The sequence below is a fragment of the Oncorhynchus mykiss genome, chromosome 18, assembly GCF_013265735.2.
Source record: "Oncorhynchus mykiss isolate Arlee chromosome 18, USDA_OmykA_1.1, whole genome shotgun sequence".
In the NCBI taxonomy this organism is placed as follows: Eukaryota; Metazoa; Chordata; class Actinopteri; order Salmoniformes; family Salmonidae; genus Oncorhynchus; species Oncorhynchus mykiss.
In genome coordinates this window covers 13,562,957-13,635,045 of record NC_048582.1, presented here as the reverse complement: position 1 = coordinate 13,635,045, position 72,089 = coordinate 13,562,957, and the positions used below count along the sequence as shown (strand labels likewise).

The following is a 72,089-nucleotide window of genomic DNA, read 5'->3' as shown; positions in this document are numbered from 1 at the left end:
TTGTTTTCACAGCCCTCGTCTGTCCACTGCAGGACTTTGCTAACGTGTTGCTCCGTGATTCAGGTTGGTTATGGGCCTTTGTCTATTTAGTACTGACGTGAAGCGTTATAGCTCATAACAGAAAAACAGAAAATGGACCACACAAGCTTTAACCCGTATTTGTAATGCTAGTAAAACAGTTTTATGTCTTTTCATTTTAGGAGTGCTTTTGTTTTAACACTACCCATGTTGGTAGTGATTATAGGGGGGACACTGGGGATATGCTTTTATACATCTGGTACAAAGCGCCTCACCTTTGCATTGAGGGAAGTTGACAACAGAAAGCAAACACATTCAACATGTGTTTTCGGTTGACCGAATACTGAGTGCCTGGACAGCTCTCTTTTTCATCTTTTCAGTGTATTCTGCTATGTATGTCATTGAAAGGGAAAGGTCATTCTTCACAACTCCTCTGCAAATGTCATCCATGCTGTTTAATTGCTAGACAAGAGCATTGTCCCAAAATGTTTACTTACTATCAGAACCTCCTTCACACAATGTACTTTGTGGCTGAGTGACTGGGGTGAGGAGTACAACAGTCAGTACTGAGTTTAACCCTGCACTATCCCTGTTTTATTTCACAATAGTCACAGTGATTGCTACTGAGACAAATCACAGAGAAGAGAGGCCCCTAAAGTCAGCTTCAATCAAATGGTATTTTTGCCAGCAGTCCTCTACAGCAGGGATTCTTCAACTTTTTCAGTTCGAGACCCAAATGAAGAAGAAATAGTATGTGATTATAGATGTATTATCATAGCTTGTGACCCACCTCTCACATGCCCAGGGCCTGCTTCGAGTCCCGACCCATAGTTGAAGAAACCCTGCTCTAGAGATGTGATGGGGATACAGCTGGATGTGGATGTGATGAGGGACCCCAGTACACACATGCCTTCTCAGAGAGAGAGAACTTCCAGCTGGCTGCAGAACACACTACGGTTGTATCTGAAATGGCACCCTACTCCCTATATACAGTGCCTTGCAAAAGTATTCGGCCCCCTTGAACTTTGCGACCTTTTACCACATTTCAGGCTTCAAACATAAAGATATAAAACTGTATTTTTTTGTGAAGAATCAACAACAAGTGGGACACAATCATAAAGTGGAACGACATTTATTGGATATTTCAAACTTTTTTAACAAATCAAAAACTGAAAAATTGGGCGTGCAAAATTATTCAGCCCCTTCACTTTCAGTGCAGCAAACTCTCTCCAGAAGTTCAGTGAGGATCTCTGAATGACCCAATGTTGACCTAAATGACTAATGATGATAAATACAATCCACCTGTGTGTAATCAAGTCTCCGTATAAATGCACCTGCACTGTGATAGTCTCAGAGGTCCGTTAAAAGCGCAGAGAGCATCATGAAGAACAAGGAACACACCAGGCAGGTCCGAGATACTGTTGTGAAGAAGTTTAAAGCCGGATTTGGATACAAAAAGATTTCCCAAGCTTTAAACATCACAAGGAGCACTGTGCAAGCGATAATATTGAAATGGAAGGAGTATCAGACCACTGCAAATCTACCAAGACCTGACCGTCCCTCTAAACTTTCAGCTCATACAAGGAGAAGACTGATCAGAGATGCAGCCAAGAGGCCCATGATCACTCTGGATGAACTGCAGAGATCTACAGCTGAGGTGGGAGACTCTGTCCATAGGACAACAATCAGTCGTGTATTGCACAAATCTGGCCTTTATGGAAGAGTGGCAAGAAGAAAGCCATTTCTTAAAGATATCCATAAAAAGTGTCATTTAAAGTTTGCCACAAGCCACCTGGGAGACACACCAAACATGTGGAAGAAGGTGCTCTGGTCAGATGAAACCAAAATGGAACTTTTTTGGCAACAATGCAAAACGTTATGTTTGGCGTAAAAGCAACACAGCTCATCACCCTGAACACACCATGCCCACTGTCAAACATGGTGGTGGCAGCATCATGGTTTGGGCCTGCTTTTCTTCAGCAGGGACAGGGAAGATGGTTAAAATTGATTGGAAGATGGATGGAGCCAAATACAGGACCATTCTGGAAGAAAACCTGATGGAGTCTACAAAAGACCTGAGACTGCGACGGAGATTTGTCTTCCAACAAGACAATGATCCAAAACATAAAGCAAAATCTACAATGGAATGGTTCAAAAATAAACATATCCAGGTGTTAGAATGGCCAAGTCAAAGTCCAGACCTGAATCCAATCGAGAATCTGTGGAAAGAACTGAAAACTGCTGTTCACAAATGCTCTCCATCCAACCTCACTGAGCTCGAGCTGTTTTGCAAGGAGGAATGGGAAAAAATGTCAGTCTCTCGATGTGCAAAACTGATAGAGACATACCCCAAGCGACTTACAGCTGTAATCGCAGCAAAAGGTGGCGCTACAAAGTATTAACTTAAGGGGGCTGAATAATTTTGCACGCCCAATTTTTCAGTTTTTGATTTGTTAAAAAAGTTTGAAATATCCAATAAATGTCGTTCCACTTCATGATTGTGTCCCACTTGTTGTTGATTCTTCACAAAAAAATACAGTTTTATATCTTTATGTTTGAAGCCTGAAATGTGGCAAAAGGTCGCAAAGTTCAAGGGGGCCGAATACTTTCGCAAGGCACTGTAGTACACTACCTATGGGCTCTGGTCAAACCACCTATGGACCTGGCCAAAAGTACTGCGCTAGGTCTATATAGTGAATAGGGTGCCATTTTGGATGCGTCCCTAGAGAAAGAAACTGAACGTTTCCAGCTGGCTGCAGAACAGACCCTCCCAGAGGCCTGTTGTCTAAACTCCCCAGGGCCATTGTCTTACTGTCAGTAACCAGGAAGTGGACTTTTATCACATCCCCTGAAAACTAGAGGATTGGTTACAGTACCAGCATGTGCTGTTCACAGAGTGCTGAACACTTCCTGGTTACTGACAGTCAGATCCCATTCAAGTCCAAGTCATTGATTAGCTCATTTTATTTTCTCACAGACACATTTCTTCTTTCATTTAACCTTTATTTAACGAAGCAAGTCAGTTAAGAACAAATTCTTATTTACAATGACAGCCTAGGAACAGTGGGTTAACTGCCTTGTTCAGGGGCAGAACGACAGATTTTTACCTTGTTAGCTCAGGATTCAATCTAGCAACCTGTAGGTTACTGGCCCAACACTCCAACCAATAGGCTACCAATAATCACATGAAAATACTTTCCCAAGGCTGTTGAGTGACTTTTCATGTGGTCCCCAATTCTTTCGTCTGTTAGGGTTGACAGAGATCTGAGCACACACGCGCATGTCGGCACTCACGTACTCGCGCACACACCAAAAATGACAGTCATTCCATTGTGTCTAGTCAGACCACAGATGGATTAGCTTTGCACGTTTTTATGCTTTGTGTTGTGTTGTGTGTGTGTTTATAATGCTGATCAATTCTGAGACTGCAGACACATTCTTCTCCGGTGCTCATGTTTCATCATAGTAAAAGCTTGCTGCATAAGGCTCATCAATACTGACTGTGTACATTACATACAGGGCTTGTGAGTTGGAATATCCCATAGACATTGTGACGACCATCCCACTCTGTCTGCCGAATTCTTCCTCTTTGCTCTTGTTTTCCTTAATAGGATGTCAGTGGGTGGAGCCGGGAGGGTCGTCAGCGAAATGGGACACACCTGGGCTCAGTTGTGTCCCAGGATAAATGCACCTCTTCCCCATTCATTGAGGAGACTCTATCCATGCAGACGCTGATTGAGTTTGGTTGTGGCATTTTTGTGGCTGTTTTTGTTTGTTTGCGTTGGCACCTTTCAACACCCCTCATTATCACATTTATGCATGCAACCACTCACTTACACTACTGATTACTGACTACACACACAATTGCTAATTGTATTTAGTTTACTTTAGTTAATAAATCTATTTAGTTTTTCCTTATCTCCATGTCATCTCCCTTTTTGTTACGGGTTTGGAGACGGTTTATGACACATGGAACTCAATACAATTCAAATAGAAACGGGACGCTTCGATTTTCTTGGTTTTTCGATCGAGACATTTGTTTGATAACAGCATCAGACAGTGGTTGACTGACCGTTGAATGGAGATCTGTGGACTGGTGTCTGGTGCACATTTCCATGTTTTGAGAACTGATTTCAGTACAACACATACAGACTTCTGTTATCGGGCTCCGTTGTTTTTCTACGACACTCAGTTGTTTTGACATGCTCCTATATTTCTGTCTCTGTATACACTTTGGGCTTCACAATGTTGTGTGAAAGAGGCTTTATCAATATTTTAGTTAGGATTCAACCCCAAATGACTTGCCCTTATACCTTCCGTCTTAGACTTAAGTCTAACTCCTAAACTAAACAGAATCCCTACAGTTTTTTTAACACATGCATTGTCTAATGCCTGAAATGATGAGGAATCACCACCCAATGATGTAATGTCCCTGCATAATGATTCCACCACTGGCATTTTGGCCTTACACTCCACAGAGCTTATTTATCAACTGTTGAGGCTGAATTCTGCTTGTGATCATTAATTAGTACAGTATATTTGATTAACAGCCGAGCCCTGTAGTTCTCCCCCTGTTAACATGAGAAAACAGCGAGCTATAAAGGCCATACTGTGAAACTGTTCCTATATACAGTGAATGCCCTGCTGTTGAAACAGCTGCGTGGGATTTGTGGTTCCCTTGTATAAAGCGGCGTGGTTGGGCGGTGTAGTGGTGTAGTGAGACATGGCCACTTACACTATACTCTCTGCTGACATTGTTGTATGTAGTCTGTCTAGCCAGCATACTTGGACAGAAGCCTTTATGTACTGTTACAATGCATTCGAAAAGTATTCAGACCCCTTGACCTTTTACACATTGTTAAGTTACAGCCTTATTCTAAAATGCATTACATTTTTAAAAATCATCATCAATCTACAAACAATACCCCATAATGACAAAGCGAAAACTGTTTTTAAATTTTTTTAGAAATACCATATTTACATAGGTATTCAGACCCTGCTATGAGACTCGAAATTGAGCTCAGGTGCATCTGGTTTCCATAGATCATCCTTGTGATGTTTCTACAACTTGATTGGAGTCCACCTGTGGTAAATTCAATTGATTGGACATGATTTGGAAAGGCACACACCTGTCTATATAAGGTCCAACAGTTGACAGTGCTTGTCACAGCTAAAACCAAGCCATGAGGTCAAAGGAATTGTCAGAGAGCTCCGAGACAGGATTGTGTCCAGGTATAGATCTGGGGAAGAGTACCAAAAAATGTCTGCAGCATTGAAGTTCCCCAAGAACACAGTGGCCTACAATCATTCTTAAATGAAAGAAGTTTGGAACCACCAAGAACTGGCCACCCCGCCAAACTGAGCAATCGGGGGAGAAGGACCTTAGTCAGGGAGGTGACCAAGAACCCGATGGTCACTCTGGCAGAGCTCCAGAGTTCCTCTGTGAAGATGAGAGAACCTTCCAGAAGGACAACCATCTCTGCAGCACTTCACAAAGCAGGCCTTTATGGTAGAGTGGCCAGATGGAAGCCACTCCTCAATAAAAGGCACATGACGGCCTGCTTGGGCACCTAAAGGACTCAGACCATGAGAAACAAGATTATCTGGTCTGATGGAACCAAGATTGAATTCTTTGGCCTGAATGCCAAGTGTCACATCTGGCAGAAACCTGGCACCATGCCTACGGTGAAGCATGGTGGTGGCAGCATCACACTGTGGGGTTGTTTTTCGGTGGTAGGGACTGGGAGACTAGTCAGAATTGAGGGGGAAATAAACAGAGCGAAGTACAGAGATATGCTTGATGAAAACCTGCTACAGAGCGCTCAGGACCTCAGACTGGGGCAAAGGTTCACCTTCCAACAGGACAACAACACTAAGCACACAGCCAAGACAACCCAGGAGTGATTTCAGGGCAAGTCTCTGAATGTCCTTGAGTGGCCAAGCCAGCGCTCAGACTTGAACCCGATCTAACCTGAAAATAGCTGTGCAGCAATGCTCCCCATCCAACCTGACAGAGCTTAAGAGGATCTGCAGAGAAGATTCAGATAAACTCCCCAAATACAGGTGTGCCAAGCTTGTAGCGTCATACCCAAGAAGACTTGAGGCTGTAATCACTGCCAAAGGTGCTTCAACAAAGTACTGAGTAAAGGGTCTGAATACTTATGTAAATATGATATTTCATTTTTTAAAATGTTTTTTTCTCAGCAAAAATGTCTGCACTGTTTTAAGCTTTGTCATTATGGGGTATTGTGTGTGTAGATTAATGAGGAAAAAACACAATTGAATAAATTTTAGAATAAGGCAGTAACATAACAAAATGTGGATCAAGTCAAGGGGTCTGAATACTTTTCGAATGTACTGTGAGCTATTTGTAGTGTATTTGTGGTTTAAAAAGGCTTTTGAAGTTTGCAATATCCACTTTGAAATTTCAGATTTGATTTTCGCTTACAAAAAAAATGATCAATACCTACAAAAATTCCCATTAATTATAATCCACATAACAAATCACATGTCCTGTTGCTACAGCAGGAAAATAATCCTGCAGCAAACTGTCTCAAATTAAGATCCTATATCTGTATAACATTCCCATTCTGTAAGTCATACCGCTGAGTTGTTCCCCATGGATCAGCTTGGCACCAAGCCTGGCAGTGCCCCTGATGGCACTGGTTAGCTGAAGCTTATCTTTATCATTCTGCAAATCTTATTGTTCAGCTGGTAATGTCTCATTGCCTGCACAGACTGGTCCATCCTTCTTAATTCAGAGTAGTGTTATTATTACTAAAGCAGCAAGGGTGAAGTGGTTAGTTGAGCAGTATTTAGCCTGTTGGTTTTGTATAAATTGGTTAGTTTTGTAGTATTTAGCCTGTTGGTTTTGTATGAAGTGGTTAGTTTAGCAGTATTTAGCCTGTTGGTTTTGTATGAAGTGGTTCTTTTAGCAGTATTTAACGTGTTGGTTTTGTATGAAGTGGTTATTTTAGCAGTATTTAACCTGTCGGTTTTGTATGAAGTGGTTATTTGAGCAGTATTTAGCCTGTTGGTTTTGTATGAAGTGGTTATTTTAGCAGTATTTAGCCTGTTGGTTTTGAATGAAGTGGTTATTTTAGCAGTATTTAGCCTGTTGGTTTTGTATGAAGTGGTTAGTTTTAAGGGTCGACCGATTAATCGGAATGGCCGATTAATTAGGGCCGATTTCAAGTTTTCACAACAATCGGAAATCGGTCATTTTGGACACCGATTTGTCCGATTAAAAAAAAAAAAAAAATTCACCTTTATTTAAGCTTTATTTAACTAGGCAAGTTAGTTAAGAACACATTCCTATTTTCAATGACGGCCTAGGAACGGTGGGTTAAATGCCTCCGACAGGGGCAGAACGACAGATTTTTACCTTGTCAGCTCGGGGGATTCAATCTTGCAACCTTACTGTTAACTAGTCCAATGCTCTAACCACCTGATTACATTGCACTCCACGAGGAGACTGCCTGTTACGAGAATGCAGTAAGCCAAGGTAAGTTGCTAGCTAGCATTAAACTTATCTTATAAAAAACAATCAGTCAATCAATCATAATCACTAGTTAACTACACATGGTTGATGATATTACTAGTTTATCTAGTAATTTATCTAGTGTGTCCTGCGTTGCATATAATCGATGCAGTGCGTATCGTTGCTCCAATGTGTACCTAACCATAAACATCAATGCCTTTCTTAAAATCAATACACAGAAGTATATATTTTTAAACCTGCATATTTAGCTAAAATAAATCCAGGTTAGCAGGCAATATTAACCAGGTGAAATTGTGTCACTTCTCTTGCGTTCATTGCACGTAGAGTCAGTGTATATGCAACAGTTTGGCCCGCCTGATTTGCCAGAATTTTACGTAATTATGACATAACATTGAAGGTTGTGCAATGTAACAGGAATATTTAGACTTATCGATGCCACCCGTTAGATAAAATACGGAACGGTTCCGTGTTTCACTGAAAGAATAAACGTCTTGTTTTCGAGATGATAGTTTCCGGATTCGGCCATATTAATGACCTAAGGCTCGTACTTCTGTGTGTTATGTCATAACTAAGTCTATGATTTGATAGAGCAGTCTGATTGAATCAAATAAAATCTAATAAAATGTTATTTGTCATATACACATGGTTAGCAGATGTTAATGCGAGTGTAGCGAAATGCTTGTGCTTCTAGTTCCGACAATGCATTAATAACCAACAAGTACGGTTGGTCGGATTGGTCGGACCAGCGTTGAACAGACCTCAGCGCGGGAGCTTCTTGTTTTAGTTTCTGTCTGTAGGCAGGGATCAACAAAATGGAGTCGTGGTCAGCTTTTCCGAAAAGAGAGCGGGGCAGGGCCTTATATGCGTCGCGGAAGTTAGAATAGCAATGATCGAAGGTTTTTCCAGCCCTGGTTGAACAATCGATATGCTGATACAATTTAGGGAGTCTTGTTTTCAGATTAGCCTTGTTAAAATCCCCAGCTACAATGAATGCAGCCTCAGGATATATGGATTCCAGTTTGCAAGGAGTCAAATAAAGTTCGTTCAGAGCCATCGATGTGTCTGCTTGGGGGGGAATATATACGGCTGTGATTATAATCGAAGAGAATTCCCTTGGTAGATAATGCGGTCGACATTTGATTGTGAGGAATTCTAAATCAGGTGAACAGAAGGACTTGAGTTCCTGTATATTGTTGTGACCACACCACGTCTCGTTAACCATGAAGCATACGCCCCCGCCCCTCTTCTTACCAGAAAGATGTTTGTTTCTGTCGGCGCGATGCGTGGAGAAACCAGCTGGCTGCACCGACTCCGATAGCGTCTCTCCAGTGAGCCATGTTTCCGTGAAGCAAAGAACGTTACAGTCTCTGATGTCCCTCTGGAATGCTACCCTTGCTCGGATTTCATCAACCTTGTTGTCAAGAGACTGGACATTGGCGAGAAGAATGCTAGGGAGTGGTGCACGATGTGCCCGTCTCCGGAGTCTGACCAGACCGCTTCGTTTCCCCATTTTACGAAGTCATTTTTTTGGTTCGCCGGCTGGGATCCGTTCCGTTGTCCTGGGTGAAAGGCAGAACACAGGATCCGCTTTGCGAAAGTCATATTCTTGGTCGTACTGATGGTGAGTTGACGCTGCTCTTATATTCAGTAGTTCTTCTCGACTGTATGTAATGAAACCTAAGATGACCTGGGGTACCAATGTAAGAAATAACACGTAAAAAAAACAAAAAACTGCATAGTTTCCTAGGAACGCGAAGTGAGGCGGCCATCTCTGTCGGCGCCGGTAGGCAGCAGCAGGCTCGTAAGCATTCGTTCAAACAGCACTTTCGTGCGTTAGCCAGCAGCTGTTTATGACTTCAAGCCTATCAACTCCCGAGATTAGGCTGGTGTAACCGATGTGAAATGGCTAGCTAGTTAGCGGGGTGCGCGCTAATAGCGTTTCAAACGTCACTCGTTCTGAGACTTGTAGTGGTTGTTCCCCTTGCTCTGCATGGGTAACGCTGCTTCGAGGGCGGCTGTTGTCGTTGTGTTCCTGGTTCGAGCCTAGGTAGGAGCGAGGAGAGGGACGGAATCTATACTGTTACACTGGCAATACTAAAGTGCTTATAAGAACATCCAATAGTCAAAGGTTAATGAAATACAAATGGTATAGAGAGAAATAGTCCTATAATTCCTATAACAACTACAACCTAAAACTTCTTACCTGGGAATATTGAAGACTCGTGTTAAAAGGAACCACCAGCTTTCATATGTTCTCATGTTCTGAGCAAGGAACTTAACGTTAGCTTTCTTACATGGCACATATTGCACTTTTACTTTCTTCTCCAACACTTTGTTTTTGCATTATTTAAACCAAATTGAACAGGTGTCATTATTTATTTGAGGCTAAATTGATTTTATTTATGTATTATATTAAGTTCAAATAAGTGTTCATTCAGTATTGTTGTAATTGTCATTGTAACAAATACATTTTAAAAAGCGTCCGATTAATCGGTATCAGCTTTTTTTGGTCCTCCAATGATCGGTATCGGCATTGAAAGATCATAATCGGTCGACCTCTAGTTAGTTTAGTAGTATTTAGCCTGTTGGTTTTGTATAAATGGGTTAGTTTAGCAGTATTTGGCCTGTTGGTGTTGCATAAGGTGTTTATTTTAGCAGTATTTAGCCTGTTGGTTTTGTATAAAGTGTTTATTTTAGCAGTATTTATCCTGTTGGTTTTGTATGAAGTGGTTATTTTAGCAGTATTTAGCCTGCTGGTTTTGTATGAGAGTGGTTATTTTAGCACTATTTAGCCTGCTGGTTTTGTATGAAGTGTTTATTTTAGCAGTATTTAACCTGCTGGTTTTGTATAGTGTTTATTTTAGCAGTATTTAGCCTGCTGGTTTTGTATAGTGTTTATTTTAGCAGTATTTAACCTGCTGGTTTTGTAAAAAGTGTTTATTTTAGCAGTATTTAACCTGCTGGTTTTGTATAGTGTTTATTTTAGCAGTATTTAACCTGCTGGTTTTGTATAAAGTGTTTATTTTAGCAGTATTTAACCTGTTGGTTTTGTATAGTGTTTATTTTAGCAGTATTTAGCCTGTTGGTTTTGTATAAAGTGTTTATTTTAGCAGTATTTAACCTGTTGGTTTTGTATAGTGTTTATTTTAGCAGTATTTAACCTGCTGGTTTTGTATGAAGTGGTTATTTTAGCAGTATTTAGCCTGTTGGTTTTGTATGAGAGTGGTTATTTTAGCAGTATTTAACCTGTTGGTTTTGTATGAAGTGTTTTTTTAGCAGTATTTAGCCTGCTGGTTTTGTATAAAGTGTTTTTTTAGCAGTATTTAGCCTGTTGGTTTTGTATAGTGGTTATTTTAGCAGTATTTAGCCTACTGGTTTTGTATGAGAGTGACATAACTTGAACTTCCTTTTGAAAGACTGCTTCTAAAAGTGTATGTAGGTCAGCTGTGGGAGATGCAGTCAGGTTCCTGGGATCAGACTACTGTCCTATTTGAGGGAACGCTCCACCTTGATGTGACATTAGCTGTTATGCCCAGACTATAACTTTCTCTTGGAAAGCTAATACAGACATTGAGAGCCTTTTTTCCCCTTGCCCCTGCGATTTGGAAGAATGTCCCTGTGTTGAATTTGGCGTTCGTTGGGCTCTCTCTGGAAAAGCGTGGTAATCCATGGATGTCTGTTGATCTTTCTAATTGGCGATGTGGTTCTACTCTGACATGGGGAAAGTACACCAGGATGTATGAGCTGTAAGGGGATCGGCTCAGTGGTGGTCAACATCTCATGTCAACATAGACAGACCATAAAAACCACTACATTTTCTTTTAGACCTAATAGAAATTCTATGGATGAAACAGAGCAGCCCAGTTGAGGAAGGCAGTTTATTTTTCAAGTTCCACCTGTACGCTCCTTCAACTGGAAAATACTATCACTCTAGTTACCCAAAGTGAAAAATGGCAAGGACATATTTTTTAAATAAAAAAGTAACAGAACTTCTGTTTTTATTATTGAAAATAGATACAGAAATGAAAGTATGTTTAAAAAAACAAGAGTACAGTTCCATATGACAAACATTCTCCATAAAAAATAGGTATGAAAACACTGATCTGCAAGCGCATTGAGCCAAAAGTGTATTTTTGTACAAAACTAAGAAATCATTCAACAGGACTCCTCTCTGTACCATTTATCAAGGCTACTAAGAAGGAAAGATATCCCTCTTATTTTCCAACATGATATATATACAACGTGTTGTATCAGAGGTTGTAAAATGTTGCCAGTGGAACACTGTGAAGTATGAGCGTTCGCTTTAAGGGACGTGTCTTTTGAAAAAGTTAGTTGAAAAAAATACTTTCTCTCCATATACATATAAATACATTTATGCTGTGCAAATTGCAAGTGTAAAGACCTCCCATGCACAGCCACCCCATATATCAGGGCTAATGAAGGAGAAGTATTGGTTTGGTGTGAGACGTCCTCTGCATGTGTGCTTATTTTCCTTTTTGGCTTTAGGTGACTGCGAGGGGAAGATGCAGGTGTGCCATGTGCCATTGCTCGGTCAACATTCATACAGTGAACTACTGGCACAGGAGGTTGGTGGCACTTTAATTGGGGAGGACGGGCTCGTGGTAATGACTGGAGGGGAATTAGTGGAATGTTTTCAAATAGAGCAAATACATGGTTTCCATCTGTTTAATGCCATTCCATTCACTCCGTTCCAGCCATTATTATGAGCCGTCCTCCCCTCAGCAGCCTCCACTGGTTAGTGGATATGTGTGAGAGTGGACTTCATGTTAATATTTACAGCATTATCTTCTCTGAAGGTGTATATTGAACTAGGGCTGGATTCAATTTGTTTCGCTGAAGCGTTACAGATTGCGTGATGGAAATGTAAAGGTCATTTCCCATTGAGCCGACATATGCAGCGTTTACCATGAATGCAGTCTCCGCTAACTCGGGAATATTGCCTTTAAATTTCAATCGCGCCGCAACGCTGAGCTTCAGCGATACGGATTGAATAGAGCCCTAAGACTGACCAAATTATGGAACAATTCTTGCACCATGAATCGGTCACTGAATGAAACCATGAAATTCCGGCAGGTTGTCTGAAACTCTACAACTCGTACTGTACAGCAAAAGCCTTGCATTATAACCCATTTCCTACAACTCGGAACATGGCATCAAACACTTTGATAAATAATATTATACACGTTATCAAAATAAGTTTCAGGGAGCCAGCTTCCCATTATTAAAACAAAAAAGATACCTACTGAATGTTTGTTACCTCACACTGTTAGAAGTTTCTCCATCTATCTCATACTATGTTCTTTTTATCCGTTTGCCTTTTTGTCATGTTTGATAAATAAGATAAGGCTATTACATATGGACATTATATTAACCTGACCCGGAGATCCTGTACAGGTTTTTACATGGCTGGGGTTCGGAGGCGGATGGATGGGGATATGTAGCATCCAGAGACTGATTGGATGTGTAGAAGGACCCTTCCTGCCACCTTCCCAGACGGTTTGATATGTACTGTATATCCTTCGGGCTTCTCCACAGACAGCTTTGGGGGGGTCCTACCATTTGCCAGGAATGGCCGTTCCACACTCATACCATGACACGTAGGTGACGTGAGAGTTCCCTCCTATCTGACCAAAGTTGACCGGCTCTTGTCTCATAGCCCTGTAATACCCTGTATGTAACAGACAAAATGAAGTGAGGGGCTGAACTTTGAGTCGTTTTAGACATTGTGAAAATGTGGTTGTTTCCAGGCATGGATATTAAGCATTTCATTAACAGGTTCTCAATCCAACAATTGAAAGATAGATGTGTCAGTGCTGTAGCTTGTACCTTCTCTTGCTGGCAGCTGGTCAGCCCTGACTTGGTTTCCTGTCCTTCCATCCAGGAACGAGTCTACAAACTGACAGTGGTCCTCACCATGGCCAGTCTGGTCCCCAATGTTGTAAAATTTACCTGTAAAGTTATTAGGGGAAAAAGTTGTCGGAAGGGATGACAATTTAAACTGAGCTACAGTACTGTTCTCTACTATAGACACTGAGTGCCGGAAGCAGAACTGACCATTGAGAGAATCACTCAGATATATCTTGTATCGGAGGGAGTTGCAGAGCTGGATGCCCACAAACTTGCGGTACCAGGTCCTTTTTACATACTGCTTGCCATTGCACTCCGAGTATGAGTCTGTCTTGAAGGGGAACTGGGTCCAGATGGCATCTTTTCCTACAGGAAATAGTTAACAAAATATTAGAACGTGGAATATCAAAGGCATGAAGCATGAAACAAAGATAATAATTAAGAGAATAGAGATGAGTAGAAGCCCAAATGTATATTTGCATTCCCAATCAGAGTTGTCTTTTTAGTGTATCACAGCCTTTTACTACTGATGAAATGAAAGGGAAAATAAAAATGTCTCCATTCATTTAGCTGTGTAAATGTTTGGTCTGGCTGTGAGTTGGGCGTGGAAGAAGTGAGCTCATAGATATTGGATGGAGAGCAGTGTACTGCTGCACTGGGGCACTGTGGCCTGAGTCTCCACAGACTCTCACTGTGCCAGGCCAGACCTTCATTAGATCATCCATTCATTCAGCCTGGTGGAATGTGTCACCTGGGACCGGTGCTCAGGACAGACCACAGACTGAGGGGCTTACCTGAGACATTCTCACTCACACGTGGGTCCGCTGCAGGACGGAGGGATGGAGAGATGAAGAAAAAGAGGCAGAGAGAGAAATGTGAGTTAGTAGGTGCTTTCAAATGTCTTCTTCTCAAAATAGACTGTAGAAATGGTTCCGAAACGATTTTGAAATAAGTTCTCCTAAATAAAAGACCACAAAACCACACGTCTTGTAGCAAAGCCATACAAAATCTACGGAAAGTAATTTAGTCCACTCTGGCACTGAAGAGCCAGTCTGAAATGGTAGTGTGTGACTCCAGGAGACTCCAGGACAAATCATTTGCTTTCAAACTCCTCATCATCTCTCACATAGAGGGTAAGCCTCTGTGAGCCAATGAGGCCCAGCGGTGAGGTCCTCCCAGAAACATAAAAATTACCTGATTCCCTACTTGCCATTCATTTATGATACGCTGTTGTATTAGTGAGTTTGATTGAGTGTGTTGTGAGCTGCAATGCAGGATGAGGGAGAGCTGGCAGCCGACAGCACTCCTGGGGTTGGAGGCAGTTTACATGGAGAGGCAGCAGCCAATGTTATGGAAATGGAGGGGCCATGCTGAAATCATTAGGTTAACAACAGCTAGTTAATTACAGACCCCTACACCGGTAAGTGGTGGACCGCCAGACATGACTGGAGCTGGCTGACGAGGCTGTGCGTTAGTACGTTTGTACGTGCGTATTTTAGTGGATGCTTGTTTGTTTGTTTAATGCCAAATGCCTGACCTTGTCAACAGATGGCCTACGCAAAAGGCCAGATGTGGCTCTTGAACCTTTAACTGACTCCTGAATAGGTAATGGTGTAAGTCAGCGATTCAGCGAAACAACCAATCACCAATCACCAAGTGTCGTTTAATGAGGCGTATTAGTGCTGGCCTAGAAAACAACGTGGCCCATACTGTACCTGATTCAGTGTTGAAGGACACAGGCTCACTGGGTGGCCCCTCTCCAAGCTCGTTCTTGGGTTTCACCTTGAACTCGTAGCTGTGAGGTAAGAGCAGGAAGTGTCACTATCAGAAGGTCTCACAGCGATTATCCTACTGACTCGCTCCAGATTCCAATTTCCGCTCCATTTCCAATTGCAAGCAATCATTTCCACAGAATCACATTTTCCTCTAATCCACAGCGTTTAAAGTGGACACGGTATTTTGATGGAAACGTAGTGTATTCTTGTTCGGCCTTGTTGTTACAGCAAGGAAAGGCTCTAGTATTGCCTCCCTATTTATCTCTTCTCCAGACAGTGCAGTCCAGAGAGCCAGAGTCCCTCCCGCTAATGTCTCCTCCATATGAGATGTTCAGACACAGCGATTGGTCCACCACGTGCCAGTAGCCTCAGCAGGCTCAGCTCACAGGAAGCCCTGGTTTATATTCTATCACTTCTTTAATGTCAAATACTCCCATATTCAGGCTTCATTAAAAACCTAGGGAGCGTGGCGGCCCTCCTCTGCTCTCCACACGTGAAGAACCTTTTCCAACTACGCCAGAGAGAAGTGCAGGTCCTGATCTTAACCAGACATAGCTAGCTAGCTTATCCTTCTGACAAAAGTAGTAATAATAAAATAAAAATGTTGTATTATTTCCATGAACGAAAGCCTTTCAGAAAGTATAAGTTTCACAAACATTTACATTTGAGTTATTTAGCAGACTTACGGTAGCGAGTGCATGCATTTTCATACTTTTTCAAAGCTCTGAAAAAAGCTACCGTCTGAGGACTGAGAGAGAGCATACCGAGAGAATACAATGTGTTGTATCAATCTGAAACACAGGCACAAAGATGTTATATTATATACCTGCTCTCGGGTTTGAGGTTCTCTACTGCAGTGTGAGTCTGGTTGGTGGTCAGGATGGAGACCTGAGTACCATCTGGTCCCTTCGTCGTGGAGATGACCTCATATTCTACACAACAACCAGGAAATCAATGTTGAATTCAAGAATTCACCAAGTATCCCAATATTCAGTCACACTTTCCAATGTACACTATCGTTAAAAAGTTTGTGGTCACATCCTTGTTTTTCAAAGATAATTTTTTGTCCATTAAAATAACATCAAATTGATCAGAAATACAGTGTAGACATTGTTAAATGTTGTAACTGACTATTGTAGCTGGAAATGGCAGATTTTTTAATAGAATATCTACATAAGCATACAGAGGCCCATTGTCAGCAACCGTCACTCCTGTGTTCCAATGGCACGTTGTGTTAGCCTTGTAAAATTATAAACTTAGATTAGCTTATTGATCATAAGAAAACCCTTTTGCAATTATGTTAGCACAGCTGAAAACTGTTGTACTGATTAAAGAAGCAATAAAACTGGCCTTCTTTAGACTAGTTGAGTATCTGGAGCATCAGCATTTCTGGATTCGATTACAGGCTCAAAATGGCCAGAAACAAATAACTTTCTTCTGAAACTCATCGGTCTATTCTTGTTCTGCGAAATGAAGGCTATTCCATGCGAGAAATTGCCAAGAAACGGAAGATCTCGTACAATGCTGTGTACTACTCCCTTCACGGAACAGAGCAAACTGGATCTAACCAGAATAGAAAGAGAGTGGGAGGCCCCGGTGCACAACTGAGTACATTAGATTGTCTAGTTTGAGAAACAGATGAAATGAAGTCCTCAACTGGCAGCTTCATTAAATAGTGCCTTCAAAGCACCAGTCTCAACGTCAAAAGTGAAGAGGCGACTCCAGGATGCTGGCCTTCTCAAACTAGACACTCTAATGTACTTGTCCTCTTGCTCTTGCTTTATTTATCAGGACAACAGTTTTCAGCTGTGATAACATAATTGCAAAAGGGTTTTCTAATGATCAATTAGCCTTTTAAAATGATAAACTTGGATTAGCTAACAGAACATGCCATTGGAACACAGGAGTGATGGTTGGTGATAATGGGCCTCTGTACGCCTATGTAGATATTCCCAAAAAACATCTGCCGTTTCCAGATACAATAGTCATTTATGACATTAACAATGTCTATTGTACACTGTATTTCCAATCAATTTGATGTTATTTTATTAATGGACTTTTTGGGGGGGCTTTTCTTTGAAAAACAATTACATTTCTACATTTCCCCAAACTTTTGAACGGTGGTGTATGTTGCTATGCATTTGCATTGTAGTTGGAGTACATAGACAGGTACAGTGTCCCACTCTCCCCACCTGTGGTGTCGTTGTCTGTCTTTTCCCAGTCTAGAATGATGAAGGAGGGGCATCCCTCCACCGTTACCACGGTGAGGTTGTAGGGCGGAGACTTGGGCGGGGCTGTCACGTTTGTCTCCCCGCCCTCCTCCTCTGGGAAGTAGCTGAGAGAGGTGGTGATGGAACAAGGCTCGTCTGGTTTCTTGTCCGTCTTGTAGACTACATGGGGTGCTTAGGGAAGAGAGATCACATTTAAAGGATCCCTGCACTGCTGGTTCAAAACGACCATTTAGTCATTTTCTGTCCGGGACAATAGAAGTACATGATAGTTACAAGAAGGGTTTTTTACTTACCAACGAAACGTTTCTTTCCCAATGCGTCCACGTCAGAGGCTGGTAGGGAGCTGAATAATGAGGAGTTCTCCCAGGTTTCAAACCAGATGTCTGTGAGAGGATGAGAAAGGACAAGGATATGCTTTAGAGCTCCACAAAACACATTTAAGGATTGTCCTCACATGGGGCACCAATAATGTAGGTCTACTTAGGACATAATTTATCTCTGAATTGTGATCGGTTATACCGTTGACTGATGGTGCAGTCGTTGTTGTGTGTCTGCGGTCTTGCTTGGCAGGTTTAGTCGTCACTGATGGAAACTTCTTCAAAATGGAGGCCTTGTCTGTTTGCTTCAAGACATTCAGCTTGTCTGTAGAGAACAGAGTTTGGCAAAGCACATTGTTTGCAAAAAAAAAGGTTTGTTGTTTTTCTTGGCCTTCTCAATATTTCTATATTTGCTTAGAGGAAAAGTGCCTTTCGAGGTTGTAAACATAAGCTCAGCCAAATGACAAACTTCATGATGACAAAATACTATTTCACTAACAGCTGGTTTATAATGGAGTTTTGGAACTGGTGTGTACACCCCCCATTTCAGGCAGTGGATGATGTATAGAAAACTGCTCAATGTTCAATTATGTGTTATTATTACAACCAACTAAACCTTACTCATATCACCAGGTTTGCCAACCAGGTTGGTCTTTTTGTTGACAGGAATGGAGGGACGAGATCCTGAAAAATAGAAATCAAAGGAAACAACAGTCAATCACATAAACACTAAACATTACAATTTCTGCGAGAACCATTCCTTTGTCTCTCTGATGGCATTATTTGCCTTGAAGAGGTCATCTTAAATGAAAAACAGTGGAACACTCTTTCACCGCCACTTGTAGAATAACCCAAATTCCTTGACCATTGTTGACACAATCGGCAATATCTAGAGAAAACAGCAGGATTTCATCACGTATCTGACATGCACCATCTGTCATACACTGTTAGAGAAAAGCTTTCCAAAAAGGGTTCTTCTGCTGTCCCCATAGGAGAACCCTTTTTGCTTCCAGGTAGAACTCTTTGTGTAAAGGCTTGTACATGGAACCTAATAGGGTTACACCTGGAACCAAAAAGGGTTCTCGTATGGAGGACAGCAGAAGAACCCTTTTAGGTTCTAGATAGCACATCATACTGATGACCATAAGCTGTGGAAAATTATTGGAAGGAACTCTATATGGACTGTATAAATAAACGGATGGTAAAACCCCATACCCTACGCCCAATGAACCTTAAAACATGAACAATCCTTTGTAATTCCTTGAGGTTTTACACATGTTCTGAAAGTTACCCAGAACGAAATGCTTAACCTGTTGCCAATTAGCGCTCTGTTGCATTGAGGCCAAATTCTTCACAATCAAGGAATTGTTCCTAATCCATAAGAAAATATGCTAAATGCAAAGCCCCAGTACATAAAAGCTGGTGTAGCTCTGAATCATTTTAGCTGGTAATATAAAACAATATGGGTCCATTACTTTCCATCAATTACATGTAAAATATCCATGTTTGAAATACTGCCAGTTTGCAGTTAGCACTGCTTTATCCAACTCTACAGTTTCTAGAAAACATGGTTCTACTTAAAAAGAAAAGCTTTCCCGAACTTTTTTCATGCTGTCATTCAGGATAGCATATGTTATACATTTATAAAACTGTGAGTCTACTGAAATTGGAGTAAAAATAGATATTTCTCTGCAATGACAGTGTTCTATGTAATCTTTAAACATTGCATTTTTCTAGCCACATGGAACCAGCATAGATCAAGATTACAAATGTTTCACAGGGTACAGAACATGCAGTGAAGCTTGCTCATAGGGGACTGCATGATCAAGTGACAAGCCACCAAACACAATCATTATTGACTGCTGACTTTTTCTGCCTTTGCACTGTGACCAGTCTACTCATGCAAAAATATTAGTCCACTAAGTCTTGTTCATACAAACACAAATCTGTAACCAAATGCAAACATTGAATTCCTGTAGCTGATGAAAAGCTGATGCCATGCTCTCCTGATTGCATGATGGGTACTCTAAACACTGGCACCTCCACAGTGATGCACTAGCCTGTGAAGATTATTGTTCTTCTTAAGTCAATACTTGCAATCAGGCCAGAAGCATGTGGAACCTACCCAGGAAAATAGATGAAAATAACATTTGAGCCGCCCTCCAAACAAAACGTCAAGTTCATTACACGGCGGCAGGGCTATTATAGAACACTTTATTTCTTAACATGTGGTAAGAGAAAGTGCAAAGCTTGGTGAGAAACACGCCAAAATAAGGTTCTTAAAAATAAGCTAATGACCCTCAGACGTCATACTTTCCAAAAAAGGAAAGTATTTTCCAAAGGCCCGGCTGAACTGAAGCCTTTGGTCGAATTCTTAGTGATGGTCGTCCAGTGTTTTGATCAAAACAAGACATATTTTTACATCCAACATGGCCGACTCATGCAGTCTGGGCCGAAATGATGGCGATGGAAGCTAGCGTGTGTCAGCGTGGGCAGGGCTAGCTTTGCGCTGGGTGCAGATAAGACTGGATTCATGCCATTTTACCATAGAATTGGTCCTCAATGGAAGAGAAACCTGAACGGCCCAAAACATCAGGGTTTATGTCCTCCAACAGCGAGTTGTTTGTGTTTGCTGCAGGAAAAGTACTAAGATTAAAACCTATTCCCAAACCTATTGTGGCTTTGAGGGAAATGTGGCGGGTCCAGACACTTGAAGACATCGATGATATCTGAACATATCAATTAAGATCTTTCGAAGAATCATCCTTGAGTAATCCACTGTCTTGCATTATCAGTAAAGACACAACCAATTGACCATAACATAAAACAGAGCACAAACATACAGTGAATGATGATGATAGACAACCCAACCACATCTCATGCTCAATGAGGACAGTACAGGACTGACATGCATACAATCATGCGCAGGGTGAAACCCAACCATAAGCAGCTCAACATTGATTTGACTTCCAGTTTGCCAGTTTGTGACAGAGAAACAGCATTGGTTATGTAGCTCGGCATACAAAGAGCCTGATCTTTGAAGACCTCTGAAACTGCTTCAGTTTCTGCCTGGAAAACATGAACTGAGTTTCCCCACCACCACAAATGGGTACTAACACAGGCTTACCTCCCTAAAAAGAGCAGTGATTACTTAATACCCCTTTGATTACTCGTTGTCATAAGCTTTTGAAGCCTGCAACAGCATTGAATCTGCAGAAGCTTGCATTAAAACCAAGAACACCAAGACCCTTGGACAGATGGCAACGTATGGACAGACAGACTGATGGGCTGATGAATGGATGGATGGTTAGACAGACACATTATTGACAAGCAAAATGAATGGGTGAAGGACACCGATATTGGTTGATGATGCTGCCACAACGCCAACAAACTGTATGGGTTAATGGATGAGAGACACAGGGGAGAAATATCAGCTCTTTTTACCCATTCTCAGTCTGTTCCAAACGACTGGTTTGGGGAGGCCGGTTCCTTTGTGATGCTTACCATTGGCTGTGGAGAAGAAGAGTGACTGTTATGGAAAAAGCAGCTAGTATTGTTAGCTCAGACTTAATTCTTCAGGAAAAAACAGATTAAAGATGAATCTCCCAACAGGCCTTGTGAGGAGGAAAATAAATAGGAAAAGGAGGTGATGGACCAGCGGAGAGTCCTGTCAGAGCTTCAGCCTCAAGTGAACAACGTGTTTCCCCAAAGACAGTGGAAAGCTCTGTCTTAACATGGCTGACCCGTGCTGCAACCAGAATCTACGACATGCTGACCGTATCTGACAGATCTTTCTAAAAGTAGCAGTGACTTCTTCAGATGGTGCGAGAGTCGAGAGATGGATAGATTGGACAGCCATGACAGATCTTGACCGCGAAGATGACAAGCTACGTTGAAGCATGACCGATCACGCTCTCTACATGTTGTGCAGGGTGAAATTAGGCACTTGATGCGGAACCAACTTTGCAATCTTTGCCTGACCTCAATCTCTGCCCAGATATGACAACATTTCTGGTTGGTTTGGAGGAAGTCCTGCACACTTGTTACACAGGGTTTGTGGGGCTAGAGAAGATTTCAAGAAAACCACAAGGAGATGACAGAGTAGGAGGAAGAGGAGGAGGAGATGAGGAAGAGGAGGAGGAAGTGGAGGAGAAGAAAAGGGGACAGAGAGATTCCATTACCCCCTGGTGTCCTGGAGGTCTGTGATGAGTTATTAGCCCTACGAAGAAGGGATGAGGAAGAGGAAGGGGAATCTTGTCTTGAGCCATCAGTGAAGGGAAAGAGAGGGTTGGTGGCAGCAGGAGACTTCATGGTCCTGCCTATCAGTGTGATGGCCGGGCCATGGGGTTTCAAATTTCTCTGGCTGCCTTGACCTAGAAAACCACAAAAACAATTGTAGAACCTGTTACAATGTGTAGTTTCAATGTCTGTTAAAGACACATTTGTTGTGCCATTCAGGTGTTAGGGAACTACAGAGCCACGGCCCTTAGGAGTGGAACAGTGGGGTTCGTGAGGATGATTCAATCAATGATCTCTCAAATAAATCTGCAGCATTCAATAGTGTAGTTTGATTGAAGGCATCTACTGTAGTTTCCTAACATGAGCTTTTAACTCATGTTAGTCTTGTTGTTATAAGTGTTGCATGTTTTTTTGTGTGTACTTTTAATTAATTTTGTGACGTAAACAATATTTACTGTAGGATCTTTCAAGCATTTTTCATCCTAAAGCTTCCACAATCTTGAGGAATAGAGTCATAGATGCTGCTGGGGCTAAGCAGTGCAGCGTAACCATGACTGTCAGATTGTGTATGCCATGCAGATATGGATAATGCAGTAATGTGGTTGATAATGTGGTGGATGGTGCAATAACGGGCATTCAGTCCAACTCCTGATCATGACCTGTGGACCAATGAGTGTGCATTAAAGCTGGACAACAATACTGAAGCTGTGGACCAATGAGTGTGCATTAAAGCTGGACAACAATACTGAAGCTGTGGACCAATGAGTGTGCATTAAAGCTGGACAACAACACTGAAGCTGTGGACCAATGAATGTGCATTAAAACTGGACAAAAACACTGAAGTTGTAAACCAATGAGTGTGCATTAAAGCTGGACAACAACACTGAAGCTGTGAACCAATGAGTGTGCATTAAAACTGGAAAACAACACTGAAGCTGTGGACCAATGAGTGTGCATTAAAGCTGGACAACAACACTGAAGCTGTGAACCAATGAGTGTACATTAAAGCTGGAAAACAACACTGAAGCTGTGGACCAATGAGTGTGCATTAAAGCTGGACAAAAACACTGAAGCTGTGAACCAATGAGTGTGCATTAAAACTGGAAAACAACACTGAAGCTGTGGACCAATGAGTGTGCATTAAAGCTGCACAACAACACTGAATAGGCTAGTATTGTTAGCTGAGACTTCATTCTTCAGGAAAGAAACAGATTTGAGATGAATCTCCCAACTGGCCTTGTGAGGAGGAAAATAAATAGAAGAAAAAAAGACAGGACAAAAACAGATGTGATTTTGTGTGGAAAGGTAGCGTGTTATACAGTATGTGATGGACCAGCGGAGAGTCCTGTCAGAGCTTCAGCCTCAGTGAACAACGTGTTTCCCCAAAGACAGGGGAAAGCTCTGTCTTAACATGGCTGACCCGTGCTGCAACCAGAATCTACGACATGCTGACCGATCTTTCTAAAAGTAGCAGTGACTTCTTCAGATGGTGCGAGAGTCGAGAGATGGATAGATTGGACAGCCATGACAGATCTTGCCCGCGGAGATGAAAAGCTATGTCGAAAACATGACCGATCACGCTCTCCACATGTTGTGCAGGGTGAAATTAGGCACTTGATGCCAAACCAACTCTGCAGTCTTGGCCTAATCTCAATCTCAGATATGATATGACAACATTTCTGGTTGGTTTGGAGGAAGTACTGCACGCACGCTGGTTACACAGGGTTTGTGGGGGTAGGGGAGATTTCAAGAAAACCAAAAGGAGATTACATAGTAGGAGGAAGAATAGGAGGATCAGGAAGAAGAAGAGGAGGAGGAGGAAGAAGAAGAGGAGGAGGAGAGGACGGAAGGAAAAGGGGAGGGAGAGAGATTCCATTACCCCTTGGTGTTCCGGAGGTCTGTGATGAGTTATTAGACCTGTGAAGAAGGGATGAGGAGGAGGATGAGGAAGAAGAGGAGGAGGAGGATGGGGTATCTTGTCTTGAGCCATCAGTGAAGGGAAAGAGAGGGTTTGTGGCAGCAGGAGACTTCATGGTCCTGGCTATCAGTGTGATGGCCGGGCCATGGGGTTTCAAATTTCTCTGGTTGCCTTGACCTAGAAAACCACAAAAACAATTGTAGAACCTGTTACAATGTGTAGTCTCAATGTTAAAGACAATGCTGTTGTGCCATTCAGGTGTGCTGGGAGCCACGGCCCTTAAGAGTGGAACAGTGGGGTTAGTGAGGATGATTCAATCAATGATCTCTCAAATAAATCTGCAGCATTCAATAGTGTAGTTTGATTGAAGGCATCTACTGTAGTTCCCTAACATGAGCTCTTAACTCATGTTAGTCTTGTTGTTATAAGTGTTGCATGTTTTTTTGTGTGTACTTTTAATTCATTTAGTGACGCAAACAATATTTACTATAGGATCTTTCAAGCATTTTTCATCCTAAAGCTTCCACAATCTTGAGGAATAGAGTCATAGATGCTGCTGGGGCTAAGCAGTGCAGCGTAACCATGACTGTCAGATTGTGTATGCCATGCAGATATGGATAATGCAGTAATGTGGTTGATAATGTGGTGGATGGTGCAATAACAGGCATTCAGTCCAACTCCTGATCATGACCTGTGGACCAATGAGTGTGCATTAAAGCTGGACAACAACACTGAAGCTGTGGACCAATGATTGTGTATTAAAGATGAACAACAACACTGAAGCTGTGGACCAATGAGTGTGCATTAAAGCTGGACAACAACACTGAAGCTGTGGACCAATGAGTGTACATTAAAGCTGGACAACAACACAGAAGCTGTGGTCTGAGATGATGGTGACACAGTGGACAGCAGACAGACAGCGGAGTGTACGTAGACCAGCTGAGGCAAAACACAGTGAGGGCATTCATACGATGAGGTCATCGTTACCCAAGTTGTTATTATTGACTTTCTCACTGCCCAGGGCGGGGGTTAGCAGTGATGCTCCTTTCTGTGTTTCGCTGAGAGCTGTGTGGGGAAAAAATGGTTTTATCTGTTTCTGAAGGGTTGGGTTACAGTGGTTTGTAGAGAAATTCAAGTTAGAGCTTCCTTGCCTATCTGTTACTCGGGCAGCACTCTCAAAGACTACCCATTGAGTAAAGGAAAGCAAAGGATTCCTGCCTCACTTCATAAAAAGTTCAAATGTCCCTAATAGCTTTAGATACCAGTACGTCTTTCGGTTTCAGTAAACATCTAGGCGTTTTCTCCGAAGAGAGTTAGGCATTTTAGATAACCTTTTTGAGGTGTACCAGAGTATACTCTGATGCCCTTAACTTTACATTACAGACTGTAAAAGAAGGGGAAGGTAAAAGAGAGTTGAAAGGTGGAAATTACCAGAGGAAGGGTTATGTGGCTTCACTGTGGCGCTAGTAGGTCCCCTGGGTTGGGTCTTTCCCTGTTGCTTTTCACCGTGTGGAGAGGGGTTGTTAAGGACAGGGGTGGCAGAGGAGGTACTGGGGGTTTTGGTGGGCAGGAGTTGGGGGGGGGCAGGAGGGAGGTCCACGAGATGAGAGGAAGCATTTCTAATACTGTTTCCTCCGTCTGGGTGAGAGAGAAGAGGGAGGTCAACTTTGATTATGGGGACTGGAATCTATGGAGTCACATAAGGACGTACTTTATGGAACATTTTGATGCCCAATATTTGAGGTCAATATCAACAGTTCATAGACAGGCATTCAAATCCATCTCTTTGGCTCTGAGATGAATGTCTCTGAATGCCTTTCATTGACTGTATAAGATTGTAGTTATTTATCTTTTTTAAATAGTGGATGCAGGTTGATTTAACTTTGTCACATAATGTAGTTGTACCTCATTGAAATACACACAGAAAGTCTTGAAAATATAATTGGAAGGAGTATTTAGAGGGACAGAAGGGGTACAGGGCAACTTTGTGCTGCCTTTCCCTAATGGGAAATTCAAGCACGGTTTTTGCATGCAGTGTTGTCATGCAGACTGTTTAAACCCAGCATTGCCACTGGCTTTAAGTGCAACAACTCTGTAAACCAATGAGATGACAGGGATGAAACATGGAGAGAGACGATTGAGATGACTGATGTCAAGAAAGACGTCATGGTGTGTGGACACAAACATATAAAATTATGGATTTTGATGGACACTGCTGTAGAGAGAGAGAGTCACAGAGGTTGTGGGGATAGACATGGGAGGAACAAACAGCAGAACAATTGAAAAAGGATGGATGAATAGATCAATGGATGAGCTAGAGAGAGAGAGAGAGAGAGAGAGAGAGAGAGAGAGAGAGAGAGAGAGAGAGAGAGAGAGAGAGAGAGAGAGAGAGAGAGAGAGAGAGAGAGAGAGAGAGAGAGAGAGAGAGAGAGAGAGAGAGAGAGAGAGAGAGAGAGAGAGAGAGAGAGAGAGAGAGAGAGAGAGAGAGAGAGAGAGAGAGAGAGAGAGAGAGAGAGAGAGAGAGAGAGAGAGAGAGAGAGAGAGCGCGAAGAGAGAGAGAGAGAGAGAGAGAGAGTGGAAAAGAGAGAGGGGTAAAGATAAAGTGCAGATTTGGACTGATACAGTATGGAGGGAAACTGAGCAAAACAAGCAGCCAATCCTCTCACAGCGCTTGAGGTCTAAGCAAAACAAAATCACCGTCATGCGTGCCCTTCGCATTTGCTCTGGCAGAAACTTACGCGCATACTTCCAACTCTGTGGCGGCACCGTCCTGTGCCACCACCATCTCCACGATCCAGGGACTTTCTACCTCTCAGTGGACTCAAGGCATGCCAGCATGCAGCCAATCACAACGAACAGCTGCGGTTCTCACCCCCCACCCCAGCCCACCCCTCCCCTCGCAGCAGCGTAGTGGACACAGCCAAGCGATGACTGACTGCGAATAAAGCTTGATATGATTCAAAATGTCAGTCTCTGTTTACCCAGTGGGAACTGTGGCCATTGAGGCTCATTGGAGCGGGGGTCAGGTCTAGATTCCAGGTGTCTCTCTGGTGGTGCTGTAGAAAATAATATCACTTTTCATAAAGTGTGAATAGGAACGAAGTGCAAAGGTAGCCGAAGGGGTTGGGCAGGAAATGTGTTTGACCACAGAAGGTCTTTAAAGACAGTGAAAATAGTAGTGTTTTTGGCAACAATAATACATTAAAAAAACAATGTGAAAAGTGAAGTGCTTTAGAATGAGAGAGAGAGTAATCACCAAAAGATGTCTTGGGAGCTCCTGGGAAACCTTGGTTTTTGGTCAGAGGGAGTCTAGGCTGAGTCTTATTGTGAATAGCTGGGGGAGAAAGGGAATCAAGAGGAGATAGGTAGGATTTCAAGTAGCTACAACATACTCCCTATGTCTAAAGTAGTGATGCTGTAAACCAACACTTTACATTACATAGGCATATTAAATTATTAAAACAGTGTAAAGGCATTACCATATTAAAACAGTGTAATTTAGCTGTCTGGACTTATACACCTGGAACAATATCATGACATACTCTACATTCCTGTACTTTGGAATAAAGCTTAGGTAACAGTGTTGCCTGGACATGCATATGGACATGTAGCATTCCTCGCTGTTTCATTTGGATGCAATATAAAAGTTCTGGTTTCAAGTGATTACACGGAAATGGCTTACCTGGACGAGGTGGGAAAAGTGCACGGGACATGGGTGGTTTCTGGGAAACAAAAACAATCTACAGTTGGTGGACGTTTTTATTGCCACCAGATCCACAGCCACAGTTCATATGTCAACGCTAATACGCTACCCGTGCTAAAGTCATGTTTTCGTTTCATGGTGAGGAAAGCGTTGTGCTTTGTGCTGTCTCCCCTTGAGTGCTACATCACTGGGAGTCTCCCTTGAGACATCTAGCGTACCTAACGTGCCCTTCAGCCTCCCTTAACGGCACATACATCACTCCTGACTTCTGTCTGGAAAAGACATTTCACCAGAAAACATTTATGGTCTGCTGTCTACACTTCACTTACTGGTACCTGACTTAGCCTAACTGACACACGCACGCACGCACAAGGGCCATATGACAGTCACACTTGCATATAAGCTGCAAAATCAAAATAGCCACCATGAAAGAGATTGGAAAAAGGATTAGGCTGGGTTTCTGTATAGCTCTTTGTGACATCTGCTGATGTAAAAAGGGCTTTAGAAATAATTACATCTGATTGATTGATTGATTGTGAGTAGGCGGAAAGACTATGTCAGCGCGAGCGTGTCATGTGTTGATTTGCGATGTTCTGCCTGTCACAGCAGGTCTGTGAGGGTGACCCTCTTAAACCCACGTTAAAGAGTCTCTCAGGCCGGGTGCTGGGGTCAGACAGGGGAAGCAGACAGAAGTTTATCGACTCTACTCTGGTCTTATACAGCTCAGCTATGCTCTGCTTCTCACCCTCTCACCCCCTTTGTGTATTCTCCCTCCACAGTGACAGCAGGAAATAGAAAAATATTTTCTTGAAGAAATAAAAATGAGTGGTAGGGTAAAGTTGTAGTGTGAGAATACGTATGCCTGTGGAAGCAATTTAATACAGAGACTGAGAGTCCCGTAGGTCATAGGTTCTTATGCTGTATGGCCAACAAACACAGCACATACCATTGGCTTCACAATAGGGGTCCGGTGCTTGTAGGGTTTCTGGACGCTTTTGTCTGCAAAACATGGAGAAGAAGATGTAAACAATTGCTATTCTGAGAAGAGAGTGTCGGTAGGTCATCTTTTGAAAGTCTGGCAAGTAGGAACAATAAAACACAAAATGGCTCACATGATATGGATGTTTTATTCTTTGTTCTTGAGCCACAAATATTTCTTACAGACTTCTTCAAAAATAAAACAAGGAGGTACTGCCTGAACTCTCTGATTTTCATTTTCCTAAGTATGATATACATACCGCCCATGTAGGGTTGGGAAGTAACTGATTACTGTAATCTGTAATGTAATCTGATTACCCCAAAAATAAAACTGTCAATGTAATCAGTTACATTTCCATCTGAAATATTGTAATCAGATTTCAGATACGTTTTAAAAACTAGATGACTACTTTTTGGATTACTTTTAAATTTGGAAATTATGTTTGCTCAAAAAATAAATACATTATGACACCTTTCTGTTTTCTCAATGGCATTCAATTCATCATTGAAAAGAAGCCGGTAAGTTTACGTTTGTTCCACTTGAGCAAGTCTGACCACAAGTCAGAGACCACTTTGATGACACAACAAATGTGTTTGATGGATCCTTTTTGTCTTCTTCTAATGCCTCTTAAAGGGAAAGTAATCCAAAAGTAACTGAAAGTAATCAGATTACGTTACTGAGTTTGGGTAATTCAAAAGTAATCATTACTGATTACAATTTTGGACAGGTAACTAGTAACTATTACATGTAGAAAGTAACCTACCCAACCCTGCGCCCATGTTGGTTTTGTGAATGACAGGCTTGCTCCAGATTCCGCTGCGTTCGTCTTTGTTGGAGCGGACCCCAAACTCATATGGGGTGTCGGGCTTCAGGTTGTCAACCACAGTGTCGCTGGTTGGGCAGGTCTGGTAGATCCACTTCCTGTTCCTCTCCCTGTAGCGGACGGTGTAGTGTCTGCATGGGAGGGACAAACAAGGCACAGTAAACAACATGCTGATTCTTGTACAGTGGCTTTGCATCTTTATGGCAAACTCTAACCTTTGGAAAATTCTGCCTTCTTTTCTCATTGACCAGCAAAGCACAGCAGGCGTGCTCCACATCATACAGTATGGGTGGCTATTCCAGCTCTACGGCTGTGGTCTGATGAACTATAGGGACTAATATGTTAAACAAGCTTCCTCCGTTAGCTATTGTTAATTCTGGCTCCGATATCTCAGGTCATCTCGTCAGTGTCAACCGATCCCTTTTCATGCCCTCAGGGATTGTCTTTCTGGGTAGCGTTGCCGGCAGTAGCCAAGCAGTAAACAGGAACTGATATTAGCTTTTAATAAGCCACCAGATAGAAAGGGGAACTCTCAGCTGTAATTTAGGTCGAGATCTCCAACGACTCCTCCAACTTACGGAGTGGGGGAAATTCTAGAATGTATTTAAGGTGGAGCATAAATCGAGTGATGGAAAAGTGTGTTTGTGTCCCAGCAGTACAGTCCATGTATTCTCAGTCAACTCCGGCACACACCTGCGTTGGAAAAGACCTCGGTCCATTCCCATGCTCCATTTTCCATAGAAAATAAATGGCACACTTCCTCAACGTTTCTCTACAGAACTGTTATGCATCATAAATCCTCCAAGGTTCGACAGCACAGTACATTGAATGCACGGTATGAGTTTAAATCTAGTCAAGCCTCCATACAGTATGTCATCTTTATACATAGCTAGCAATAACAGCCTGGTATTCAGATCTCAGTGTGTGCACCTGATTTCAACTAGATCATTCTCTTTTGTGAAAAGCAGATAGTCTGAATGCCTTAACAGTGTGTAACTGCATTCACCTGTCATCCATTTTGAGCTGAGTGAGGCTGTTTCTGTGGAAGCTTTGGCCTGAGAAATGCAACATGGAACTGGAACCAGATGCCTGGCTGGCGGTGCGGTAGGGTATAACTCACCCGTCTTCCAAACAGCCGTTCATGATGTTGCCTGCTTCGTAGGGCGTCTTCAGGAAGGTTCCCCAGGACAGCAGCACAGAGGTTGGGGTGACGGAGCCAATAACCAGGTGGAGTGGCTTCTCCAGGTTGACCTTCCCTGTGAGGACAAAGGTCAAGGGTCATACACTATATTTGCAACAGATTTGATGACCTGATTTAACCTTTTAGATGCGTAGACAGACTGCTGCAGGTACCTGTGCATTGTTTCTTTACGTCGTTGCTCGGGATTGGCTGGACAGCAACAAGATACTTGGGTTCAGCGTCTAAAAGGTTAAAAAATAAAACGTTGTCACATTGATTTCTCTGTCATGGAAAAAGGAATATACCAGAAGGGGGGAAATATTGTCCTGGGCAGTGAAAGAAGGGTTTGGGAAGAAAGAGTCCTGCTGACGCCTGGTGAGTCACTACCCAGCCAGGTCTCTGGTGTTAGGGAGATGGGCTGAAACTATTCAAATCCGCTGTAAACAGAAACAGAGCAGATACACAGATGAAAGAGCTTGACTTTAAGCACAACAGATGAAAGCAAACAGTCGTTCAGATCGTAAGTTGAAATGCAATGGAGTTGCTTGAACTCCTCGGAACAATGGAACGTTGTCCAACCTGCAGAGACTTTAATACATACAGTAAATTCTCTAAGGGGTTTATATTATCCACCCACAATCTAACAGTTGTCTGTTGTTATAATACTTGCCCAAATGCAAACAGTGTCTGAGGCTAGCTAGGAGGGGTGAAATATGGGTATGGATCTGGAACACAGTTAAGACACATCTGGCCGCTTGGATTCAATGTGCTATAAAAACAGTGATCCAAAAATATTGTGTTTCTATTGCATGAGAATGGCGAGCTCATTAATGAAAAACTATACAGAACAAAATAGACAGGATGTGAAGGGTGGAGCACTAAGGGCCTGACTAGGTCCTGGTGTTCAATGGATTAACATAAAGCCAGAGCACCTGAGCTGGCATGCCAGGAGCAGGAGCAGGCTGGCATGGATCGAAGCTGGCACAATGTTATGGGTGGGGCATTGGACAAATGATAGTCACTTGGTTGCTTAAAATAAAGCAAACTGTTGGGTGTGGGGAAACACTTTAAATAAGTTAAGAGTCAGCACAGAAGAGGATCCCAGAGAGTCACAGAAACACAACCATATCCTATTGGACTACTACGTGTGTCATTATTGCTGAGAAGGTTCTGTCTACCCTCTGCTCTCTCGTTGGATCCCTCTGGGCTCTCTCGTGATGAGGTACTTCCATCAGATGTTCTGGAGGGGCACCTGAGACCAATTTAACTTGGCTCTTTGTCGTTGTTGTTTTTGTACGTGGTCACAGCTTGTACCAGTGAGAAATTATGTTTGATCACTTCTGTTGTCTCTCACACAGGTGAAAGGGCTCAAGGAAAAGTGACTAAAAAGCTGTTCCGCATTGAACAAAGAGCGCTCCTTTCACTGATTGGGGAGCCAGCCAAGGGAGTTGTTCCATTCTCTTTAGTCTCTGGTTCCTTTCTACTCTAACACTTCATAGCCAATGGCCATTGAGACCTTTTCATACGACAAGAGGAAACCTGTTCCTGACCTGCTCTCATTTCGTGCCTATCATAAATCCGAACAGATCAACACAAAACAGCAATAAAGGAACCATATTTGTTTGATTTAATTATGAAAACACTCCGATGTTTACTTTAACTCAAGTGATTTTAGTGAGTGGGAGTTTTAAGAAAAATAAGCAACAGTGTATCATTCGAATTCTAACATAAGCATGTGGTTTCACGCTCAATAGATGATCTACACAAGCTGTAAAGTAATCTTCCACTGGCCCTGTGCTGCCCTGCTAAGGTGCCGTAGTGGGCTGGGATGCTGGGATGTATCTCATGAGAGGCTGTGGTTGATGATGAATGGAACCCATTGAGCTGCAGGAAAGGACTTTAAAGAGGAAAGTCAACACTGTGGAATGCTTAGTGTAACTCCTGCCCTTTTCACCCTGTTTGGAGAATCTCTGTGCTCTACAAAGACAGGTTGCTAGGTTTCTCAGAGGAACGGTTTCTCACCCATACTGACGTATGTTGGAGATACAATATACACTGTTATGTTATGACTATCTGATGAATCCCTGAGAGTCAATAGGTTAGTGTGTGTGTGTGTGTGTGTGTGTGTGTGTGTGTGTGCATGGTCTTACCACAGACTGGTCTTACCTATCTCAGTCTCGTAGGGCTCTCCATTCTCAGGCAGCTGGATGAACTGTTTAGAGAACATGCTGCTGCCGTAGCCCAGGATGTAGCCCTCCAGCTTGGTGTCAGGGTTGGGCCGGACAAACTTCATCACGATGGTGTCGCCCGTAGCGTTGATGCGAACCTTCATGTTCTGTCTTCTCACTGTTAAAGGCCAACAAGTAGAATAATACAGTTGAATTGCATTGTGGATATGATTAGTTGAACTGTGGTGCATTGCACCTAAAGATGCTAGTGCATTCCATCACAGCTAACCTTCAGCACCTCACATGAACATGAGCAGATTGAAAATACTGTGCAGAGCATTTGTGAATTGCATTGATAAGTGCTGCATTTAAGAAACTTCTGGACACAGATTAATTTAGGGGTAATTGCAAGATAAACAGCTGCCTCTCCCCAGGTACCCAAGGGATTAATCAAACTGGATTGTGTTTGTGGTTTTCAGGAAACAGACTGCAGTACTCTTCAACTGCAGCCAATATTACCCTGAACGCATACAGGAGATGGGATACTTGATTCCCCCATCAGTCATAACATTGGACTATTAGGATAAACCCAAAGGACTTTAAACCCACTGATATCGTCAGGCTTGAGGGAGTGCGTAAGCACAGGAGATGTCAAATTAGAAGGTGAAATGCAATGGAGGATGTAACTCTTGAAGATTGAGCTCCAAAGAGTTCAGAAAAGTCATTATTAAAGAACAGAGGCTAAATAGCTGTCTGGGAAATGTCCTAAACATGAGTAATGGAGCTCATTTGAACCTGGTAATACGGCTCTTTAGCTTTGGAAAAGGCTTTCCCTTGTCCACCAGGTTCCCATTTCCCACCATGCAGGAACTGGACTGATTCAGCTGCTGGGTTAAAGAGGCTGTTAAATGCTAATGAAAAGCAGGCTTAAAATGCCACATAAAGGGGATCAAGATGGTGTTCGGAAAAGGATGTTGTGGCAGTTTTTTGTCGTCACACACATCAGTCAACAGCCAGCCCTTTTAATGCCCATGCAGGCAAGAGGCAAGGCGAGCGTTCTGGCACTCCAGCTAACCCCAATCATCACTCAGAGCATTAATTAGGTTTTAACGATAGCCTAATCACTCCCATTCGCAGAGCAAACTTGGGACGAACCTTGGATATAATATTGGAGCCTTCATTATCGATGACCCATGAACCTCTTCAATCAAATCAAACTTTATTTGTCACATGCGCCGAATAAAACAAGTGTAGACTTTACCGTGAAATGCTTACTTACAAGCCCTTAACCAACAGTGTAGACTTTACCGTGAAATGCTTACTTACAAGCCCTTAACCAACAGTGTAGACTTTACCGTGAAATGCTGACTTACAAGCCCTTAACCAACAGTGTAGACTTTACCGTGAAATGCTGACTTACAAGCCCTTAACCAACAGTGTAGACTTTACCGTGAAATGCTGACTTACAAGCCCATAACCAACAGTGTAGACTTTACCGTGAAATGCTGACTTACAAGCCCTTAACCAACAGTGTAGACTTTACCGTGAAATGCTGACTTACAAGCCCTTAACCAACAGTGTAGACTTTACCGTGAAATGCTGACTTACAAGCCCATAACCAACAGTGTAGACTTTACCGTGAAATGCTGACTTACAAGCCCTTAACCAACAGTGTAGACTTTACCGTGAAATGCTGACTTACAAGCCCTTAACCAACAGTGTAGACTTTACCGTGAAATGCTGACTTACAAACCCTTAACCAACAGTGTAGTTCAAGAAGAAGAGCATATTTACAGGGATAGACTAAAATAAAAAGTAATAATAAAAAGTAACACAATAAGAATAACAATAACAGGTGGCACTGGTACCAAGTCAGTGTGCAGGGGTAGAGGCTAGTTAAGGTAATCTGCACATGTAAGTGGGGGCGAAGTGACTATGCATAGGTAACAAACAGCGAGTAGAAGCAGTGTACAAAAGGGGGGGGGGGGGGGGGGGGGGGTGGCAATGTAAATTGTCTGGTAGAGATTTTATGAATTGTTCAGCAGTTTTATGGCATGGGGGTAGAAGCTGTTGAGGAGCCTTTTGGTCCTAGACTTGGCGCTCTGGTACAGCTTGCCGTGCAGTAGCAGAGAAAACAGTCTATAACATGGGTAATTTGAGTCTCTGACAATTTCATGGGCTTTCCTCTGACACCACCTATTATATAGGTCCTGGATGGCAGGAAGCTTGGCCCCTGTGATGTACTGGGCCGTTCGCACTACCCTCTGTAGCACCTTGTGGTCAGATGCCGAGCAGTTGCCATACCAGGCGGTGATGCAACAGGTCAGGATGCTCTTGATGGTGCAGCTGTAGAACCTCATGAGGAGGTGTAAAACAAACAAACAACCATATTTGTGTGGTGGGTGAATTAACTGTTTACATGGATACTTGTGTCCATTTCTCTTCTCCACTTAACCCCAAAAAGTAATCTTGAATTCATTTCTCTTCTCTGCTTAACTCCAAAAAGCAATCTTGAATTCATTTCTCTTCTCTGCTTAACTCCAAAGAGCAATCTTGAATTCATTTTTCTTCTCTGCTTAACTCCAAAGAGTAATCTTGAATTCATTTCTCTTCTCCCTTAACCCCAAAGAGTAATCTTGAATTGTTTGGAATATAATTGGAGGGGGGAAAGGATGTTTTGCTTGTCATGTTTCTGCTTTCGAAGATCATATTTCTAGTGGCGCCTTTGATTCTAACTGTCATTAATAAACTTATCTCCCCCGGCAACATGACATAACCTCTGCTTACCTCAAGACACTTGTCATGTTATTGCTGACTCCCTTTAATTTAACAAGAAGGATGTTTTCAGTCTCTGGCTTTATAGCTGCAAATCCATAAGGTTTTATTAAAGAGACCCTAGAATTACAAGGACTGTAATGTGTTTTCCTGAGTTTATAGAGGACCAGATGACCACTTCACCCCTTGTGGAGACACAATGGAGAATGATGAAGATGAAGAATGATACTTGCTACAGTAGGAGAATGTGGAAGACATTATTATGTTAAATAATACCAAAAAATGAATACTGAAGCTTATGGAAAGGCTTACTCATCAAAAATGCAGGTTGATGTGTATTGTCATCCATCTTTCCCTGGAGGCAGAACTGAGAGATTTCCGCCACACCCTTAGAAAAAATGGTCCCAAAAGGATTATTTGGTTGTCCCCATAGGAGATTCCTTTTTGGTTCTATGTAGCTCTTTTGGGTTCCATGTAGAACCCTCTGTGGAAATGGTTCTACATGGAACCAAAAGGGTTCTACATGGAACCAAAAAATGGCTCTTCCAAGGGTTCTCCTATGGTGACAGTTGAAGAACCCTTTTGGGTTCTAGATAGCACCTTTTTTTGGCTATATTGTAAAAAATTAATGGGGAAAAATGTGATTATTTTGGGGGGTCTTAGTTTAAGGTTAGGGTTAGGCGTAAGGGTATCGTACTAAACCACAAATTACCTCTATGTCCCGCAGCATAATCTCAAAACTTTTACTTGAGCAACCACTGTAGCAGTGTGGTTAAGGTTAGGGTTCATGTTCATGTTAGAGTAAGATTTCAAATCAGATTTTATGACTTTGTGAGTATGCCAGCTACACTCTTAGCACCTTTTTTATATCTAGAACCTTAAGGGTTCTTCGGCTGTACCCACAGGAGAACCCTTTGAATAACCATTTTTGCTTCCAGATAGGACCCTTTTGGGTTCTATGTAGAACCCTTTCTACAGAGGGTTCTACATACCCAAAAGGGATATATCTGGAACCAAAAAGGGTTCTCCTTTTTTTCTAAGAGTGTGAGTGTAGTGACCACACTGCAGAGCTGCCTCCATTACATGAGTCATACCAATAAATGCCTTCCTGCATAAAAAATAGCCTCCTCATGCTGGAAAGCTTGTTAGCTATGTTGTGTTCTGTTGTCAATGAAGTTATCCTGCTCTTGACGAATGTTTCAAGTTTTACGTTTTAAATGTCACATGCACAAGAGCAGTGAAATGCCTTGCTTGCAAACAAAAATGCAATAATCAATAACAATGTAATACTAGAAAAAACACACAATAAATATGAAGAACAAAATAAGTAAGTAAGCATACTTATATACAGGGTCAGTTCCAGTACCGTACTGTATTTACAATGTGCAGGGATACTGGTGTGATGGAGGTAGATATGTACAGGGGTATGGTGACTAAGCATTAGGATATATAATAAACAGAGTAGCAACAGCTTGTGCGTGTGTGTAGTCAGTATAAATGTATGTGCATATTATGCGTGAATGAACAGATTATGGAGTGAATGGGTGTGTGAGTATGCATAGAGATAAAAGGTCACTAGTCCTTGTAGCTATTTGGTTGGCTATTTATCAGTCTTATTGCTTGGGGATAGAAGCTGTTCAAGATCCTGTTGGTGTCAGACTTAATGCACCGGTACCGCTTGCCGTGCGGAAGCAGAGAGGATAGTCTATGTCTGGGGTGGTTGGAGTCTATAATGATTTTCCGGGCCTACCTTTCTAGCCTACCTGATATAGATGTCCTGTATGGCAGAGAGCTTGGTCCCAGTGAGGTACTGGGCTGCCCGCACCACCCTCTGTAGAGCTATGCGATCGAGGGCGGTGCTACTGCCATACCAGGCAGAGATGCAGCCAGTCAAGATGCTCTCAACGGTACAGATGTAGAACCTTTTGAGCATTTGAGTGCCCATGCCAAACTTTTTTAACCTCCTGAGGGGGAAGAGGTGCTGCAAACTTGATGATGGTGTTGGAGTTGTGTGTGGCCACGCAGTCGTGGATGAACAGGGAGTAAAGGAGGGGACTAAGCACACACCCATGTGGGGCGCTCGTGTTGAGGGTCAGCAGGATGGAGGTGATGTTGCCTACCCTCACCACCTGGGGTCGGCCCGTCAGGAAGTCCAGCATCCAGGGACAAGGAGAGGTTGAAAATCACAGTGAATATGCCAGCGAGCTGTTCTGCGCATGCTCTGAGAACGCGCCCTGTAATACTGTCGGGCCCGCGGCCTTTCGGGTATTGATATGATTAAAGACCTTTCTTACGTCGGCCTCAGAGAGCGAGATCCCCCAGTCCTCTGAGACGGTGATGGCCCTCACGCCCGGCACGATGTTGTTGTTGTCCAAGTGTGCATAAAATGCATTGAGTTCGTATGATAGAGAGGCATCGTTGATATTAAAACCTCTTAAGTCGACCCCCTACTTTTTCGAACATTCTGTTAAAAATCACGCAACATTTCAGCGTCCTGCTACTCAGGCCAGGAATATAGTATATGCATATGATTAGTATGTGTGGATAGAAAACACTCTCACGTTTCTAAAACTGGTTAAATCACGGCTGTGACTATAACAGAGCGTGTGTTTCATCGAAAAGCGCAAGAAAAACTGGTCACTGAAAACTGGAAAAAATATCCATGCGCCACTTGCATGTATTGTTTAAAGGACACCAAATTAAATGGTGCTGAGATTGCAATTCCTACAGCTTCCACACGATGTCGCCAGTCTTGTCAATTTCCTGGGAGTTATTTCTTGGTCAAACAAAGGAGACCCCATTCCATCCGGTCTCCGACAGGAAGTTTTGGAAGAGAGATTTCCCGAACATGATTTGAAGACGTGGAGCTATTGAATACACATCGCCCCGTGTTCAATTTGATAGATTATTAACGTTTACTAATACCTAAAGTTGGATTACAAAAGTATTTCGAAGTGTTTTGTGAAAGTTTATCGTCAACTTTTTTAATTTAAAAAAATGACGCTGCGTTTTGAAACTGTGTTTTTTTCTGAATCACACAGTTTCCATAGATGGATATTTTGGGTATATATGGACCGATTTAATCGAAAAAAAGACCCAATAGTGATGTTTATGGGGCATATAGGAGTGCCAACAAAGAAGCTCGTCAAAGGTAATGAATGTTTTATATTTTATTTCTGCTATTTGTGTAGCGCCGGCTACGCTAATTATTTTGTTTACGTCGCCTTCAGGCATTTTGGGGTGTTGCATGCTATCAGATAATAGCTTCTCATGCTTTCGCCAAAAAGCATTTTAAAAATCTGACTTGTTGGCTAGATTCACAACGAGTGTAGCTTTAATTCAATACCCTGCATGTGTGTTTTAATGAACGTTTGAGTTTTAACGAGTACATTTAGCATTTAGCGTAGCGCATTTGCATTTCCAGGTGTCTAGATGGGACGCTTGCGTGTCGGGTCGACGTAAGATTAAGAATTCCCAGTAACAAAGTCCTCTAGAAAAAACAATAATTTTTAAGCATTAGCAGCAGGCATGTTTGATTTGGCCAACTGTGAGTCTTCAGGAGACAGATTGTGTGCGATCATCAGTGTCCGTCTTCAGTCTCTTAAGCTATCTTTGGGTTGTTTGTTCTACAGATTGGCTTTGGCATCCTGTTGCCTTCTCAAATGGTGGGAAAGCATGGAAGTTTGACACTTAAGACATGTGTAATCATGCATGGTGGTTTCTCGGCACGGATGTGGTGTTTCATAGTTGAAGACATTCCAACTGCAGCTGATTGACCCAAGAGCAGAACTCAGTGTGAGGCTGATCACAAGTGAAAACAGTTGGTTTGGTTACATGACCCTTAAAGTGAATAACAGCCAGCCTTCAGGGTATTGCGCTGAGGGAAAAAGTCTAGCTAGCATCTAATCCTTTGGCAGACTTTGAGATATGTTAGTCAGAAACAACTTATCTTCCAGCAATATCCCAAATCGTTGTGTTTGTTTGTTTTGTATATTGAATAAGGAACTAACAAACTTCACTCAAACCAAACCTTGAAACACTTACAGTACATTCTGTTGTGGAACATGGTTCTTCCATTTCTCCCAAATTGAGCATACCTTCTAATTAAAATGACACATCTGTAACAAAAGTCCCCTAAATCTCCAGATACTACTTTTGGTTAGAGCGTTGACGCGTTGGACTAGTAACCGAAAGGTTGCAAGTTCAAATCCCCGAGCTGACAAGGTACAAATCTGTCGTTCTACCCCTGAACAGGCAGTTAACCCACTGTTCCTAGGCTGTCATTGAAAATAAGAATTTGTTCTTAACTGACTTGCCTAGTTAAATAAAGGTAAACAAAAAATAATAATAATCGTCCCTCATAGCTTCTCTGGGCTCATATAGCATATATTGTCCAGTCACATTTAGGTGGACTTGATCTCAACGCTCTACAGCTGTTGATTCATTCCATAACTCCAGGGGCTTTCACTGGCAGCACATGCATGGACACATGTTGAAAAACACACGTTCACTCCTACTGTATTCTCTTTGACTGTGTCCATCTGGCATGAGTCCAACTTCTCCCTTTCATTCGTAGAGCATCAGTCCTCATTCAGCTACAGTAGTGGGGCACAACAGCCCCCGCCTCTCCGCCCTCATCCTCACCAAAGAGGCGGTAGTTAACGTGAAGGCAGGGTATATTTACACCGAGCACTGTAGCACAACTGATGAGTGGCTTGGTGTGAGACTGAGCCGTCTCTCTTTCATCTCCTCTAATGAAGTTTGACCATGCGTGAAGAGCTGGGGGCACAAACACGTCTCCAGCTGCCTGCACAACCACAGCGTCAACATACTCCGAGCTCAGATACTCAGGTACACACATGTTACCTGTTTACAATGTACACCCGCCGCACGGAAAGCAAAGCAGGCACTTGAAAATTCAACAACATGTATTTTTTAACAAGAAGCTTCTCTGCCTGAGATTGTGGAGTGTGCAGAGGGGAGATGTTGGCCCAATCCCAAACCCAATCCCAAACCTAATCAAACCCCTCCCAGCTGTGTTAGAGTATCATTGATAGACACTGCAATCACAAGGCTACATCCTCTGGGAAGTCCACTGGACAGCAGCAACATGATCATTAGGATAAGATTTCTAGTCAACAAACAGTGGCGCTCACATAGATTCACCTTTTTTAATCATGGGAACCTGTCCAAGAAACACCCCAAGACAACCAACAGGCAGAGATATACACACACACACACACACACACACACTCTCACACACACACACACACACACACACACACACACACACACACACACAGCGATGTCCTACTATACTTGTGAGGACTTTTTTTGGCATCAACAATTCATTCCCATTAAAAATCCTATTTTACCTAACCCTAAACCAAACCCTTACCCTAACCTTAAACCCTAAACCTAACCCTAAGTCTAACCATAATTCTAACAATAAAACTAACCCCTAAGCCTAAAATAGTCTTTTTACAAGTGAGAACAGGCTAAACGTCCTCACTTCTATGACTTTTTGTTGTTTTACTATTCACATACACACTGCCGCTAAAAAAAATGTTTGATATTGGCGAGTGGTTATAGCCTGACATTTCCCTTTTCATTTCTAGGAGAGTAAATTCATCATATTGCATAACTACTGTATGTTTAATGGGACAATCAGTACGCTGCTGAACGTCCTGTAGCTCAAATCATCTGAACATGATCTCTAACAAGAGGCAATCCAAGCTCCAAACAAACATTACAATTCTACAGTGAGACCAAAAAGCATCAGAACAAAACTTAAGGAAACATAATCTACGTACCGGTAACAACCAAACTTCTGCTTTTCATTCCGTTTTTGTATCAAACTCATTCTTATCTTGCACAGTCACAGCTACAAGTTGCAAGACAGATATACAATGGTTTTACACCTGAATCGAAATGCTTTGCATTTATGGTCAGTAAATCGCTTGGATGAAAGCGTCTGCCATTCACACTGTGGTTTCGCTGCAGTCAAGTCTGCACAACTCTACACATTATGCAATGTCCTAAACATTTTGGTCAATACTTTTGCGATAACTTCATGGGACTTTACCAACTGGACCATGAAACCTCTTGCAATTTGGTTTTGGCAAGCTATTTCTTTCTATACAATGTGAATGGCATAAGGAGAATACATGCAAAGTCAGCAAAACATTGCATTGTCCACAATGCACAATGATAAGCATCAACAACACCAAAACACTTTCCATCACACATGCATTGGCAAAAACATAATATGCATGCTCAAAACTATACATAAAACATGTAACACAAAACCATACTATCCAGAAACACAATACGCCTGACTTTACAGAACGGCCAATCTGTGCACTTGCCTCTAATCCTCTGTGCAGGGATGCAGTTGAGGAGAATGGATCCGGAGAGGAGCAGGAGAGGGACTCTGAGGAGCATGGTGCCTGCTATAGAGCTCTCTGGACAGGGATGCTGGACAACTTCACTAAGGTAGCAACTCAATTTAGGACTTGTGCAGCGCTCCGTGGAAACACTGTGGAGTAGAGAGGACCACCGGACCACGAAGCATCTATACTAGCAGGATAGGAGAGGGGTGGGGGTGGGAGGGGACTGGTGATGTCACAACCCAACCCCACACACCCTATTCCTAGGTGGGTGGCTAAATGTGTGGAATCTCACTGAAATGTTTCCCTCTATTTTTTTTCCCTCCCTCCTTTTTTGTATCACCCACCCGGTTTTCCCCTCCCCTTCCTCCTCCTCCAGCCCTCCTCCTCTTATGAGTTATTTTTTAATTTATATTTATTATTTATTTATCCTTTGTTCAACTCAAGTGCTATTGCAATGTAGATTCCAGGAGGTGCCAATGTGGTGGGCAAAACAGGGTGGTGGCACAGGAGGAGCACAGGAGTGGCACCCTCGCTCCATCCTAACCTATGGCCTTGGGGGTAAAGTTAAACTCATGCAGTGTAGTTTGTATGGCACACTACCATCCCCACCTCTGCCCAACATGTGCACACTGTGCAGACTAACCAGTACCATGTTTTAAGCCCTTTGCTTTTGGAACGCACTACACAACATCACAGTACATTCTCTCTGAGCACAAATGACACGGGTGGAGCAGCGCCAAAGGGTATCCAAATCCAACCTCCACTGGAGCTCTTTGGGAGGCAGTGACCATGCTCTCCCGCCAAGAAGTCCAGCCCCTGACATAGAGGAGGTATGAGGGGCGGTAGTACAGAGGAGAGAAGGAGGAGGGGATGGAGGGAATGAGGGGTATCCACACACTTCCTTCAAGCTGATTATGTTAGGAGCCCCATCCAACCAACACGTGCCATCACATGCGACAGGATACCGACTAGTGGAGACAGTTGTTCCAGACAGAGCGCTTGCCTCTGCTCCATCCCACAGGAACTGAATAAAGGCGTATTCATGATTCATGCTGCCCTCCACTTAATCACGAAATCCAGATTTTACACAATGGACAAATTAACGGGTGACTGACTGACCGCCAGAAGTATGAATAACAGAAACCAAAGCACACATATTCTGACTTAAAAAAAAAGAAAGGTTGTTAAGGGAAAAACGCAATGTTGAAACTTGGGAAAGACGTTAACCCCTCATACTCATTGGACCGTTCCTGCCAGAGACACAGTGACCAACAAGCATTGACACGCAGGTAACCAAAGTCAACACCCAAGCTGAGGGGCGGACAGGGACCGGAAATCAGCCCTGGCATTTCTAATACACCGGCTCATTTTCTTCCTTGTGGTCCCCACACCAGACCATTTCTTCCTTGAGGCCACCATTATTAGCCAGATTGTGATCATTTTGTGCAAAAAAGGTTTGGCAGGCCCACTAGGCTAAATGGACAGGCCCATCTGCCATTTGCCCGAGATGCCAGATGTCCAGTCCGCCTCTGCCCAAGTCCTGTACAGTTGTGAAACTTCATGCTCCTTTTTCTCCTCTTGACTGCGAACAAAAATGTTGTTATTGCCTGACCGGAGTTTGTCCCCAATAAAACGTTTTACCTCAGAGCACGTCTCTCACATTGTTCTGCCAATTAGGATAATGTCTCAATGGTTGAGTGACCCATTAATGTTTATCTCTGACAGTAAGGTACAGACCGTTCTGGTGTTTGTACACTTCCTATAGAGGTAGATCACAGTCTCTATGAACATGGCACTGCTAACGATGCTAACGAGGGTCATTAATTGATGTGACTTATTGTTTTGTACATTGAGTTCTGATTATCAAGCATCACTTGAAATTTGTGAGAAAAACATAGGTGTTTATTGGCTTCAGATAATAAACAACTGATTGTTTTGTTGTTTTGCTTAATTGAGCTCATTTAGACTATTGAACAAAGTGTTTAAGCCCAAAGCTTGGTTCTTTGTAAATCATCATTAAAACAGTATTTCTGTGTATGTACATGCCCATACAGTATCTAACTGAATCCGATCACAAAAAAAATCTGAGGACAAGTTCCCACAGGCTCAAATTGATAGGAGCCGTTGTTGTTGTGAATGGGAGTCTCTTAAACCAATTGAAGCGTTTCTTCAGCCAAAGCATCCCAGTCTTTAGTGGTACAGAGTGGGAGCAGCACCTGCACCACAACACCATGATGTCGAAACCACTGGAGAGACTGGATCGCTCTCCAATCCACTGACAAGGTTGCTCAAATTAAAAAATAAACCTCTGTTCTATTCTCTACTCTATTTACAAGGAAAACCATCTCTCCTCAATGGCCCCTTTGTTTCCCTCTCTGGGAAGAGTAGGTGACGAGAGAGAGAGAGAGAGAGAGAGAGAGAGAGAGACAGACAGACAGACAGACAGACAGACAGACAGACAGACAGACAGACAGACAGACAGACAGACAGAAAGACATTCAAGAGGAAGAATTACTTTACAGTTTTCACAATTATAAACAATACTAATGGACACAGAAGGAGATAAACCTAAAAAATTCAAAATCTTTTCAGATTTGCTCAGTTGACTCAGTAATTTTTCACAACCCACATGAGGAAAGTACTTTGTTGCTCATGATGGCTTCCTGCTGTTTCAAAAGTTTGTCACTGGCGCTGTTGATGTTTTCTTGCTGTGCTTCCTTCCCTGTTCCTTTCCCATCTCAATCCTCTGCAACAAAATGAATTGCCACCTGGGCTTCGTCAAGCCACGACCCCCAGTTAAAACACTCCAGTGTTGAATGCACCCCACTAAAAATCCCTCAGCACCACACGCCAACCTGTGGAGTATAGAGTGTATGAATCTGCTTCTGTTGAATAACCTCCATTCAAGGTTCAATTCATCATCATTACGCCTATCTGTACTTTGGCCTGAGAAGTTCCATCATCCACGATTTGTGGTTTGGACTAGATGGGATACATTTTATGTCAAAATTGACCAGAATTAACTTTGTGTAGCAGGTCAGGGGAATTCATGCAGCAGGTTAGGATAATTAACGTAGCAGATTAGGAGAATTACGTTAAGGTTAGAAAAAGGGTTAGGGGCCTCTGGAGTGGCGCAGTGGTCTAAGGCACTGCATTGCAGACCGGGTTCAACTCTGCAGTTATACTGCACTCTAAATGCAATATTTTCTCTGCAGCCAAATCAGTTTGGAAGAGTTTGTGCAGATATTATGACAACATGTTGTGACATTTTTGTTCGTTTTGGACTTCGGCTGTTCGGGCACACAATTTCTGTTCTAGATACGCCCCTTTCGACAGTGATTGGTCAAATGTAGGGATTCTTCAATAAAGTCTCTGTTGTCATTCAATGAGAGACTCCTTTCTATGCACATGTTTTATTGAGAAATACTGCACCAAACATCTTAGATGTAAAATTGCGCGACTAAAATCTCCCTGGCAAAAAACGTAAAAATGTATGACAGATTTCTTGAGTTATCTTAGATTAATTCTGACTTTTTTTGAGGAAGTGTATACTGTCTACGACGTCTCAAAATGGACCAACAGTACTAATACCAATTTTTTTCTCGTTTTTCAAGGGAATGTCTTTTAAGGGAGTCTGAGAGCTTTCAGCCTAACTGAAGCCTTTAGCCTAATGTATGTGTCCTGTCCACAGCTCGGGGAAATGTGTACTCTACCGGTGGAAACAACAAAGGTCAGCTAGGTCTGGAAGACTGTGAGGAGAGGACAGCCTTCCAATTGGTGGACTTCTTCATTTCACATGGACAAATCAAAATGCTTGCTGCCGGCTCCAACACCTCTGCTGCCCTCACAGGTAAGACTAGCTCACCGCAAGCCGCACTGAAGCATGCTGATGCCTTTAGGGTTAGCTAAAATGCTAAACATTGACATAAACTGTATCCCATCTAGCCATGACCATGCTCTGTGTTGAATTAGTCATCTCTGGAGTTCACTCACTGTTTCTGTATACTGAAACTGGGCCTCCAATCCACAGCTGTTTAGTGTTCACCCATGGCCTCAATAACTTCCAAAACACTACAGGAGAGGTTCTATATCTCAACTTGATGAATATGGGGAGTAAATGGATTGCCATGCGTTGGCTGCTCTCTCCATGTCTCTGCTCTGTGTCTTCCATCTCGAGTCTCTTGTTAAACCCACAGTGGTTAATGGGCCACAGGGAAATTGACTACAACCAGATCCTGCAGGACCCGTAGATCAGCCCGCCTTCATCCATCAGCATGGGATGGTGAGCCTCTGTTTCTACTACTCTTGTGGAGAAAGTAGAGCATTGGGCTATATGGGTCAGAAGTGGGTCAGAAGTTCTTCCTTGTTCTGCTTCAGTAATCAAGAAAAGTTTTTCCTATTCCAATGTGTTATCACATCTTAATGCCCTGGACATCCAACTCAGCAATGAAAGTCATATGGCCAAGTACAAGGCCCACATGTTCCATGTCCTCCGCATCCTCCGTATTATCTTCCAAGATAATTCTCTTCGATTAGAGTCACAGCTGTGTATATCCCCCCCAAGCAGATACCTCATCAACTCTGAAAGAACTTCACTGGACTCTATGTATACTGGAAACAATACATCCTGAGGCTGCATTTATTGTATCTGGGGATTTTAACAGAACTAACCTTAGATCAATACTCCCTAAATTCTATCTGCATATCGAATGCGCGACAAGAGCTGGCAGAATTCTGGATCATTGCTACTCGAACTTCCGCGATGCATGCAAAGCTCTCCCGCACCCTGCCTTCGACAAATCTGACCATGAATCCATTTTGTTGCTCCCAGCCTAAAACAGGATACACCCGTGCTCAGGTCAATACAATGCTGGTATAACCAATCGGACTCCACGCTTCAAGATTTCTTCGATCACGTGGACTGGGAAATATTCCGAATAGCCTCAGACAACAACATTGATGTATACGTTGACTCTGTGAGCGAGTTTATTAGCAAGTGCATCGGAGATATCATATCCACTGTGAATATTAAAACCTTCCTTAACCAGAAACAGTGGATTAATGGCAGCATTCGCGCAAAACTGAAAGCGCAAACCACCGCTTTTAATCATGGCAAGGCGACCGGAAACATGACCGAATACAAACAGTGCAGGTATTCCCTATGCAAGGGAATCAAACAAGCAAACCGTCAGTATAGAGACAAAGTAGAGTCACAATTCAACGGCTCAAACACGAGAAGTATGTGGCAGGGTCTACAGTCAATAACAGATTACAAAAAGAAAACCAGCCCCATCGCGGACATCGACGTCTTGCTCCCAGACAAATTAAACAACTTCTTTGCTCGCTTTGAGGACAATATTGTGCCACTGACACAGCCCACTACCAAAGCCTGTGGGCTCTCCTTCTCCGTGGCCAACGTGAGTAAAACATTTAAACATGTTAACCCTCGCAAGGCTGCCTGCCCCGACGGCATCCCTAGCCGCGTCCTCAGACCAGCTGGCTGGTGTATTTACGGAAATATACAACCAATCCCTATCCTAGTCTGTAGACCCCACATGCTTCAAGATGACCACCATTGTTCCTGTTCCCAAGAAAGCTAAGGTAGCTGAACTAAATGACTATCGCCCCATTGCACTCACTTCTGTCATCATGAAGTGCTTTGAGAGACTAGTCAAGGATCATATCACCTCCACCCTACCTGATACCCTAGAACCACTCCAATTTGCTTACCACCCCAATAGGTCCACTGACGACGCAATCGCCATCACACTGCACACTGCCCTACCCTGGGTCTCGACCTCACCCTATGCAATTGAGTCCTGGACTTTCTGACAGGCCACCCCCAGGTGGTGAAGGTAGGAAACAACATCTCCACCCCGCTGATCCTCAACACTGGGGCCCCACAAGGGTGCGTTCTCAGCCCTCTCCTGTACTCCCTGTTCACCCATGACTGCGTGGCCATCCATGCTTCCAACTCCATAATCAAGTTTGCAGACAATACTACAGTGGTAGGCCTTATTACCAACATCGACGAGATGGTCTACAGGGAGGAGGTGAGGGCCGTTGGAGTGTGGTGTCAGGAAAATAACCTCACACTCAATGTCAACAAAACAAAGGAGATGATCGTGGACTTCAGGAAACAGCAGACGGAGCAGAGGGTAGTGCGGTCTGCACAACGTATCACTGGGGGCAAACTACCTGCCCTCCAGGATACCTACAGCAGCACCCAATGTCACAGGAAGGCCAAAAAGATCATCAAGGACAACAACCACCCGAGCCACTGCCTGTTCACTCCGCTATCATCTAGAAGGCGAGGTCAGTACAGGTGCATCAAAGCTGGGCCCGAGAGACTGAAAAACACCTATCCCAAGGCCATCAAACTGTTAAACAGCCATCACTAACATAGAGAGGCTGCTGCCAACATACAGACTCAAATCTCTGGCCGCTTAAATAAATGGACGTAATAAAGGAATCACTAGTCACTTTAAATAACGCCACTTTAATAATGTTTACATATCCTACATTACTCATCTCATATGTATATACTGTATTCTATACCGTCTACTGCATCTTGCCTATACCGCACGCCCTATTCTATTCATCCCTTTTCATTTCTGTGTATTTGTGTGTATAAGGTAGTTGTTGTGAATTTGTTAGATTACTTGTTAGATATTACTGCACAGTCGGAACTGGAAGCACAAGCATTTCGCTACACTCGCATGAACACCTGCTAACCATGTTTATGTGACCGATAACAGTTGATTTGATTTGACTTTTGCTGGGAATCTGAAGAGAAAACCATTGAGGAGTTGTATATCCTGTAAAGCCCCTAAAGGTTTAGCCTGTCCTCCTTTCACCAGGGTTAATGGAGAAGCTCCCCTGCTCCACAGTATCGCACCACACCTCAGCATAACTAACACCATCACTTCCCAATGGAAGCAGATGTGCACTGCACTCGTCTTCTGTCAGCATACTACTTTCTCTGGCCATATGGAGGTCTGGGTTCTACCTTGGCCTCCTGCCCCTGACATTGGCAGAGCAAGGTGACAGTCATCAACACAGAGATTTACGAACTTTTACATAGTGATTCTCAAGATGGATTACCTTGATTCCGATGGAAATATGGCTCGTGAACCAGCAAAATGGACCTAAAAAATATAACATTTGAAAGTTTTAGCCTTTTTTTTCGGTCAGAAGGTTTAGGGATTTGGAAACTGGTTGCAGATGTGGCCCACATGGGCCAGCCCTTATAACGGCACACCATGTCAATTCCCCCAGTTGGATCGTCTCATGATTGGCGAGTTGGAGAAGAAAAACTCTTGATATTTTCCATCCCTCAGTACAATCGTCTCAGTTCATTCGTGGACGCCTGCAGGAGGACTAAGGGCTGGGTTCAATCCGTATCACGGAAGATTTGCGTTCTAATGTAAAGGTCATTTCCAATTGAGAGGACATGTGCATGAGTTTTAAAACAAACAGCACAAGAAAGCCACATTAGGAGGTAGCTTCATGACAGTGCCACTGAAACAGTGATGCATGGAATGTTGCCTGAGATATTGACACTCCTCCCCTCAGTACAGTCAGTAAAGAGGAAGCCCCATGCAGGATGGAGTGTTGCACCGTTAAGAGACGCAGAGGCAGAGTGGCCTCACCTGTGATCTGTAGCCAACACAAGGCGAGGTTACTCTCAGAGCAGCACGTCTTACCCATAAATCCACCTTGACTCAACCTACTAGTAAACAAAGACTCCTAGCCTTCCCGACCTCAGCGGAGGATATGTCCTCCAGTTCATGTCATGATAGTGACGTATATTAGAAACGTGAGACGGCTTCATGTTTCACTCCTGTTAAGGTTTTAAACCTCCACGCTTATCCATCGCCATGCACGGTCGGCTGAGGATAAGACACCTGGCCTGCCTACCATTGTGTGGGATGGGGAATCGAGAGATGGGGGTCGTGATTGGAATGTTTTCTCATATGTCTAAGAACACAGTAGGAAAGTTACTGAGAACATCATAGCCTAAAGTTGTAAAACAGACACTGGGCAGCCGTTCATTGTGCTGAACCGTTTAACAAGTTTCTGACGAACAATGTCCCACTTTCTGACGTCCGTCGTTACGTAATCTCTTGGATGAATGGTTATGAAAACTCCAAAGTTACCAGTAACCCAAAATGATGAATGCTGATAAAAAGCTAAATGAGGCAAACCCAATAGGGTTGTGCCAGTAAGGTCTTGTGTTAATTCACAACGGTTACATTGACCGGTATAACAGCAGTGTGTAACAAAGACTCTGTTTGAACAATTGTGCTGTGTTGTGTATTTAGACAGAGCATGCGGCTCAAGTCTGTTTATGACGTGAGGATTTGTCAAAGTCAGACTTTCCTGTAAATCATTCCAAGCCTACATGACAGGTTTTATGTAATGATTTTATTCATACTCAAGATTTCTTTCTAAGAACTGATATTCCAACATTTGAATAATAATACATTCTGAGAATTTCCGGCTCAGCAAAATCTAAAAGACATGGACAGTAAATGCTAGATTAACTGGAAGATATTTGTACTTTAGTGACCACTCCTGTCTAATACTGTTAAGTATTAAGCCACAGTTCATCAAATATGAACTCAATGTGTTACTCTGCTTCAAACATGTAGGCATCAGACAAAAAGTTATTATTTTATACTTTTGGCACAAAATAAAAGCCTGTTGAGCTGTGAGCAAATTCATTCAGATAAGCCTCATAACAAAGACCCTGTGGCAAATGTCCTCATGTGTAACATTTCAGAATACTTCAGATGACTAACAGGCTATGGTCCCGTGTAGCTCAGTTGTGGGTTTGATTCCCATGGGGGACCAGTACAAACAAAATGTGAAAATGTACATATCAGGATTGGTTCTTGGATGTTAAACCATCAATGGAACACGGGATTGAAGTTGGCTGTGGTAATACGTCTGTGTGTTGTTTGTTTCAACAGGAACAATGGATTATTGGCTGTCGAATCTTGTCAGTACATACAAATTCCTGCCGATTAGACACATTTGTCAAAAGCATACCCAATTTAGACAAATAGGTGCCATGTTTCCAGAGCTAGGACAAAGACTGCTAGTGGGCATAACTCAGTGAGGTAAGCCACAACCTGGTCTAACGTGATGGTTTTTTCAGTATTAAATAAACATGGAAACACGCAATTGAAAATAAATGAGCTTTTGTAAGTCTGGTTTATCCCTGATGTTCCTGGCGTAATGGGTGGACACAGCTGTCGAAACTGGCATGGACCGCCTTGTTATCCAGATAGATACTCTTACCAGAGGCATTCTGATGACACGAAGAACGATATCAGAAGAGCCCAATAAGGAAATCAACAACAAAAATATGTTGTGAAAAAAATATGCCTGTTAGAATAATCCAAACAACTGATATGAAATGACTTCTACATCTGTTAGGCTCAATGTACAACCTCAGCTGAGACACACAAAAAAAAGCAACTACAAGACAGATCTCCAAGTGGTTCTGGAGGACTTCCAGATTGACCCGTTTGTTTTCCCAGAAGTCTGATTTATCTGAGGTTGTTCTCTGGTGTTAGGAGCGTCCTCCGGGCTTCAGTCGTAGGTGATTTAACTCCAATAAACCTGAGCAGGAAAAATAATCAGACAACGCTCTGAGCTGCGGAGGGCAGAGCAGGGGGCAATGGGCCAATCAGAACTATCAAAGCTCACGGCAAATAAATCAATCAGGAGAATTAAAGCGTTTCTGTGAAACGAGGGAAAGAAAATATGATTACCAATAACATTTCATTTTTCACAGGATTGTGTTTGTTTTTAAAACCAAAGAACATGTAGTCCGTCTCAAACCAAGCCTAACTTCATCTGGAGGTGAAGACGTCGGTTTCCACTTCATAATTAACGTTTGTTAAAGTCAGTATCTGGGTATATATAATGCATGGCTTACAGTGAAGGCTTACAGTGGCAAACCACGTGGACTTGGGACAAAATGCCAAGCATCCATACTACAACTCGGTAATATTGTTGCGAAAGTGCATATTTCGCATTCAGAATGCATTACCCGTCGCCGTGGAGACACCAAAGATCACAACAGATATTTGCCTGTCAGTCATCAATAATTGTTTCCAGTAGGTAATCAGTATCATCAGCCAAAGAGAAATGGAAATAATTATGGGAGATTAGCAACCAAGTTTGTGTTGTTCCACAAGTCCTTCTGTGCATTTTTGTGTAATCCAAATGGGAGCTTGACATGTTAGCTCATTTCCCAGAAGGCTTTGCACTAAAGAATGCAAGGCCATATTTCACATGTGCTCTTCCTGGAGCAGTTTTGAATTAATTGGATCTGACAGTAAGATTACCCTTTATATTACAACTTATAAAATCAATTTTTAACAATCTGAAAGTATGAATATGGGAAATAAGCACGCTATATGTACAGCACAATATGCTCTCTTCTTTTATTACGTTTCCGCCTGTTGAAAGTATACCTTTTTAAAACACTATTTTGAAGTAGGCCCATTGGCTTTCTATGTAGACTATATTCTCGACATCTCCATAATTACTGATACATTAAAGTAATACCTTATTATAGATGGAGTCAGGACATTGTGTAGCCTAGTGCAGGAATGATTCCTTGGGTCTTTCATTTCCACCTGCGAGCCAGGACTGAGAGGATATGGTTACGCAACCAAAGCCATGGCTCTCTTAACCATTGTTGACAGGATCCTGACAAAGTACGGTCGTTTAATTGGGGCTGGAGGAGGGGAGCAACGATCTAAGGGGCACTTGTTCTTACTTAGGACGGCTGTGTTCCACATTAAATGATTTTTGCCAAGTCAAGATATTTTCCAGTCACTGTAAGAGGACTTTCAGGGTAACACGTCACACCTGTTTCGGTAAAAGAGATTTCTGATTTCTCACACAAGCTCAGTAGAGGTCTATTTGTTTGCCCTATGTGTGGAGAGTGGCCATTGTACCAAGTCTTATTAAGCATCCAGGCCGAATCACACAGCAAAACTAAATCAGAAATGGAGCTTTCTTGTACCTTTGATTGGGGTTTAAGGTTCATCTGTGTCAACTCACACAGAAACATGTTGTTGGACATAGACTAGCATTTAATTGTCAACATCAATCATTTGTTCCTTTCCTCAAAGTGCCTTTGTGTGGGCTGAGGGATTGTTCTCCATGTGTTGTAAGTGCCATGGCTGGAAGTGTTAAATACAGGAACAACTCATACCAGATTCATGATGACATCATGCATCTCATCAAATCCCCAAAATTGTTTTACACATGCAGATATCCTTGTGACACATGATTGGCTATTGCTACTATCCTAACCACAGGATGCTGCTGAGGGGAGGACGGCTCATAATAATGGCCAGAAACGAACACATGGAAACTGTGTTTGATGAATTTGATACCATTCCACTAATTCCGCTCCAGTCATTACCACGAGCTCGTCCTCCCCAGTTAAAGTGCCACCAACCTGCTGTGATTCTAACCAACCAATGTCCTACTAAAACCTTCAGATTAACATCTGGAACATCAACATAAAGTAGGTCTTCTACTGTATGTCTAACTTTGTTTATTCTGGAACTAATTCACAAACTGGGAGAAGTACATTTATGGCCGGTATCCCAGCCCAGATTAAACTTTGTCCAGAACTAAAAAACATTCTCAATGGAGATTCTCCATTAAAATCATTCTTAGTCCAGGACTAAGCTTATTCTGTGTCTGGGAAACCGGCCCTCAGAATTCAAATGGAGGTTATCTCCTTCTCATCGTTTAATGTGTCATATAATACTTATCTGACCATGCAAACCACCTGTAAAACATCTCACTAACCTCCTATGAGGACACTGAAACACTCTCCACCTCATCATCAGGCTCACAGTACTATGCACAACATAACTGTATAGTCTCAAACCCTTAGCCTTGGACAAACGTATGAAGTGAAAGAACTCCAAGACACAGTTTGATGATTGCACAGTCCCATACTCTATATTCCAACATAAACTAATTGGGAGTTGCTTAGGCAAATATGAAGTGCTTTACTTTACTGAAGTAGTGTTGAATGAGTGACAAGGAATAGTGGTGGTTGAGGTAGAAGAAACGTGCCACCAGCAGCCAGATAGAACAGTAGGTGCTGGTGTCTCAGAGGGAGATTTACTCTCACACATTTCATTCTGACTGACCTTCAGCTGGAATGAATAGACCGCTAAAAGTCCCACAAAAAGTTTCTCTACCAAACCATCATGAAAAAGAATACAAGCTGTTTCGGAGCCTGGATGGTGATGGTGCAAATTCTCTCAAGTTCTGAGAATGAGTCTCTACAGAAAATGAAGAACCCCTTGCTTCCATGACCAGTGACACCTCTTTGATTATGGAACATAGTCAGTCAATCTGCTTTCCTGCCCATCGGATTGGTTGATTTTCCATTTAGACGAGTCACCAATGAATGACTGAATGCGCTGACAATACATGTAGATGTATGGAACCATTCAAGGGCCATTCAAGGGCCTATGATGTAGACATCCAGCACTACCTCATAGAAAGTCCACAGAGGCCTCAGATACCACTGTTCCATATTGAGTGACTTTTAAAGTAAACTGGGAAAGCATTACTATTCCCCTCAATAATACAGTTAGCCACAGAAGACTATATTACTGGAGCAAAGGCCAACGAAAACAGGTCACAATAAAAAGCTAACCAGGGAGTGATGTTGAACAGAAAAGTGGCATTTCACAGAGTTAGATTTCATAGACCCTTCCTCTCTTCTCATAAGTCATATTTCAACCGCTGCTGAATCCGCTGTTGTCATGTACTTTTGGTTTTCCTGTGGTATTACCCACTGTTGACTTTACATTTTATTTTATTTTCTCTCGTTGGATAGTTAAAGTGTTCATAAGGGTCTGGTTATGAGGCGAATGAGTGCTACTCTGAAGAGGTGCATCGGGAGGAAACCAAATGGCTGCAGGTGGTCATTTCTAGCTTATCACGAGCACAACTGTGTTCTGAACACAACTTCAGTGTATTCCCCCATATTCTCGCCAGTGGCTTCATCCGTATGCTGCTGTGTTTCGTCACGGTTCATCAACGAGGACCCATGTTCAGACAAACCGTATTCAGAGAACCCATGTGGTTGTACAGACAACATTTGCTCGTCTCATGTTTGTAAGAGATCTGAGAACTCCGGCCCAGGCTGAATGTCTCAGGAGGGTGTTCAGTCAAACTCACAAACAGACATGTGTTTGATACTGGCACACAAACAGATGGCTGCCATTGATGTACTGAGCAGAACTAGTGCCTCCTATCCTCCTCAGCATCCTCATTCATTTGCCTTTTTCTTCCTCGCTTTCTTTCCTCCTCTTCTTCGTTTCCTGACAGGGCCGATGTGCCGCCTGCTCAGGCAAGTTTTATGGCCGTCAGAAACTCCAGGGGCCAGGCCGCTTTTCCTTCCAGTGGAGAGTGAGTCAGGCCTGTAGGAGCCATTACAGTCAGCAGTTCTGCCTTGGCTTCCCCGGGCCCAGCGCCAGAACTCTTGGGTTCAAAGGCTGTTATGCAATGGTGTACCTCAACCCTCAACCCAATACCTCACAAAATTCAGGGGGTTTTATGAGGTTGAGTAAATTTGTATGAAATATTTTGGAGCTGATCTGTCCTCAGATCAGTGCCATGGGGCTTTGAGAGGCACTGAGGTGCTCGGGTTGGGCTCTTTAAAGAGCCCTAAATGGGAAAGCTGCCTGGGGCAGATCTGGGATCAGATTGTGTAGGGCTCTGTATGCAGTGTGCACACTTTCTAGTTTTAGTTCATGAAACCTTGATTCTAGAATATCTATCTCAAATACATGATTGTTCTTGTGATTCAATAATCTATGTTTGCTTTTATGTATCTATGCTTGACAAAACAACGTTCCATTCTGTGCATGAAGAACCATATTTTACGAGTTAACCTGCAAAGCCGGAAACTCCCCAGTCCTATTTGATTGAATATGGCCCGTAGTGTAGTGGAGTCAGATGAAAAGCATGTGGGCCCACCGTTGTTAACATTAACCATCCAGAGAGATTAGGTTGCACACCGATTCACCTCTTCCTTTCCAAGGGAGGATTGTGTGGAGCCCAAGCAGCAAGAATGTCAGTTGGGCACAGAGAGAAAGTCCTGGAAAAGTACTGATTCTATAGCATCCCATACGGTTTATACTGAATTAAAGTCTTGTCGTAATCCAACATTATATAACCAACAGTTTCTCTTCATAGGGCTGTGGACAACGTGTCCTTCGTTTCCATGGTGAAGCTCCCCAAAATAAGAGCTGAGCATTCCGAGTTATGGAAACCAAGGAAACACCTGACAATCTTGTGTCTGATCATGTAGCATAAAAATGATGAAGACGATGTTTTCATTCTGCGGTTCCAAAAACAAAGTCTTGGAGAACATTAAGATGAAATATCATCGCCACAATTATTTTGGGTTATGTAATCAAGAGACTAGATAATGATATTTGTGGCAGACTACGCACCGCGCTGGCAAGTGAGATGAAACAGCGTGTATCAGGTTTGTCATTTGTGTTATTGTTAGTATTTATCAAACGGTGATAAGCGGGAGGCTGTAGAAATGTACAATAGTTGATGATGGATTGGAGTCGTGAGGTTGGACTACCAAATCCTGAAGTTGAGGACGTGTCTTATCCAATAATGTGTTTCCCAAATGCTTCTCTCTCTCTCTCTCTCTCTCTCTCTCTCTCTCTCTCTCTCAGAAAATATGTTTCAGGGCAACAAATGAATTCCATAAACTATGTCGGCACAGGAAACCGTTTATTTATGAAATGTTAGCTGCTAGAGTTTCTAGAGTTGTCATACTGTATCTCAAGGTCACCAAAGTCGCAAAAAACACCACGAACACATTTGACAAAGTCAAAGTAGTTCTTAGAACAATGCCATCAATAACTGACAACATTAGTCAAAAACTGGCACCCAAAGCCCGCTTAAGTGAAAGCTTCACTAACTTCCTCTGTAAGAAGTCATAGAAACAGGTGCATAGAAATCCCACAGGTCAGGTTCAACATCAATCAATCCTAATAGCTATCCATAAAGGAAGGAAGGGAGGGAGGAACTCTCTCTCTCTCTCTCTCTCTCTCTCTCTCTCTCTCTCTCTCTCTCTCTCTCTCTCTCTCTCTCTCTCTCTCTCTCTCTCTCTCTCTCTCTCTCTCTCTCTCTCTCTCTCTCTCTCTCTCTCTCTCTCTCTCTCTCTCTCTCTCTCTCTCTCTCTCTCTCTCTCTCTCTCTCTCTCTCTCTCTCTCTCTCTCTCTCTCTCTCTCTCTCTCTCTCTCTCTCTCTCTCTCTCTCTCTCTCTCTCTCTCTCTCTCTCTCTCTCTCTCTCTCTCTCTCTCTCTCTCTCTCTCTCTCTCTCTCTCTCTCTCTCTCTCTCTCTCTCTCTCTCTCTCTCTCTCTCTCTCTCTCTCTCTCTCTCTCTCTCTCTCTCTCTCTCTCTCTCTCTCTCTCTCTCTCTCTCTCTCTCTCTCTCTCTCTCTCTCTCTCTCTCTGTGTGTGTGTCCTGTCATCCTGCGTAGCCAAGACACAGTTACTCTTCTTCCTGAGCTGTTTGTTCTGCAGCAGCTGCCCGCAACCCTATCCCAGGGTGTTTCTGTTTTCCATGGAGCATTGTGAGGAGCACTCCGGGGGCTATGGCTGTCACAACAGGCCGTAAACCATCCACTCTGTCCTCACGTGGAGAGCAATGGGACCACTCACCATCAAGGACAGACAGACAGACAGACAGACCCAGGGTTGAGTTCACTAAGGGAAAAGAAAAAGAGTCTTTGGACAAGTACTTTTTTCCTAACGGACTCATCAGAGAGGGTTGACTGACACCTGAGAGACACAAGGATCAACACAACAACATAACAAAAACAGAGTACGAGAAGCAGTCTCTCTGAGAACACACAACATAATGACATCGTTGCTGAAAACCGTAGCCCTATAGACTTACAGTAATCTACACCAAGCAGAAAGTATAGGCTTTCTGCCCCAGTAAATATCTAATCACAGTTGGCAACAACAACAAAACAGTTCTACATAAGACATTTCCCTCCATGATTTTGGTCTTTAAGCTGAAGATCCTTAAAGCTCTGTGGTTAAGACATGTGAGTGGATGGTGTAGATTTCCTTCTGCCTAAACAATCCATTGAATGAATGACCCTAAAGCTGATATTATAAGCATTTAGCAGACATTTTCCAAGCCTGGACATGAAATTAAACTCTTCCAGGTCTCCAAGGTCATATATCAGAGAAGGATTATGTCATACTAATAGGTCACAATAAAGTAGTTAATGGTGCATGAAATAACCTAAAGGCTAAATGTTGAATTGCATAACGTGGCCTATCCATTGTCTTCTAGACCTCCCCAAAGACAGGATGAACATCCTCAGGGATTCAAGAGAATACGGTTCCACAGTTTCTGTTACCATAGAGATACAGTAGGTGTTTTTAATTCTGTGCATATTACAACGTAGGAGTCACAACGACATGGGTAATGTTGACACTAGCATAATGATGAGATCTTTGAGCTTTTGTCTTTTCTCTGGGTTATCCTCAGTGGCTAAAACCATTTGGAAATGAATTAGGGGACACATTCATACAGGCCCAATGCATTATGGTCCACCAGTACCTACCTTTCTAATGTTTTCGTGAGAATGTGTCACCAACTTCAAACTTGGCCAGACAAAATGTCTTTGTACACACCAATTCATTTTATTTTTAGTTCAGCTGCAGCCCGTTTGTTTAATCAGGCTCTGAACAATATTCCTGCAGGCGCATCATTACACTTCCAAGTGCTTTAGAGAATTCATTCATATTCATTGACCTTAGACGAGTGCAAAAATGTACAGAAAGGCTGAGAGGACATGGCCAACAAGGAAGTGGTGAGGGTGTCAAGGAATCGAAAGGGGATCCTTTACGTCCACTACACTGTATCAATAAACCGTTACCTCTGTCAAACAACACTTTTCTATGTGTCCATAAAGTTGGTTAGGAAAAAAACTACAAACTTCATCAAAATCATGCAGTTTCAGACTCTTTCCCCAAAACAATCAGAGACTGGTGCTGGAAAACCAAAATAGCCCACTCTGCATTCCTTGGACACCCGGGATCATTTTTTCACACATTTGACACAACCCAGCGAGGGTTCGTTAAAAAGGTTGTAACAAACTTTCCATCCGTGTATGGAAATGTAATCATTATGGGAATAAACATTTACACTGAGAGGCAGTAATAGTGGCTGTTTTGTTACCTTATCAGGCTAGTGTGGTATTACAAGTTTGACTCTGCCAATGGGCAGAGCGTCACCTATCACTCTTTAAGAGAGAGAGAAAGAGAGAGAGAGAGAGAGAGCCCAGTGTCATGTGTTCTCCTCCTGAACTCAATGTGGTTTCTATTAGAAGTCTTATCTCAGCCTGGCCTGTTCTGAATCTGATCTGAAGAATGAGGCTTTTCTTTGATCCAATTCAGGAGAGAGAGAAGGAGAAAAAACCTGTTTCCTTATGAAGGGGTTTGAAATGTCAAACTCTGACACACTGTCCCGAGAGTGAGGCCAGTGGAATATTCACTAGCAAAGGGAAAAAAAACTCACACCAAGCTAACTCAAACCAATACGTTACCAAATTATAACTCACGTCATGTGACCAGATAAAGACTGGAGCAGCAGCTTCCCTATTGGCAGAAGAGTTGAGACGTTCCTTAAAAGAAAAGGTGGTAAATCCTCCCATAGCCCTGATTGTTCCACCACCCTTGTCTCCAATAACAACAGGGCCTTGGAAAAGGTAGAAGGGAAAAAGACGTCATCATGAGTGATTTATTGTCGCAAATGTTCACTGTTTTAAGAATCTCTGTCCTCACCTCAATCAATCAATCACATGTATTTATAAAGACTTTGTTACATCAGCAGATGTCACAAAGTGCTGTACAGAAACACAGCCTAAAACCCCAAACAGCAAGCAATGCAGATGTGGAAGCACAGTTGCTAGGAAAAACTCCCTAGAAAGGGAGGAACCTAGGAAGAAACCTAGAGAGGAACCAGGTTCTGAGGGGTGGCCAGTCCTCTTCTGGCTGTGCAGAGTGGAGATTACAAGAGTACGTGGCCATTTAAGGCCACCTCACATGCAGCTTGATAAGATGTTATACTGATAGTGTGCGTCGTTCCATTGAAAGGTCTGTGTTTTGTTTCGATAAGCTACCTCAGCATACATCTACGGTTCCCTAAGAAGCAACTGTCACGACTTCCGCCGAGGTTGGCTCTCCTGCCTGTTCGGGCGGTGCTCGGCGGTCGTCGTCACCGTCCTACTAGCCACCACCGATCCCTTTTTCGTTTGTCTGTTGGTTTTGTCTTATTAGTTTCACCTGTGTGTATTTTAGTTAAATTTACGTCCTTATATGTAGTAGGTTGTCCCGCCCTTGTTTTGTGCGGGATTGTTTTGGATTCATGTATTTTGGGTTAATACGTGTGTGTTATTTTCTCCGATAATATTTTGATCCTGTGTTGGATTATTTCACCCTGCATATTTGGGTTGACCGTGTTTGGTTTTCGGAGAATAAATAACTATCGACTCACTGTAACCTGCTCTCTGCGCCTGATTCCACCCACCTTGATATTACGTGACAGAATCCCGCACCACCCATGGAATCAGCAGGAGCAGCCGCGTCTCCTCTCCCATCGATGGAGGAGAGAGTCCTCCACCACACCAGCGTGCTTCATCGGATTGGTTCTGCCATGGACCAAATGATGGAGAGGATGGATCGATGGGAGAGGAGTGGTCTTCCCACATCATCGCTAGCACCCCCTTCTCCAGCACCTCCTGTTCCTGCGACCACATCGGGCTCCGGGGCTCTTCGGTCGACACTCCCACGGGAGTATGACGGAACGGCGGCTGGGTGCCAGGGTTTCCTCCTTCAACTGGAACTATACCTGGCTACCGTGCGTCCTGCTCCCTCTGGAGAGGAGAGTGTGAGCGCCCTCGTCTCCTGCTTGACTGGGCGAGCCCTCGAGTGGGCCAACGCAGTGTGGAATGGTCCGGACTCGGCGAGGGATAATTACCCAGAGTTCACCCGCCGATTCCGAGCTGTTTTTGACCATCCACCAGAGGGTCGGGCGGCGGGTGAACGGCTGTTCCACCTGCGGCAGGAGACGAGGAGCGCACAGGACTTCGCTCTGGAGTTCAGGACCTTGGCCGCAGGAGCAGGATGGAACGACAGGGCCTTGGTCGATCATTTCAGATGCAGTCTCAGGGAGGACGTCCGCAGGGAGCTGGCATGTCGGGACACCACCTGCACACTGGATGAGCTCATTGACTTGGCTATCCGTCTCGACAATCTGCTGGCTGCCCGCGGGCGTTCGGATCAGGCCCTGTCGTTTCCACTTCCCAGCCCTCCTGCCCCTATCCCTATGGAATTAGGAGGGGCAGCTTCGAGGGGGACCGGAGGAGGAGTGTCCTCCTGCACCAGTTGTGGTCGACGAGGGCACACGTCAGACCGGTGCTGGAGGAATTCGTCTGGGAGTCGGGATGGCAGGCGGAGCACTGCTCGATCACCCCAGGTGAGTAAGCACCAGACTCACCCAGAGCCTCCTGTCGGTCATGTGTATGTATTGACTTCTTTCCCTGGGTTTTTTCCCTCTCTACAGCATAAGGCGCTAGTCGATTCAGGCGCAGCTGGGAATTTCATGGATCGTGGGCTTGCGTTAAGGCTAGGGATTCCCCTGGTGTCGTTAGACCAACCCTTCCCCGTGCACTCCTTAGATAGCCGACCATTAGGGTCAGGAGTGATTAGGGAGGCTACGGTGCCACTGGACATGGTAACGCAGGGGGATCATAAGGAGAAGATTAGTCTGTTCCTTATAGATTCACCTGCGTTTCCAGTGGTGTTGGGGGTTCCCTGGTTAGCTCAACACAATCCGGTGATTTCCTGGCGACAGGGGGCTCTTAAGGGGTGGTCAGAGGAGTGTTCAGGTAGGTGTAGAGGAGTTGCCGTTGGTGCGACTACGGTGGAGAGTCCAGACCAAGTCTCCACCGTGCGCATTCCCTCTGAATATGCCGATTTGGCTATCGCCTTCAGTAAAAGGAAGGCGACCCAATTACCACCTCATCGTCGAGAGGACTGCGTGATAAACCTTCTGGAGAACGCTGCACTTCCTAGGAGTCACGTGTATCCATTGTCCCAGGAGGAGACGGTAGCGATGGAAACATACGTTGCTGAATCGCTGAGACAGGGGTACATTCGGCCCTCCGCATCACCCGTCTCCTCAAGCTTCTTTTTTGTGAAGAAGAAGGATGGAGGTCTGCGTCCGTGCATTGATTATAGAGGTCTAAATTCCATCACAGTGGGGTTTAGTTACCCACTACCTCTCATCGCTACGGCGGTGGAATCATTTCACGGGGCGCGCTTCTTCACAAAACTGGACCTGAGGAGCGCGTATAATCTGGTGCGTATCCGGGGAGGAGATGAGTGGAAAACTGCATTTAGTACTACATCTGGTCATTATGAGTACCGCGTCATGCCATACGGGTTGAAGAATGCTCCAGCCGTCTTCCAATCCTTCGTAGACGAAATTCTCCGAGACCTGCTCGGGCAGGGAGTGGTAGTGTACATCGATGACATCTTGATCTATTCTGCCACACGCGCGGCGCATGTGTCTCTGGTGCGTAAGGTACTTGGGCGACTGCTGGAGCATGACCTGTATTGCAAGGCGGAGAAATGTGAGTTTTTCAAGCAGTCCGTTTCCTTCCTGGGATATCGTATTTCCACCTCTGGGGTGGTTATGGAGGATGACCGCGTTACAGCCGTGCGTAATTGGCCGACTCCGACCACGGTGAAAGAGGTGCAGCGGTTTTTAGGGTTTGCCAATTACTACCGGAGGTTTATCCGGGGTTTTGGTCAGGTGGCTGCTCCCATCACCTCGCTGCTGAAGGGAGGACCGGTGCGCTTGCGCTGGTCAGCAGAGGCGGGCAGAGCATTCACTCGTTTGAAGGAGCTGTTCACCAATGCGCCCGTGTTGGCGCATCCGGACCCCTCTTTAGCGTTCATAGTGGAGGTGGATGCGTCCGAGGCTGGGGTCGGAGCCGTGCTGTCCCAACGCTCGGGCGTGCCACCCAAGCTTCGCCCTTGTGCTTTCTTTTCGAGCAAGCTCAGCCCAGCGGAGCGAAACTATGATGTGGGGGACCGGGAGTTGTTAGCTGTAGTCAAGGCTCTGAAGGTGTGGAGACATTGGCTTGAGGGGGCTAAACACCCCTTTCTCATCTGGACTGACCATCGTAATCTCGAGTATATCCGGGCAGCGAAGAGACTAAATCCACGTCAGGCTAGATGGGCTATGTTTTTTACCAGGTTCCGGTTTACCCTCTCATACCGGCCAGGCTCCCAAAACACCAAAGCCGACGCGCTGTCCCGCCTCTATGATACCGAGGAGCGGCCCGTTGAGCCAGCTCCCATCATTTCACCGTCATGTCTCGTGGCACCGGTGGTATGGGAGGTGGACGCGGAGATAGAGGAGGCCTCATGGTCAGAGCCGGCCCCCCCCAACTGTCCAGTGGGAACTCAGTACGTACCGAGGGGGGTCCGGGACAAGCTGATTCGGTGGGCTCATACTCTCCCCTCATCGGGTCATCCTGGCATTGAGAGGACAGTGCGGAGTCTGAGAGGGAGATACTGGTGGCAAACGCTAGCTAAAGACGTGAGATTTTATGTCTCCTCCTGCTCAGTGTGTGCTCAGAGCAAGGCTCCTCGGCACCTTCCTAGAGGGAAATTACAACCCCTCCCCGTTCCACAACGGCCGTGGACACACTTATCGGTGGACTTTCTTACCGACCTTCCCCCGTCCCAGGGAAGTACTACGATCCTGGTCGTTGTGGACCGGTTTTCTAAGTCCTGTCGTCTCATCCCGTTGCCCGGTCTCCCTACGGCCCTGCAGACTGCTGAGGCCTTGTTTACCCATGTCTTCCGGCACTATGGGGTGCCTGAGGACATCGTTTCTGATCGGGGTCCCCAATTCACGTCCAGAGTATGGAGGGCGTTTATGGAGAGACTGGGGGTCTCGGTCAGCTTAACCTCAGGTTTTCACCCCGAGAGTAATGGGCAGGTGGAGCGCGTAAACCAAGATGTGGGCAGGTTTCTGCGGTCCTATTGCCGGGACCGGCCTGGTGAGTGGGCAAGGTATGTTCCCTGGGCTGAACTAGCCCAGAACTCCCTACGCCACTCCTCAACTAACTTGTCTCCTTTTGAGTGTGTGTTAGGTTACCAGCCGGTCCTGGCCCCATGGCATCAGAGCCAGACCGAGGTTCCTGCGGTGGAGGAATGGGTACAGCGCTCCAAGGACACCTGGAAGGCCGTTCAGGACTCACTACGGTTAGCGGGCGAACGGCAGAAGAGGAGCGCTGACCAGCACCGCAGTGAGGCCCCCGTGTTTGCACCGGGGGACAGGGTCTGGCTCTCGACCCGAAACCTGTCCCTCCGCCTGCCCTGTCGGAAGCTGGGGCCGCAGTGTGTGGGGCCGTTCAAAGTCCTGAGGAGAATAAACGAGGTGTGTTACAGGTTACAACTTCCTAGGTATTACCGTATTAACCCCTCGTTTCATGTGTCTCTCCTCAGGCCGGTGGTGGCTGGTCCCCTGCAAGAAGGTGAGGTGCCTGAGGTGCCTGAGGTCCCCCTGGACATCGAGGGGTCCCCGGCGTACACAGTTCGGGGCATTCTGGATTCGAGACGCCGGGTGGGGGGCCTACAGTACCTCGTGGACTGGGAGGGGTACGGTCCGGAGGAGAGATGCTGGGTTCCGGTGAGGGATATTTTGGACCCTTCTCTCCTGAGAGATTTCCACCGCCTCCACCCGGATCGCCCAGCACCTCGTCCTCCGGGTCGTCCTCGAGGACGGTGGCGGCGCGCTGCGGGGGCCGCGCGTCAGGGGGGGGGTACTGTCACGACTTCCGCCGAGGTTGGCTCTCCTGCCTGTTCGGGCGGTGCTCGGCGGTCGTCGTCACCGTCCTACTAGCCACCACCGATCCCTTTTTCGTTTGTCTGTTGGTTTTGTCTTATTAGTTTCACCTGTGTGTATTTTAGTTTAATTTACGTCCTTATATGTAGTAGGTTGTCCCGCCCTTGTTTTGTGCGGGATTGTTTTGGATTCATGTATTTTGGGTTAATACGTGTGTGTTATTTTCTCCGATAATATTTTGATCCTGTGTTGGATTATTTCACCCTGCATATTTGGGTTGACCGTGTTTGGTTTTCGGAGAATAAATAACTATCGACTCACTGTAACCTGCTCTCTGCGCCTGATTCCACCCACCTTGATATTACGTGACAGCAACAGCTTTTTCCTTGGCCATCTCTATCAACTGCCGACAGAGATGGCCGCCTCGCTTTGCGTTCCTAGGAAACTATGCAGTATTTTGTTTTTTTATGTGTTATTTCTTACATTGGTACCCCAGGTCATCTTAGGTTTTATTACATACAGTCGGGAGGAACTACTGGATATAAGAGCAACGTCAACACACCATCATTACGACCAGGAATATGACTTTCTCGAAGTGGATCCTGTGTTTTGCCCACCACCCAGGACAATGGATCGGATCCCAGCCGGCGAACCAATACAACGACGCCGTAAAAGGAGCAGACGAAGTCTTCTGGTCAGGCTCCGGAGACGGGCACATCGCACACCGCTCCCAAGCATACTACTCGCCAATGTCCAGTCTTTTGACAACAAGGTTGATGAAATCCGAGCAAGGGTAGCATTCCAGAGAGACATCAGAGACTGTAACGTTCTTTGCTTCACGGAAACATGGCTCACTCGACACACGCTATCGGAGCCAGCTGGTTTCTTCACGCATCACACCGACAGAAACAAGCATCTTTCTGGTAAGATTAACGAGACGTGGTGTGATCATAACAACATACAGGAACTCAAGTCCTTCTGTTCACCTGACTTAGAATTCATCACAATCAAATGTCGACCACTTTATCTACCAAGAGAATTATCTTCGATTATAATCACAGCCGCATATATTCCCCCCCAAGCAGACACATCAATGACCCTGAACGAACTTTATTTTGACTCTATGTAAACTGGAAACCACATGTCCTGAGGCTGCATTCATTGTAGCTGGGGATTTTAACAATAATCTAATAAACTAATCTGAAAACAAGACTCCCTAAATTCTATCAGCATATCGATTGTGCAACCAGGGCTGGTAAAACCCTGGATCATTGTTATTCTAACTTCCGCGATGCATATAAGGCGAGAGGGTAGTAAGTTTTAAGTTCCTCGGTGTACACATCACGGACAAACTGAATTGGTCCACCCACACAGACAGCGTCGTGAAGAAGGCGCAGCAGCGCCTCTTCAACCTCAGGAGGCTGAAGAAATTCGGCTTGACACCAAAAGTACTCACAAACATTTACAGATGCACAATCAAGAGCATCCTGTCGGGCTGTATCACCGTCTGGTACGGCAACTGCTCCGCCCACAGCCGTAAAGCAATCCAGAAGGTAGTGACAACACATCACCGGGGGCAAACTACTTGTCCTCCAAGACACCCACACCACCCGATGTCACAGGAAGGCCATAAAGATCATCAAGGACAACAACCACCCGAACCACTGCCTGTTCACCCCGCTATCATCCAGAAGGCGAGGTTAGTACAGGTGCACCAAAGCAGGGACCGAGAGACTTAAAATCAGCTTCTATCTCAAGGCCATCAGACTGTTAAACAGCCACCACTAACATTGAGTGGCTGCTGCCAACATACTGACTCAACTCCAGCCACTTTAATATTAGAAAAATTGATGTAAAAAATGTATGACTAGCCACTTTAAACAATGCCACTTAATATAATGTTTACATACCCTACATTACTCATCTCATATGTATATACTGTACTCAATACCATCTACTGCATCTTGCCTATGCTGTTCTGTACCATCACTCATTCATATATATTTATGTACATATTCTTCATTCCTTTACACTTGTGTGTATAAGGTAGTTGTTGATATTGTTAGGTTAAATTACTCATTGGTTATTACTGCATTGTTGGAACTAGAAGCACAAGCATTTCGCTACACTCGCATTAACATCTGCTAACCATGTGTATGTGACAAATAAAATTTGATTTGATTTGATTTATCTCCCTCGCTTACTGTAGTTGCTGATCTCAGAATCATCACTTATTCTCTTCAGTTTGACAATAATTCATCGTCTGTCTCTCGTTCTCTCTCACTCTCTCTCTCTCTCCGTTCTGTATTGTTTTGCAGTGTTCCCATGCTCCCCTGCTGCCTTTCAGATGTGCCCTTTGGGGGGAAATTCCAGTCATCACCCTCGATTTGTATCAAAAATAAGCTTCACCTTCTCTCTCTCTCTGTTTCTCTCTCTCTCTCTCTAATTGGGAGATAGATCCAAGGCCATCTGTAGCAAGGTGGATATTACTCAATGGAACGTGCAGACAGAATCTCTATCAGTACTTTTACAGCCACTCTGCATATCTTAATATTTTGAGTTGACATTCCACTAATTCAAAAGTCTGTAAAAACGTTGGCAGTACTGAATTAACAGTTTGACCGTGTAAACTCAGGGTTTCAAAGTAGGCACAAGGTCGCTGGGCTTAAACATGGCAAAGCTTTCATCATACACTTGTCTCCAGTGCCACCCCCTTCCTAGCAGCTAATGAGCAACAGTGTTAGAAGTCTCTCTCTCTCTCTCTCTCTCTCTCTCTCTCTCTCTCCATGTGGTTTCCCAATGAAACTAACTTCAAAAGGTTGCACCATATCTGCAGTCACTTTACTGTAGCCAGTGGGGTGCCCATACGTCTCAACAAGAGACATTAGTTTCACATTATCTCAGAGTTTGTAAAAAAATATAGTAGATACTGAAGTAACATTTTCCATCCTAAACAAAGTATGTTTTTTATGTTGTGTTCATACCCTCATAAAACAATACAATGATAATGTAATGATGACATTGGATCCTAATGTTGACATGAGTTTGTATGTCGTTGAGTTTTATGATTCCCTGGTGGACCTCATTCAGTTGGCTCTCTTCGGTTTGATAAAAACAGGCTATGAAAGTCCCTGTAGTCCCTTGAATTATCTCTGTTCTAGAGCCAAACTGGCAGAAAATAGGGAAGCACGTCACTACGAAGACCACACCACATCAGAAACATCTTAAGGCTTCTGATCAGGATCCAAAAGTTACAAATTGATCTCTACAGTACAGTTCCCCTAATTTTATGCAAAGACAATCAGTTCTTGTCATTACCGACCAACCAAATGACACGCCCAGTATTCTTCATCTAAGCATTGAAAAGGATTTCCCCCTCTTTTTTTTGTATTCTCTCAAGATGGGACAAGGTGAAATTGTTCAGAACATGGTTTTGTTTGACGTTCATTGGAGTGTATGGTGGTGACAACAGTTGCTCTCTCAGCACTGGGATTATGGCAGAAGGAAACTGTTGTTTCAGCCTTTCTTCTCTTCCTCATTGCCGGCACAGCCAACGTGTTGAGAGATACCCCAAGATGAGTGACAGGCCAGGCACCGTGCCAACGGAAACCATGCTCTCTGTGTGTACATACACACACAATGTGCAGTATACACACACATAAAGCAATAGAACACACATGTACTTAATTAATTCATACACACAGACACACAAGTAACTGCCAAAATAAAGGAAACTCCAACATAAAGTGTCTTAATAGGGCGTTGGGTCACAACAAGCCAGAACAGCTTCAAAGCACCTTGGCATAGATTCTACAAGTGTCTGGAATTCTATTGGAGGGATGTGATATCATTCTTCCATGAGAAATTCCATCATTTGGTGTTTTGTTGATGGTGGTGGAAAACTTTGTCTCAGGCGCTACTCAAGAATCTTCCATAAGTGTTCAATTGGGTTAAGATCTGGGGGCTGAGACGGCCATGGCATATGTTTACATCAAACCATTCAGTGACCACTCGTGCCCTCTGGATGGTAGCATTGTCATCCTATGGGGGCATAGCCATGGTAGCCAAAACAATGGCCTGCATAGTATTTTTATACATGACCCTAAGCATTTTGGGACTGCTTAATTAACTCAGGAACCACACCTGGGTGGAAGCACCTGCTTTCAATATACATTGTATCTCTCATTTTGTCACGTTCTGACCTTAGTTCCTTTTTTTTGTCTTTGTGTTAGGTTGGTCAGGGTGGGGGTGGGTAGTCTATGTTCTTTTTTCTATGTTATATTTCTATGTGTTTGGCCTAGTATGGTTCTCAATCAGAGGCAGGTGTCGTTCGTTGTCTCTGATTGAGAATCATACTTAGGTAGCCTGTTTTCCCCATTTTGGTTGTGGGTGTTTAATTTCTGTTTAGTGTCTGTTCACCTGGCAGAACTGTTTCGTTTTCGCTTCTTATTATTTTGTGTAGTGTTCAGTTTGTTCAATTAAAACATGACGAACACTTACCACGCTGCATTTTGGTCCTCCTCTCCTTCCACAAATGAGAAGCGTTACACATTTACTCTAGTGTTTCCATTATTTTGGCAGTTACCTGTACATTCTCAATGTCATTCGCTGCCCAATACACAGTCAGTTTAGCCAATAATCGTGCTCATACCCTGATTGTTCACGGTACACGTGCAGTGAGAAGGATAGCAGTAGCCCAGACACATGCAGCCTGATTCTCAGAGCATACTTATTTTCACTGCTAAATATCAGACAAGGAAAAAGCCAATGAAGGAATGCATGTTATGAAAGAGGGGGTGCTGGGACCTGCCTGTCTGCAGAGAGGGACTGCCAACCCCCTAAGCACTTTAAGATGCACTTCATTCATTCCTTACCATGGAAACACCATGCAGGAGACAGCGAGCACTGAACAGTTCAGACCCAGACCATGTAGGCAGGAAGTGATCGTATAAAACAAGGGGATTGTTGAATTTACTGGCTTCTGATTGGTGGATTAAGAGGGCTCTGATAGCTGTAGGCCAATCATCACCTGTCATAGAGTTGATTCTGTACTGTATCCAATCCCTATGCAGACTGGAACCTGAACCTGAGGCTGATTTAGATGTCTCCGTGTTTGTGCTCTCTGATCATGACACACTACTACAGGTACTCCTGTGGAGAAGACTTCTTAACACCCAGTCTACTGTAATGTCCAACCATACCTGGCCTACTATACACTGTGCTTCAGTTCTTCAGTATAACTGGTAAAGAGCCCTCTAGTGGTAGAGAGGGTAAGAGAGGAGATCAACACTACCAGAGTTAGTACAGGTACACTATATACAGTGCCTTGCGAAAGTATTTGGCCCCCTTGAACTTTGCGACCTTTTGCCACATTTCAGGCTTCAAACATAAAGATATAAAACTGTCTTTTTTTGTGAAGAATCAACAACAAGTGGGACACAATAATGAAGTGGAACGACATTTATTGGATATTTCAAACTTTTTTAACAAATCAAAAACTGAAAAATTGGGCGTGCAAAATTATTCAGCCCCCTTAAGTTAATACTTTGTAGCGCCACCTTTTGCTGCGATTACAGCTGTAAGTCGCTTGGGGTATGTCTCTATCAGTTTTTCACATCGAGAGACTGAAATTTTTCCCCATTCCTCCTTGCAAAACAGCTCGAGCTCAGTGAGGTTGGATGGAGAGCATTTGTGAACAGCAGTTTTCAGTTCTTTCCACAGATTCTCGATTGGATTCAGGTCTGGACTTTGACTTGGCCATTCTAACACCTGGATATGTTTATTTTTGAACCATTCCATTGTAGATTTTGCTTTATGTTCTGGATCATTGTCTTGTTGGAAGACAAATCTCCGTCCCAGTCTCAGGTCTTTTGCAGACTCCATCAGGTTTTCTTCCAGAATGGTCCTGTATTTGGCTCCATCCATCTTCCCATCAATTTGAACCATCTTCCCTGTCCCTGCTGAAGAAAAGCAGGCCCAAACCATGATGCTGCCACCACCATGTTTGACAGTGGGGATGGTGTGTTGCTTTTACGCCAAACATAACGTTTTGCATTGTTGCCAAAAAGTTCAATTTTTGTTTCATCTGACCAGAGCACCTTCTTCCACATGTTTGGTGTGTCTCCCAGGTGGCTTGTGGCAAACTTTAAACAACACTTTTTATGGATATCTTTAAGAAATGGCTTTCTTCTTGCCACTCTTCCATAAAGGCCAGATTTGTGCAATATACGACTGATTGTTGTCCTATGGACAGAGTCTCCCACCTCAGCTGTAGATCTCTGCAGTTCATCCAGAGTGATCATGGGCCTCTTGGCTGCATCTCTGATCAGTCTTCTCCTTGTATGAGCTGAAAGTTTAGAGGGACGGCCAGGTCTTGGTAGATTTGCAGTGGTCTGATACTCCTTCCATTTCAATATTAGCGCTTGCACAGTGCTCCTTGGGATGTTTAAAGCTTGGGAAATCTTTTTGTATCCAAATCCGGCTTTAAGCTTCTTCACAACAGTATCTCGGACCTGCCTGGTGTGTTCCTTGTTCTTCATGATTCTCTCTGCGCTTTTAACGGACCTCTGAGACTATCACAGTGCAGGTGCATTTATACGGAGACTTGATTACACACAGGTGGATTGTATTTATCATCATTAGTCATTTAGGTCAACATTGGATCATTCAGAGATCCTCACTGAACTTCTGGAGAGAGTTTGCTGCACTGAAAGTAAAGGGGCTGAATAATTTTGCACGCCCAATTTTTCAGTTTTTGATTTGTTAAAAAAGTTTGAAATATCCAATAAATGTCGTTCCACTTCATGATTGTGTCCCACTTGTTTTTGATTCTTCACAAAAAAATACAGTTTTATATCTTTATGTTTGAAGCCTGAAATGTGGCAAAAGGTCGCAAAGTTCAAGGGGGCCGAATACTTTCGCAAGGCACTGTATATACAAAAGTATGTGGACACTCATTCAAATTAGTGGATTCAGTGCTGACAGGTGTATAAAATCGAGCACACATCTCCATAGACGAACATTGTCAGCAATGGTTGAAAAAGTACGCAATTGTCATACTTGAGTAAAAGTATAGATACCTTAATAGAAAGTTACTAAAGTAAAAGGGAAAGTTACCCAGTAAAATACTACTTCAGTAAAAGTATTTGATTCTAAATATACATAAGTATCAAAAGTAAATGTAATTGATCAAATATTCTTAAGTATCAAAAGTAAAAGTATAAATCATTT

The 72,089-nt window shown here is 43.6% G+C and overlaps 1 protein-coding gene across 19 annotated transcripts; it reads right to left on the bottom strand.

The window, feature by feature from the left end:
• Window positions 1–12,227: 12,227 nt before the first annotated feature.
• On the bottom strand, window positions 12,228–42,066 carry LOC110495495 (target of Nesh-SH3). Of its 19 annotated transcripts, XM_036951885.1 has the most exons (25): window positions 41,864–42,066; window positions 32,719–32,898; window positions 30,726–30,794; window positions 30,493–30,628; window positions 29,313–29,503; window positions 28,517–28,569; window positions 27,550–27,589; window positions 27,124–27,201; window positions 26,849–26,923; window positions 25,299–25,505; window positions 24,855–24,932; window positions 23,829–24,044; window positions 21,892–22,083; window positions 21,155–21,220; window positions 20,256–20,342; window positions 18,332–18,394; window positions 17,913–18,035; window positions 17,687–17,776; window positions 17,355–17,564; window positions 15,989–16,094; window positions 15,103–15,182; window positions 14,182–14,211; window positions 13,595–13,753; window positions 13,367–13,489; window positions 12,228–13,208 (listed from the first exon to the last, which is right to left on the bottom strand). In XM_036951885.1, the coding sequence occupies exons 1-25, from the start codon at window positions 41,937–41,939 to the stop codon at window positions 13,093–13,095; spliced, it is 2,844 nt and encodes a 947-aa protein (XP_036807780.1). In that variant the 5' UTR covers window positions 41,940–42,066; the 3' UTR covers window positions 12,228–13,092. The 19 variants fall into 19 exon arrangements, with proteins under 19 accessions (XP_036807780.1, XP_021426451.2, XP_036807781.1 ...); XM_021570776.2 differs by lacking the exon at window positions 20,256–20,342; XM_036951886.1 differs by lacking the exon at window positions 21,892–22,083.
• Window positions 42,067–72,089: the final 30,023 nt, after the last annotated feature.

What these genes read in the sequence shown, in the direction of transcription:
- LOC110495495 (XM_036951885.1), bottom strand. Translation starts at nt 41,939, where the DNA reads ATGCTCCTCAGAGTCCCTCTCCTGCTCCTCTCCGGATCCATTCTCCTC. An exon ending in GACCTCCAGGACACCAGGGG is followed by an intron (nt 21,221 to 21,891) that starts GTAATGGAATCT and finishes TCTTCTCCACAG; the next exon opens with CCAATGGTAAGCATCACAAA. An exon ending in CCAGCTGCCAGCAAGAGAAG is followed by an intron (nt 13,209 to 13,366) that starts GTACAAGCTACA and finishes TGTTACATACAG; the next exon opens with GGTATTACAGGGCTATGAGA.